The sequence below is a fragment of the Leucopleurus acutus genome (genome assembly GCF_964270905.1).
Source record: "Leucopleurus acutus genome assembly, chromosome: 2".
Classification (NCBI taxonomy): domain Eukaryota; kingdom Metazoa; phylum Chordata; class Mammalia; order Artiodactyla; family Delphinidae; genus Leucopleurus; species Leucopleurus acutus.
In genome coordinates this window covers 132,200,155-132,261,102 of record NC_139143.1, presented here as the reverse complement: position 1 = coordinate 132,261,102, position 60,948 = coordinate 132,200,155, and the positions used below count along the sequence as shown (strand labels likewise).

The 60,948-nt window shown below is 37.2% G+C and overlaps 1 protein-coding gene across 3 annotated transcripts; it reads right to left on the bottom strand.

Moving 5' to 3' along the window:
• Positions 1-3,324: 3,324 nt before the first annotated feature.
• Positions 3,325-24,579, bottom strand: ZRANB2 (zinc finger RANBP2-type containing 2). Of its 3 annotated transcripts, XM_082834610.1 has the most exons (11): positions 24,500-24,579; positions 22,002-22,054; positions 21,803-21,911; positions 20,677-20,759; positions 15,313-15,389; positions 14,879-15,013; positions 13,548-13,717; positions 11,911-11,997; positions 9,793-9,951; positions 8,665-8,738; positions 3,325-8,145 (listed from the first exon to the last, which is right to left on the bottom strand). In XM_082834610.1, the coding sequence occupies exons 1-10, from the start codon at positions 24,553-24,555 to the stop codon at positions 8,705-8,707; spliced, it is 963 nt and encodes a 320-aa protein (XP_082690736.1). In that variant the 5' UTR covers positions 24,556-24,579; the 3' UTR covers positions 3,325-8,145; positions 8,665-8,704. The 3 variants fall into 3 exon arrangements, with proteins under 3 accessions (XP_082690736.1, XP_082690735.1, XP_082690734.1); XM_082834609.1 differs by lacking the exon at positions 8,665-8,738; XM_082834608.1 differs by lacking the exon at positions 8,665-8,738 and having other exon boundaries at positions 21,803-22,054.
• Between the last annotated feature and the right edge of the window lie 36,369 nt (positions 24,580-60,948).

Genomic DNA, 60,948 nt, shown 5'->3' with positions numbered 1-60,948 from the left:
ACAAGGTAATCACTATTTTGACTTCCATCACAACAGTTAAATGTCTGTTCTTGGGCTTCATATAAATGGAATCATACAGTATGTATATACTTGTTTGTGCTCTAGATAGTTTATCTCCATAAATGTCCCACGTGTATTTGAGAAGAATGATTTCTGTTATTGGGTAGTGTGTTCTATAAATATCAACTAGGTCAAGTTGATTGATAGTTTGTCATCTTCTATATCCTGACTTTCCTGCTTGTTTTATCAATTACTGAGAAGTGTAGAAATCTGTAATTGTGGATTTCCCTATTTTTGCCATTCAGTTCTATCAATTTTTGCTTCATATATTTTTTTAAGACTACAACATTCATAAACGTTTAAGATTGCTATGCTTTTGTGATTGACTTTAATATGACGTGACATTCTTTACCTCTATTCTTTGCTCTCAGTTTTTAGTAGAATTATAGTATTTTCCACCCTTCCACTTTTAACCTATTTGTCTTTGTTTACAGTGGGTTTCTTGTAAGATCATGTAGGTCTTGCTTCATTTATCCAGTTTGACAATCAGTACTTTATAATTGAGGGTGTTTGATCATTTATATTTAATGCAATCATTGATGTGGTTGGGTTTAAACCTACAAGCCTATTTGTTTTCTACCTCCTTTTGCATTGAGTATTTGTGATTCCACTTTTTCCTTCCTTTGTAAGTGTATTATGTATAACTCTTCGTTATGTTCAGTGGTTGCTTTTATAGCATCTCTCTTAACCAGACTACCTTCAAGATGTCTGCAACTTTGTATATAACCTTACAATAGCTCACTTCCATTTCTCCCCTCTGGACCTGTGAGCAATTTTTGCTGTATATTTTACTCGTACATAGAAGTCTCACAGTGTATTTGCTTTAAACAATTACCTTTTAAAGAAACTTAAATAGTAAGTGGGAAAAAACCCCATAACTATATTTAGCCACATAGCACTTTCTGTGCTATTTGTGTAGACCCAATTTCCATCTGATACCAGTTTTCTTCTGCCAAAAGAATCTCAATACTTTGTATTAGAGATAAAGCTTTTCAGTAGCTGAAAAGTTTGTGTTTTTATATTCTTGAAGGAGTAAATATAGAATAGGCTGATAATTGCACGATCTGGTTTGCATTGCTCTGACAATGTTGGTTGTCATTCTTACCATTTCTGTATAAACATCTTTTTCTCTGGCTGCTTTTCATCTTTATCACAGGCTTTGAACAATTTGATTATGAATAGTTCTGCTCTAATTTTCTTCATGTCTATGCTTAGACCTTGATATGGAATGCTTTGTGAGAAGCATTTAAACTCAAGGATTTAACTTAATTGAAAGGATTTAAACTCATTTTTTAATTTGGGGAAAATATTAAAACATAACTACAAGTGAAACGTCCCAATCTTCTCTCAGCATTTTTTCCATTGTAGGGTTTTAGTACTACAGGTACTGCAGCACTGAATACGTAGCCTGAGAAGTACTTATGTGGTCTTCATTTCTGGTAGAAAATGAACTAAACATTTTTTGACCTTTCCTTTTTGGTGATTCCAATGTATTAAGAACAGTGTAATATAGGGCAACGCAATCTTGTGATTCCAACCACACCATTTACAGAGTTGCAAATATTTCATTTTCTCTGATCATGGTCACTAGAATCACATTAAAATTCTTAAGCTCTAATAGCCGCAGATTCCAAATTACAAGAATGCAGATGATTTATCTTCCCTGCTCAGAATTCTGATGTGAAGTATTTAATCATTGAAAAGGCAACATTTTCAGCAGGCTTGAAGTCAACAGGTAGATTGTATACAGAGATAATAATGTCACTAAGAGGATTAATATAATTAAAGACTAATTTGTCACACTCGTTTCATCCAAACCACTTCCATTTTTGATTTTCAGGTTTTCATTTCACTAATGAGCAAATAACTCATAATTTACTTTTCTAATAATAAATGTCCAAATCATTTTTGCCAGTAAATTGAACTTCACTGGTGTAGTTATCAATGAATAATATTTTACACTATTTTCTTCTACTAAAAGCTTTTAAGGCCTTAAAGCCATACTTATTAAACATGGTTATAAGTAGTACGTAATACGTTTACTGTTCTAAATACCCAAGTACATTTATGACAGTTATTTTAATACACACTAAACCATTTTGACCTCTATTATCTGGTCCTACACCAGAACACTAAGGCTAATTTTTAAATTCACTGCTTATTTTGCATATGATGCACCCCAATGCACTTAGTTCAAGAGTCATACATTCTAAAGGAACTCAATTTACCAATTCATAAGCAAAGTTGCTTAGGTTAGTATTTTTGCAGACATGTTAGGAAAAAACCAATAATTGACAAAAAAAATCTTACTTCCAGAAAAATTTTTAGTGCTTCTGTCCTTGGTGATATAAAAAGAAACTAAAACAGATTTCAAAATGTATACCAGTGAGGCTTTGTTTCCAACCTTACCTAAGCTGTTTACAATAAACGTAAGTTGGCATACTTTAAATAGAACATTGAGGACAATGAACAGTGTTTACATGCAATTTCTAGATTCTATACTACACTGAAGCATAGCTGGATAAGTAAATTCAAACCTTATCAGCTTGTGAAGAAATGGACCTATTAAACTTTAATAGAAAAAAAAAATTGAGACCTGTTTGGTAACTGGCTGTCATGATACAACTTCAGGAAAAAACTCCTGCAATCAAATGTTTTCCAGTAAAGAATAAGCATTCATTAGTAGCATTGGATGAAAACAAATTACTAAAACCTTGTAAGAAACATGACAGATATTGACACCCTTGCCAAACACCAAGTGCTTGCTGTGAGAGAACACTGAAAGGGCCAGAAATACTGGGTAAGGCCTTTCAAGAAATTCACCTAATTCCTATGGAAACTCAGGAACCAGGGACGGCATCCTAGTGTTCTGAATTGTCATGAAGGCCAAGTGAAAAAGGGATGGTAATGAGGAGTGTGCAGGGCATTTCAGGCATAGGAAGCCTGTACGTGGATGAAAATCTATCACAAGTAGTTCAGCATGGCTCATGTGGCTAGCTATATAGGCTATGTGCCCAAGCTTGCTGGAATTGACAGGGCTGGGGGAAGGGACGGTGACACAAAGGATTTCAGTTTAATCCTGAAACCCATAGGAAAGATGTTAAGCAAGGAAATTACATGAACAGAAACTGCTTGTTAATAAGACCACTCTGGTATGAGTAATGAAAGGATCACTGCTTGGTTAAATAGCATTTAGCAAATACTGTGAAAAACCTACTATATATGCCAGACAGGACTGGAGGCCAAATGACCATTTAGGAGGCAACTGTAGTTATCTTAGCCCATAAACCAAAGCAGTGATAGTAGTAATGGAGCAGTGCAGGCTTGAGGGTTAAGAACTATCGATTCTGGGGTAAATCAGATTTATTTGGTATGGAGTTGGGAGGCAAAAGAGAAATCTAAGAGGATCCCCAAAGTCACTGATAATGGTGTTTATCGATGTGAAATATACTAGTTTTGATGGAGAGATTGCATGGGGAGAATTTAGGTATGGTGGAATTGTTTGATATTTAAAAGGAGATACACAGTAGGCAGTGAGAGAAATGGATCTGGTGCTGTAGAAAGGAGTAAGTAGGAAATAAACATTTGAGTATTAGTATATATGAAATAACTGAAAACATTAAGTAGGGAGTGAAATTAATAGCCAATATTTGCTGTATACTTGTGTGCAAGGCATAACGATGTCCAAGGTCATACAGGTACCATGATGTAAAAATTCAAATCTGGTTCTTTGACTCCAGGGGAGTCAAAGAAATTAAAGCTCACCTTATTCATCAATAAACTTGTCCTTCAAGACTGCTCAAGTCAATTCCTTAAGAGTTTGCCTCTTCATTCAGACAAGACTGATTTTTTTTCCCACTTTAGCAGACTTCATTTCTACCATGAAGTATTTTTATAAGAGCACTCCCCCACTAGATTTGAGATTATGCGAAAGGGGTTGTCATATATATATTTTAGCTTCAAACCCCAGGTCTTCTTATTCTCTTGGATAATGCTGTATAGCATTCTTCATCTTAGATACACTTTAATCATTCATTTATGTATTTAGGAAGTTACCAGTTATTGTAAATATTTTTCTTATGCTAGTACCTTTTATTTTGCTAAATACAGGCATTTGGGAACTATGAGTTATCACACGTTCATCTTTTATCTGTGTGCAATGCTTCAACACCCTCTACCCTCCTGTAAATATCCATGTGGTTCAATGTGGCTGGGGAAAAAAAAAAAACTGTGTTTACTGGTCACTCTCAGTGACTATAAACTTGGCTCTAATGCTACCTGGATTCATCCTTCCTGATACTATAAGGTCAAAGCTATCATTACTACCACCACCACAGGTCTAGATTCTATTCCCTCACCTACTTGATGATAAACCTCCCTCTTCAACAATTCTTCCTTTCCTTCCTTCCATTATATTGGAGAATGGAGGCATGTCAAAGGACTCTCAACGGCCAAAGCTGGGAACAGTTTGAGCAATAAAACAACATAGCATTGAACTTTCACTTAAAGGATAAATATGTGGAAGTCCATACAGATGTAAATAAATAGGAGACAAATCTTTGTAACAGAGGAATTACAAATATGAGTAGACAGCCTTCCCCCACAGGAGGTAGAGTTGAATTCTCCCTATCCCTACTCTGAAGGTGGGCTATACTTAGTAACTTGCTTCCAAAGAATGGAATAAATTAAGGGAAAAAAATGAACTACAATGGTGATTTCAGGCAATTCCTACCTTAATCAAGTGATGAAGGTTAACATCCCCGGTGATGTCATATGAATATCATGTATCCCTGACATGATGTAGTGAGAAGGGCACTTTTCCTCTGTGGTATTTGCTTTAAAAACCAACAACTCCAGTCTAATCACAAGAAAAACCAGACAAACTCAAAATGAGGGACATTCTAAAGTATACCCAGCCAGTACTCCTCATGACTGTCAAAGTCATCAAAAGCAAGGAAAGAATGAAAAACTGTCAGACCAGAGGAGACTGGAGAAATGTGACAAAAAAGTGTAATATGGTATCCTGGATTAGAGTAATAGAAAAATGCTGATATTCAAACAAAATCTGGATTGTAAGTAACAGTAATACATGAATGTTGGTTTCTTAGTTTTGACAAAATCACAGGGTAATACGCTAACCATGGTGGAAACTCGGTGGGAGTATATGGGAACTCTCCATACAACCTTTGCAACTTTCCTGTATATTTAAAGATATTTCAAAATAGTATGCCTGTCTACCAATCTACCTACCTATAAATGACTGAAATTAACACCTTCTTACTAAATCAGATTAAAAAACATCTGACCATTTTGGCTTAACATTTATCTTCTCAAACATGTTATTTGGTTGTTACTAGAGGTAATACTGAAATCTGCCATCAGACTTGGGGTTGAATCCCCATTATGCTACTCCTATGGCTCCCTTGGGCAAGTTTTTAATTTCCTTAAACTGTAATCTTCCTTTTTGTAAAACAGGGGATGATATACTATAGTGTATAAAGGTGACAGGAAGAATTAGCCTGCAAATCACTATTATATACCTTAAATTGTCTTTAAATTAAAACTCTCCACTGTTTTCCAGAAATAAAACTATTTCCAGTTCAGGAAAGCTATAATGCTATTTCTATTAAAAAACAAAACAACTAACGATTATGTCAAAATTGTTAGGTGGGGCAGAGGGAGAAATTCCCTACCTTCTCACCAGCATCTACAACACTAGCTGTGGATGCCAAATATCAAGAAGACATGAGAAAAAAAAAAAAAAATCAAAGATTAGTTTTACCTTGGTAAGTATGCCTAGAGATGGTCTTATGCTTAGAGCTTGCTCTGAACTTGAACATTTGTTATCAGATACCAACCATTCAATGTTGTTTAGATGAAGGATTCTACATGGAAATTTAAGAACCCTTGGCAGTTAAAAGGGATACTTGTTGAGTGCTATAAAGTGACAGTTTTAATGGAAGCACACTATGGCATGTTTTTTGCCACATGGAATAAGGTTATGTTCTGGTATAAAATATTCAACTAATTTGGGTACTCTTCTGTTTAAAAAAGTCACAAAAATTGTTCAGTGCCCAAGGTTATAGTGATCATGGCTTTGGAATGTTTTAAACCAAGCATTCATATATAAAAATAAGGTGACCTTACATAAAGGGTAAGTGAATACAGGGAGTTTAAGATGCACAATCAAAAAACAAACCAGACTGTAAATAGCTTAAAAATGAACATTAAATCAGAGCTTAAAAATTCTAATTTATTTCTAACAAACACCACTTGATGCTCGACTCACAAGCTTTATTTACATTTGTCTACAGCATCATTTCCTTACGAAATGAACTAGTACAGCTTAGTTAAACCAAATAAAATCATAATCATTTGAATTGTCTGTAAACTACTATTAGCTAAATTTATAACCTTGCATTTACTTATTAGTACAGCCAAAGTTTTAAATACAGAAAGCACAAGAATAAACCAACGATAACATGTAGAATCTAGAAGATCATATGGGCAATTTAGAAGGTGGACTTTCAAGAAGTCTGAGGCACAATTACAAGAGAGTAAAGTTCTTGTGCAACCTACAGTAAATGTAGCAAAGAAAATTTTAAGACATAAAAAAAGCAGGGGAAGTTCATTGTAAAAATATTATCAAAATATTTCTACTTAAGCTATTTCGCTTTCATCTTTAGATGAGTTGAAGAGAAAAATCACTCGTTTCAAAATAAAAAAACAAATATCATTTTGCTCTGTCTACTAAGTACCTTAAAACATTTTAATTTTTAGTTGCAGTAGACATTAATATTATGGAAACACAAACAAACCCCCCACCCAAAACAAAAAATGTGGATACTGATCCCCATGACAAAAAGTTCCCAAGCACAATTGTCAACTTCCCTTAATATACTTACCTTGCATTGTCACTGAAGATACTGTTAAGAGAAACCATTTTTAAAACCAGAAGACAGAACAGAGCTCAAATGACCAGATTTTAATTTTGAGAAATAAACCTTGAAAGTATTTTAAGCCATAAGTAATTTCAAGTGAATAGGAACAATTATTTCTGCTTATGTCATGAGGAAATAAGCTTTCATCTTTAACTCAGAAGAAAATTTTATGCAATGTGTTTAAAATTAAACATCTCAAAGCAAATGTTCACTTAAATTCACAATGTCTGTTGGTCTTTCACCCAAAGAGAAATATACTTCAAAAACTTTCTTCAATTTGTTCCTCATTAACTATGATTTAACTGTCTACCCTATAATGTGATAACTAGATTTTTAAAGGATATCACACAAAGCTCCTAAAAATATTAAACATTTTAAAGTAAGATGTTTTTCTCATCAACCATATTAGTAGAGATGAACTGTTTGGCATTCTTGCTCCAAATTACGTGTCAGGAAAGGAGAAATAAACACCTTTCTCCTCTCCAATTCACAAAACTTTTCTGTATTAAACTTGGTGGTGCAAAAAGTAAAACTGGATAAAAGAGAAACAACGATTCTAAGGCACCCTTAAAATAGGGAATTTTAAAATAAAGAAATTTCCAGTTGACTGTTTTACAACTAGTTAATAAGAATCACTTCGACATAGGTTAACATAAACAGGTTGACTCTTTTTCCCGGATTAACATAAACAGATTGTTTCCAACTACTTTACCACAGTCTTGCTTCCATGCCAAAAGTCCAGACAAGCCTAGGTAATGCTCATATTTGGAGATGAGAAAAACAAGAGTTCAAATTAAAAAACAAAGTACTTTGTTATAGCTGAGATGGTTTTAAATGAAGCAAATGGTTGTAAATAACGAATGATAAACAAAGCATCTATTTTGGGACATTATGGCTTAAAATACCATTTACTTTTAATTTCACAAATAAACACAGCTGTATTGTTCTGAAAAGCAATGAAAGGCATGCACCTCTACTAGTAGATTTAGCACTTCTGACCAAGTAAGACACCAACTTCTTAAAAAATATGCTTCATGCACTGTACTTTTTTTTTTTTTTTAAGATGTAAATTTTAATTCATTATTTCTTTTTTGAACTTGAACGGGAACCAGAATGGGATGATCCAGAAGGTGACCTGTGGTGCCTGTAAGACATAATGGAGAAAGCAGGTAATCTGGTAAGCTGGAGCTGAATATCAGCATTTGTAAAACTTTGAGAATATGAAAAATTAAACCTCATTACACTGGTAAGAGGAATAATTAAAATCTGAGATATAAACTTATACACATAAAATTAACTAGTACTTAGACCTTGGATATGAGCCCAGTAGCAGTGCAATCATAATTTAAAAATCTCTCGATATAGCCACCTCTCAATTATTTAAGGTAATGAAAGAAAGCCTTGCAAAATTGTATAAAACTACAGATTAATACAACAAAGACATATAAACTTGGTGATGGCAGCGTGACTTAATCGTTCTCTGTGATACACTGTATATAATGTGGTAAGTCTATATGTAAAATAGATATAGCAAGGCTTCTGTGTATGCAAATATATATCCATAAATAATTATGTTTTGGAAATCTAGGTCACACAAGATGATTGTACAATTAGTTACAGGATTATATTCATGCAGCTAATATGAATAAGGCAATATATCAACCTGGGTAAAGTAGTGGTGTTCCGAGGGGTTGGCCCTGGGCTCAGGGTTGTTTAGTGTTTTCACCAATCACCTGGCTTATGGAATAGAGAACATGTTCATTAAGTTTAGATGACAACAAACTAGGGGGATTATATGTGGCTAAGATAAAAATTTGCAGACGTGGAAAAAAAGCAACAGAATGAGTTTCATTGAAGTATGGAGTAATTTTCTTACAAAGGAACAAATGCACAGAAATGAGACTACTTGTGTGTAACCTTAACATCTAAACTCCAAAATGGGAAGATGCAAAACCAGTCATTATGTACAAGGAGAGGTAATCCTAGCACTGAACACAGCAAAAATCAGATTTTATCTAATCCTTACTTTCACAAGCTGAAAGGATATAAAAATTTGTAAAGATTATTAAGGAAGCCATTAAAATGACTATGTAGACATTGAGAACCAAGAGAAAAATAATAAATCCGAATAATTAGCCTGCTGCAGAAAAGGCTGACAGATGACACACTTTCCCACTTTTAAAAATGTCAACACAGATAAAGTAATCTAGTAAAGGTCTTTCTCTACAAAAAAAAAAGATTTGGACTGAAAGATGAAAAATGTATTAGCTACAAGAACAATTTCCTTATAAAGGGCATGAAACAATAATTTGTTGTGGAAATGCATTGATACATATTTAAATTAGGACAGATTTCCAATGATCTGTAATAGTTAATTTTCTTATTAGATGCCCTAGAATCCTACGGTTTCTAATATTTAATGTAAAATCAAGAGCATAAATTAATACCGATAAAAATCAACCTCTAAATTACGTCAACACACAGCTTCTGAATTAAAATCTGAAGAGACAGAAATAACCGAGAGTTGGCTATAATAATTATATATGAAAATAAAAATTTAAACAAAATGATCAAATAGTGGAAGAGAGTGGTTTGATCTTTTCTAAACAACCTGATCAAAGAACAAAGGATAAACAAAGTAATTATCTGTTTTTTGAAGTCCAAAGTTGAAAAGAATAATTTGAAGTGGGAACGAAGGAGATAACGAAAATCTAATCCTTGACTGAGAAGTTCAGTTACTCTATTAAACACACTTAAGAACACCCATTCTTATTTCTACAGAAACCCAAACCTTTCAGGTGACCGTGATCTTGTTCGTCTTTTTTTGCGATCACCAGATGAAGAAGATCTAGAACGACTTCTCTTTCTGTTCCTCTCAGGAGAAGATGATGAACTTGAGTAAGATCTTTTTCGTGGGGAAGAAGAGCCCCTGTGGGACCTGGAGCTGGATCTTCATTGATTGAGAAACAAATCAAACATTTCATTAAAAGAAGAAGTCAGGCAGACGGTTTAGTTAATAGCTCCAAAAATAAACAAACAGAATTTATAACTATAAAAATTTTATAAGGAAGAATACTTACTGCTTACTCAACAGAAGACCTCTGGTTCAACCATGAAATAATTCTACTTAAACAATTTACTTTAATTTCATCACTTTAAAAAATTCTAAGATAAGTGCTCATTACTTACAATTAAAAACCAGCTTAATGTATTAAAGTAGAATTAAATACTTCTTTTAAAATTTAAGGCTTTCATTTTAAAGTATACATAAATAGCAAAGCTAACAGGTGGGCATTTGCATGACTTTATGTCTAGAAACTACATCCTTCCATTTGGGGAAAAAATATGTATCATACAACTTCCGGAGGAAAGTAAGCATAACAATTTGCTGTGGAATTATGCAACTTATTAGTTAAGCTGCTGTAGAAAAAGCAGGGATAGGGGAACAAAATGACAAAGAACAGTAGCTATTAAATTGCTAAGTATTCAAAGGAAAATAAAATGAATAACTTTAAAACTTGATTTATATTAACAATATTTATTTTTATGAAGGATTACTATCCATGAAGTATGAAGTGTTGACATTCACATGTTTCAGGCAGAGGTAAATGCACAAATGTTTAAATACAATTTTTTTCTTCATTTACATTTTTTGGTTGAAGTAATTTAGCTCAAACTTCCCAAAAAATTCACCTTTGGGCTTAAAATAAAATCAGAAAGCCCAAAAGGAGAATTCTTTGGAAAGTTATAAGCAATGAAAAAAATGTTTGAAAAGAATTATGAAGGCTGTTCTGTAAACCTTAATTAAAGTGCTTCCCAAAGGGAACTAGGACTTAAGGATCTTCACCTAAGAAGCACTCAAATAAAAGAAATGAAACATTGATAATACATAATAATAACAATAATCTCACTTGCTCTCTATTTTGTATTGGCTTAATACAAGTGTGCATATCATTCTTTTCTCCTTAATGTTCTCAAATTACAGTTGCCCTCTAATGCTACAGATTGGCTCTAAAATAAGCTATTAAGCAATTATTTTTACCAAAATAGCTACCACTACACTTCAGTGTAGTTCCACACAAGTGGAATTTTCGTTGTTCTCTTATTCATGTTAGCTGCCTTTAATAGATAAACAAATTAAATTAAAAAGAAAGGCAGTATATTTTGACCAAGACTAGAAAAAACTTCAAGAGACTAAAAACTAGTTTCTCACTTGCTTCTCTACAGATTTTTTTCCCTCTGCAGGTCTAACTAAATGCAACCTGAAGTTAACAAGAATGCTTACTTTAAGATCACATCCTACTTAGACTAACCAACCAAACTTCTTGATTTAATTTGTGGAATTTAAGAAGTGTCTATATTTCTTACATACTATACATACTGTGTACAATATTCTGTGTTATATTACAGATAAATGAAAATAAAACCCTCCAGAAACTTCATCTAATATAAATGACAAAATTGTTTCTATAAATATTTAAACAATTGCCATGCAAAACAAAATTTGTTTTGAGGCAGTTCTTTTTCTTCCTTTTAAAATATGGAGTAAACTTTTTATTTGCATATCTCAATTTATTTTAACTACTACTGCAAAATAACTTTAATGAACAGACATTTGGTGATAAAACTTGGCTCCATCTTCCTACTTCATCACAGTTTAGCACAAAAATAGCAAACCTTGCATAATGCAAAATAACCATGTTAATTCAATCATGGGAATGTCTTGGCACACTGCTGGCAATGGAAACGTCTCACGGTGAGAAAATTAAGCTGAGGCAAGTGCATTAGTTTTCTAATGCTAAAATAAAATTGACAAGTAGAAGCAAAATAAGAGGAAAAAAAGCAACGCCTTCTGCAGCCTTTAAATATTTTTTCTCTCTGCTTTACAGAGAGAAGCTACCTCATTCACCTTGATTTCGACCCACGAGATCTCGAACGTTCTCTGGAACTGGAACGAGATCTTGACTGCGAACTGGAAGAACTTCTTGAACGGGACCTGGAACAACATGGAAGGATTTTTTTTTTCCAGGACCATTTAATTAAGCTTTGTGATACGAACACTGAAAGAAAAATATGTATTAGAATTCATTTTCATATAGTAAGAATACTATTTGGGACATATATTTTCAAAATACAGTATTTTAAGGTTTATTTTAAACTTTTATTCTGTATTAATACTTATGTCAAAACTTAAGGTAATAATTTTTGAAAATAATCAACTATTACTTTCCAAGTTTGACAAAACTTCTCTAAAAATCATTCGAGATTGTACAAATAAAAACGTCCAGCATTATCACTTTATTAACACTGAATACTTTATATGTTCACAAATATTTAGAAGTATCCCGGGACTTACACATCCAGAAATACTGGATGTTGCAGTTTATATTTAACTTCTGTGAAATATTTCCATCAATTTCCCTTTTCCAATTTAAAAATCCCTCTATTTTCTTAGTCACTATCTAGCATAAAGCTTAAATGTTGATATGTGTACATTTTTAAATCCACAGGTTTTTCTGTCTACTCAAAGGTTAGAGAATTAAAGAGAAACTACATTGACAATCCTGTCACTGTTTTACGTAATTATATTACTGAAAAATGACATAGGGGAGATATGGTCCATTTGAATTTAAAAAGTCAAGAAATGAAATAAATTTCATTTAATTTATATACTTAATTTGTCCCTGAAAATAATAATCTGCAGAAAAACAATAATTTTTACCTTAAAATTATCTTTATAATCACTCTTTTAAATTTTCAGGCTTTACAGTACTCAATTAACAATTATCTAATTATTAATTACTCAATTAGCTAATATTTTATTCCCCAATACAGTTAAAATTCATTGCACATAGTTTCACTTAACTAAATAGTTCTTCAAGGGAAGATTGCTTACATAAGGTATTGCTTTTTCTCAACCAAAACTTCATTTTTATTGTCAACTGCACAATGAGGGACTTTTCAATTAAAACTTTACATTACTAACAAAATAATATTCAAGTACAACACAAATTAAATCTTCTGATTTATTCCTGGACAGCTCTAAAGTATAAGCATTAAGATAATAGAATACAGATGAATTTGCTTCTTTATTCAGAACACATATACCAAATAAAACACTGTGTAGTAATAGTAAGCAACAACTTAAATGCCTAGAAAATTTTTGTACTAGTGTTTAAAATCATCAGTGGAAATATAAATCTTCACTTTATTTACGTTAAAATTTCTAAATGTAAACCATCTCCTTAGATAACTCAGTACCACTATATATAATGATTTAATTGAATTTTTAAAGTCTATTTTAATAAAAGGCATGGTGTTAAAATGGAACTAAGGAAGTTTCATATTAAAATTTTGTATTTCTGAAAATACTGGACAATAACTTCATGGCACTAAGACAGAAAAAATTATCTTATAAAAGATGACTTGAATGAAAACTCTGAAATAAAAGGAAAGCTTATTTAGTCAAGAAAAACAAAATTTATAAGTAAAGAAGTTAGATACTGACATTTTGACTGGTGTTACCCTTGACCTGTACCCGTTTACCTGGACCTAGACCTTGAACTGGAGGGGGAGGATGAGCGTGATGAAGATCGTGAATGTGAAGACCGAGACTTTGAGCGACTTCGTCTATTAGATTTCTTTTTATTACTATCTTCTTCTTCACTGGCATCAAGATTATACTTTGAGAGATCAGCATCATCTTCATCCTCATCCTAACGAAAACTCAGAGTCAATTATATTTAGACATTTAGATATCCATGCTATCTAGGAATGATGAATAGTTCTATGTACTGGACATCTCCATATGGATTTATTATATAGCTAACACCTCAGCAAATTCATTCTCAGTCCTGAAATCTGACTACTACATTCCTCACCTCAGCTAAAGAGACTTAATGACTGTCTCAGACAGTTAAAGAAGTAAATGTAGAAGTCATACTTATTTTCTTTTTCATCACAATGTATTTCCAAATGAGCTGTCAAGAATTTTCAGTTTTACTCCCTTAAAAGTTCTTGAATCCAGCTCCCTCAGTCTTAGTTCAGAACTTCATTCTTTAGTATACTACCATAACCTTTTAGGTAGTCTCCCTAACCGCGAATCCATTCTGCCTCCCAAGTATCTCAATATGTTGACAGTCATCACTCTAAAACACAGATCAGATAAATATACCTTATTTGTTTGTTTTTAAAACTTGTTTTGCATTGATTTGTTCAGCTGCATTCAAGGGCATCCTATGCTCAGTCCCCAAAGTACCCTTAATCTGGATCTATTCATCCATAACATTTTACACTCAGGCCCCACAGAAAAAACATCACCAGACCTAATGTGGCTGCTGACCCCCCCACTACATTCTTCCCTCTGCTCTAACCACACTAGCCTATGTATGATTTTTTGGATGGTGCTGGCTTGTTTCCTGCTAGGGGAAACTTTATTTGCTGTCCTCCTTGCCTTAAAAGTGCTCCGACCCCAGCTCTTACAGCAGGCTCCTTCATATCATTCTGTCACTCAAATTTCAGCTCAAATTCCACTGCCTCAGAAATCCCCCAACCACTAAAAACAAAGTAGCTCTTCTAATGCTCTGCTATCACAACATGTATCTACACCACAGTATTGCTATTTAAATTATCTTTCATTTATGCCTTTCCCCCTCTGGAATTTAAGTTCCCTTAAGAGAAGGGTGGTTGTGTCTCAGTCACTTTGTATCTCCGGAGTCAGAATAATGCTTGGCAGAGCAGAAGCTCAAAATCTTTGTGAAAACAAATGATTACATTGGAGAACCCATCTTCACCATGGGCCAAAGGTTGTCAAAGACATTCACATGTTATCCCATAGCCTGAATAAGACAAAGGGGAAATATAAGGAAATAATTTACCTCATCTAATTTATATTTAGAAAGATCTTCATCCTCATCCTCTTCTTCTCCCTCAGATTCTTTATCTTCAACTTCCTTTAAAATAGATGCAGGACCAACTGCCTTCCCTCTGTATTTTTTCTTTTTACGTCCAAACTATAGAAAAAGTTTCATAACACTTCTGTTAGCTGAAACTGTTAATATAAATACTTTTTTTCAAAGAAATTACTTTTATATATTTAGGTTAATGTACATTTTTATGTTGGTTAACATACATTTTTATGTCAGTTATATGTTTTAAATCCATTAGGATTTCCTACAAAATGGTAAGCTGCTGTAAAAGACTCAAAGTGTACTTACAAAAATGAGATACATTTAACAGTTTCCTTTTGCAAGGTATTTTCTAACATGTTTCTCTAAGCTGCTTTCAACCTGCACACTAATGTATAGCTTACCTCATCATATTCACCATCAGATTCTTCTCTTTCTATATATTCAACATTTTCTCTTTCATTAAAACCACCACCATATCCTAAAAAAGGGGGGGCATATACTGTTATAAGAATTCATCAAAGTAACAAAAACATGTCAGAATCACTTACAAGCAATAGAAAAAAAGAAAATCTTATCAAAGACATTTGTCTATCCCTTTAATAAATTACTGGTCTAAAAAAAAAAAAACCACCAAATCACTATAGAGAAGTCTCCAAGTTATATACCATAGCTGGAAAAGTCCCGTGGCTACATTTACAGCTCTTCTCAATTTCAAAATGTCCTATGTGATTTTAGTAATGCATGTAATATGAGTGGAAAACAGCTCCTTAAACCTCTGCTATAACCAACTTTTAAAAGGACTTTCCTCTGTAGTTTATCCTAATTCTTCTGGGAGAAGTGGGTTCAATAAGAACCAACTATCAAATTTTACTGTTTACTAGTTGAAAATGGTCTGAAATCTTTTGATAACTGAAATTTTGCTGGGCTAAAATGTAGCTAGAGCTTGGAAAATTTTTAATTATATAGACAAATATAATGACACAATAAAGGACATCCAAATTGGTTTTAAATACAGTTAAAAGTCACTCAGGTTTTCTGAAGAAGCCAGTAACTTCCCAACTGAAAATACGCTACTAAAAAGCAATCAGGATCAGCAAACCATTATTGTTTGCTGTCACAACTAACATCTACAATTTAGACTGACAGATGGAGATGTGGTTAAAAGTAACATAATCTAACTACCTCATATTTCAGAACAGTACCAGCACACAGAGTGATTCCTGGATTTAATGAACCAGCAAAACGTTAAATAAACTTATAGATAAAAAAGTATTTTTTAAAAATTCAAGATTTGTGACTTTAAATCTGTCAATCACGGACATTAAAAAAAAAAACTCATCACTTACCTTCTCATCATTTCATAAAAGAGCCAGAAACAAATAGTAGAGAGCATGTAATTGCCCCAACAAAATAATGTAATAAAATTAACTTTCTTAAAAAAAAAAAAATCACATTAATACAAAATCCTTCCTTTCTTCACTGTACTTTGTACCAGTGAAAACTGCAATGTATCAGTGTTTATCCTTGGATATCACTTTATATCATCCCTTTTTTCCTCCTCCTCCACCCTGGTTCTGGACACAAAACAGACTCCAACTGTAATACACAAGAATTTCCTTTTGTTTTTATGAATATGATACAAAAGTGAAAAGTGTCTTAAATACCAATAACAACTTTTCCTTGGTAAACTCTTGGCTCTAGTTTTTCAGAGTATCAAATATAAAGAAACAGAAACAAGTACAACTGGGTATATATTCACCTCAAAACAGCTCAAATTCAATGTTAATTCTGGAATATAAACACTGTAGAAAGTTATAATTCAACAATACAACTTCCTGTCTCTACATATATGTTTAATATTATATCAGTATGTCCTGAGACTAAGGTACGAGTTGTTTGATAAACAAATTGTAAGAGATGACTAATAGTAAAGACCTAAACCTTAAAATACTTTGAAGTTGGTGAAAAATTAAGACAAAAATATTCACGGGATCTAGATGGAAAATGATTCACATAAGAAAAAGAAAGAAAAAATACGATACAACAGAATGATTGTTTTTAAGGCCAATGCAGAAAAATGCCTGATAAACTGGACTATTTATATGTGGAAATGTAAACATATTAAAACAATCCTATATTAAAATCCTATTTAAAAGGCTTTTAGTAGAGATCTTTGTTTAGTCAGTAATCTAAAGCTAAAAAATGGTATGGCAAATATGGGGAGCTAAAGAATCAATTATACCAAGATTTAGAAAGTGAACTGTAACTCATATAGGTAGATTTTGCATAGGTATGTAAGTAAAATTACTTTAAAGTGAGTTTGATAGCAAATACAAAGCTATTTTCATGTTCACTCACATAGGCCATAAAAAAGAACCTAAACAATCTGCTAACAATAAAGAGATTATTAAGGTATGCTGTTTGAACCCTTACAACAAATACACCTCACAAACTCTTTCCCTATACGTGGGAAATATAGCTCTATCATAAAAAAAACTTCAGGATCAGTGAGTTAGAGGAATAACTGGCTTATTTATGTGTGTTTCCTTCATTCTACTGGTTTGAAGCTCTTCAGGGAATATTGTAAAAATTGGTCTTCTTGCTTCCACTCTTGCCACTCCTACCCCCTAATTCTTTTTCCATAAACCAGTAATGTTTAAAGAAAATTAGACGTGTCACTCCCTGCTAAAAATCCTTCAGTTACTTCCCATTATATTTAGAATAAAATAAAACTCCTTACCATGATTTACATGGCCTTTGCCTATTTCTGAAGTGATTTCTGGAGCTCCTAGGAATTCATCCAATATGCTAAATTCTTTCAAGTCTCAGGGCCTGATTCACACAAACTGTTTGCTCTTGCTTACAGTGATCTCTCAACTTGCTACTTTCACTTCTTAGCTTAAACATTGCTCTCTCAAAGAAGACTTCATTGATCCTTGCCTTTACATATCTGTTTTGCTCACTCAAGTATCCCCAGCACATGCCCAATGGCCAAAAAATACTTCTTCAATATATTAGTATAGGAAATGCCACAATTCTGGTACCATTTAAAGAATGAGTTTTGCTGTTTTTTTTAAAAGGCTTTATAATACAATTTAGATGACACATGCTATCAAGAACCTCTGTATGTTTTTAGCAAGTGTTAAAATAAAAATCATATCTTAAAATTTGTCTCAAAAAATGAAAAATATGAGCAAGGACCAGTAAAGGATCAAACACAGATTTAAAACTGGCCTGAATTAGGGTTGTGACAATGGAAATGAAGAGAGAAAAGGGGATGAATATAACATGTACTTCAAAGGAAGAACTGATACACTAACTTGAAAATTCTATGATTCTGTATTTTGATTAATTAGTAAACAGAACAAATAGTAAAGAGAAACTAGAGAGCAACAGTATGTATTAGCTCACATCTTCAACAGTGACCAGCAAAAGACAACTACTTATATATGGGGAGATGGGAAAGAGTCAAGACACCGGAATGACAGAAAAAAGATAATGAGTAAAGGAAAGTGAGGTTATCAAACAAACTTTGACAACTTCAGTTGTCAGACTACAGCTCTTGCATTAGTGAAACTTTTAAAGGAGTCACAAAATAGGTCAAAGAGAATGTGAATAAATAAAAGGCTTTTAGGAATTACAATTTTTAAAACTGTTAAAAGATTTTGGACTTTATCCTAAAAGCAATCAAAACGGTTTTACACAAATGGAGTTTTTAGTTTGGAAAAAAAAAACCCTGGCTGCAACTGAGCAGGAAGGGAGTATGTACAGACACCAACAAGATGGCTCTTTTTCCAAGAAACAAGATATAGTGGTATCTCTGCCCAGGGTAATGATGGAAAAGACTTTTGGGGGTACAGGAGAGGTGAAGGAGTTATTAAGAAGGACACCTAAGTTTCTGGTTTATATAACAAGCATATGGTGGGTGGTACTAATCATGAGAAAGAGATCACCAAAAGAGGGCCATGTCCTGGGGGAAAATCATGAATTCAGTTTGGATATAATGAGTTCGACATTTACATGGTGATGCTGAATAGGCAGCTGAATATACAGGTCAAAGAAGTCTGAGCTAGAGACATAAATTTGGTTCTCATTGGTGTGCCAATGCTCACTTAAACTTAGGGCTTAGAAGAAAATGCCTAGAAAATATAGAGCAAAAAAGAGACCTCAGGAATTGGACCTTGAAGAACCCCAACATTCTGCGGCCACGAAAATAAAACCAAAAAGGAGACAGAATAAACAACCAGAGGGGTGTGGGGGGGGGATAGATTAAAAATACAGGGGAGGGCTTCCCTGGTGGCGCAGTGGTTGAGAGTCCGCCTGCTGATGCAGGGGACATGGGTTCGTGCCCCGGTCTGGAAAGATCCCATATGCCATGGAGCGGCTAGGCCCGTGAGCCGTGGCCGCTGAACCTGCCCGTCTGGAGCCTGTGCTCCGCAACGGGAGAGGCCACGACGGTGAGAGGCCCGCATACCGCAAAAAAAAAAAAAAAAAATACAGGGGAAAAAATGTAAACCTTAAAGAGGTAAGGGAAGGAAAAAAAGGGAGACCCTTATTTAAAAGGTCTTAGTCTATACAGAGCATGGAATTGTCTAAAGTCAGAGAGGAAAATAAAACAGGGAAATAGTTTACTAAGTCTAGGTCTGACAAGGTGACTATATATAGAATGGAGCCTTTGATTGTACAAGTTGCTGAATGATAAAATCAGATGTGAAGTACACTGATAATGTGGTTGCACTAACTGATGATAATGGGAAAACTATATTCTATTTAGCAAATATTTTCACCCCACTACTGATAACACACAGATGATAGGTTATTATTTAGGCCAATGATTACCAAACACTATCTGAATCACCTGAAGATTTTTGGGACTCACCCGGAAAGAGCTTTGATAGTTCTGTTTTGGAATCTGGATTTTTAGAGTTTCTCAAATGATTTTAATGTATAGCCAAATTTGATAATTATTGCCTAAACTTTAGACAATTACTTTAAATGGTGCCCCATGCTCTTTTTTGTCATACTAGGATATCAAATGAATTAAAAAAATGGTACTACTCTATCATTACTAATAACAAACATTTAGACCAGCAGAGGAAAGAGTGAGGAATAAAACATTTCTAAAACTATCTTAATGTTGACTACTTGTAAGGATAAGGCCTCCTGATGCTGTACTTTGTAAATTGTGAAATTATCAAACAAAAGATGACTTTGTGGATGAGGGGAAAAAAAACAAGGTAAAAAAAAAAAAGGGCAGGGACTTCCCTGCTAGCGCAGTGGTTAAGAATCTGCCTGCCAATGCAGGGGACACGGGTTTGATCCCTGATCCAGGAAGATCTCACATGCCAAGCAACTGAGCCCGTGCGCCACAACTACTGAGCCTGCGCTCTAGAGCCCGTGAGCCACAACTACTGAGCCCATGCTCTGCAACTACTGAAGCTTGCACACTCTAGGGCCTGCGTGCGGCAAGCACTGAGCCTATGCTCAGCAACTACTGAAGCCCGTGTGCCTAGAGTCTGTGCTCTGCAACAAGAGAAGCCACCGCAATGAGAAGCCCATGCGCCGCAACAAAGAGTAGCCCCCGCTCGCCGCAACTAGAGAAAGCCTGCGTGCAGCAAGGAAGACCCAAAGTGGCGGCCCCCCCTCACAAAAAAAGGGCAGAATAAACAATCTTCATTTACTGTGCTCTTATGAAGTGGTACAATTATTAATTTCAATGTTTAGTTCTTTTAAAATCATTTAGTTGGACTGTGTTTGAATATTACCTGTTCTTTCTTCCAGCTTAGCATACTTTGGAGTATTACACATGTTACACTCTGATCTTCTGGCCCAATTAACATTACTGCAACTTTAAAAGTGAAAAATATCAAATTAGTAGACTATAACGTAAGACAAATAGTAAATTTTTAAAATTTTAAAATAAAAAGTAGAGTGAACTATCATAAAGGAATGTGTACTAAGGATGCTACAAAGAATATGTACCAATGTACGTATTCTGGAGAGAGTATGGTTCCAACAGACTGAACTACTTAAGCAGAGAAGCGAAACCTATACAGCATGAAGACTGCCTTTATCATTTTATGAGAAATCAATGACAAATTATATCTATAGAGAGTCTGCCATCATAGGGGGGAAAAGATACCACTTTAAACAAAAGGTTCTACTAATTTCCCAGTCTCCAAATTCACCTCAAGAGTGAGGTTATACCTTCCAAATAATGTTAAAAAAAATTTGTTTTGCAGAATCAGTTCAAGCACTGGATCCCAAATTCAGCAACTAATCTTGCTGGAAAGTTATCTAATACTAACTTAGTATCTGTAAGACCAGAAATTTGTGTAAGACCCTCTTCTGATTCAGTCTCCTTTCATGTGTATTTGATTCATCTGCTTAACAGAAAAAATGGATATTGGAAAAATCAATACAGCATGTGAAAACCAGAAATATTAAGAAACCTACCTAATTAGGAATAATTATCTACGGTATGCAACTTATGATTCTAAAATTACTGTGCAAACAGGAAAAATAAATTTTGTGGTATATTTCACATTAATGATACAGGCTAAAAGTTTTTGAGATTTTTTTAACAGAAATAGGTTTTAGTGCTTTTAAATACCCTTCTCTCTTTTTTTTTTGAATGTTAGCTCACCTTAAGCATCTGTTTACTGGTATACATAATTCATCTTAGCAACAACTAATATTACCATTAAAAAACAGAATTTAAAAGTTCTTTAAACTATGTCAGATATATACTTAATAATAATCAACAGACCTTTAATTTAAAGGTTACTTTGGCTTGTCAATGTGACTAGTAAGAGTAGGTAATATTAACAAGTAGTGGCTAGATATATATTATTATGGGAAAAAGTGAGGACGATAATTTGAAACACATACGTTTTACACTGCCAGTCATTAGCACTAAACAAGCCTCGGCTCTTTTCTGCAAGTGTCTTTCCTATTTCAGTGCCTCCAGCTTTCATCATCTTAGCCTCAGTTGTTTTCTCTGAAGAATAGAAAAATGAAGTATGAATCTGGGAAAATAAAGAAATGATCTGTATACACAGTCTTAAAGGAAGCTTCCTTAAATGCTTACCTCGACCACATCTATTACAGCTAGTTCTTCTAGCAAAGTTTACATTTCCACATCTGAAAATAAAGTAAAAAAAATTTATACAGACATCTAGTAAACTTATATAATTTAAAAAATCTTATTACACAACTTTTTAATGTGTCCTCCCTATATACCTGGGTCCAGAACTTCTACCACCATCTCTTTTCATGTTAATGTCAATGTTAACAAAAAAAAACCCAAAAACCAACCCTCACAATTTAGGTGGAAAAAATACAAGATTTAAAGTCACAAGTCGAGGATAAGAAACTCCAATCTTTCACTTCCCAATTATGTGATCCTGGTAAGTCACTGAGGATCTCTGTGCCTCAGTGTCCTATTAGCACATATCGTTAATTATAATGAAATCCCCTCACAAAGCTTAAGTGAGATGTGAGTCCACTTGAACAATTACTGATGAAGCACCGGCGGTTCAAAAAAACTTTAAAGTAATTCTTCGTATAGAAAATAAGATTATACAATAAGAATTATAAGAAATACAAAATCCTAAGGGTGAACCAAGGGGGAGAAAATGAGTTAAGTCAAATACAGCTTCACAGATCTTAATAAAATACTCTTGTTAGAAATAGGAGGTGGGATGGTAAAAAACAAAGGGAGGTGGGTTGTACTGACTAAAAATATAAATAGGTTCAATAATTAAAAGAAAACTGAGTTTTGGGGGATATTTATCAACCTCTGAAACCTGGCTGAAAAACTACAACCAATAATCTCAACACATCAAGTAACCTATCACTTTATACTGATATTTAATGAACAAAAACAAAAAACTTACTGGGTTCACTAACATGGTCTTCACAGTGCATCTGCATGTCAGTAAAAGCATGCTAAGTGCTCTGAATAACATGTACAGATTAAATTTTAAAATGCTGATTATTTCTTAGGTGTTATACTAGCATGAAATAAAGTTGTGAAATACAGAATGGACACTAAACTGAAGCACTCCAATTAATTTTTAGGTTGTTTTTTCCCCCCTAAAGAATATCTTTATGACTCCAATAAGCACTGAAAATATATTCCGAAAATGTTTTCTGGATTTATACACATTGTAGAAGTTACCCTGTTCATATATCTGCAACTGAGTTGAAATGCACTCTTACAAAAACCTACCTCAAATATTTGAGTATACTGTCATTAATGACACTGTCAAAAGCACATTATTCTACAAGTAACCAACAACACAAAAGTCACTTGTTTGTTCTATTCAAAATGGTTAGACTTGAGACCCTTCAAGTCATCTTCATCTTTATGCAATCGAGAGCCATCAATTTTTTATGTAAAAAAACATGATGCTTCACTTAAACTGCTTAAAATATGAATAGAAGACAAATGCTGGGGAAATAAGGACTTATTCTCCTTTGACATTTGATTTTAAAACTACTATCCACAGCTATCAATCAGTATTTGCTACATTTTATTGCTCTACACATACAGTCTATGTTATATCACTGTAAAGGAGCTCTTCCACCCTAGGTTTTTTTTTTTTTTTTTTTTTTTTTTAAGCAAAGGTAAATAACCTATTTAAAGTTCCATGATCTATAAGCAATAGGACTGGAATTAAACCTAGGTTTATTTGCTTCAAAGCTTTTACTCTTTACTACCATGAACTCCACATGCTATCTGTGGCTAGCTTAGAGACAAGAAATCAAATTTTTTTTTGGAACGAGTTGTGCATTCCATTTTTCTGACAATTACCTTCCGTAGTAATTTTCATATCTCTCCAAATAGGCAGACCTACTTGAGGACCCGTCAATAAAATAGTACTAACAATTTAATAGAGCACACTGGTTTCAGCAGAGTTACTAAACACGTGCTTCTTTGAAGCAGGCATTCTCCAGGGCTGAGCAGGCAAAAACACAGGCCTCATGTGTTTCGGCTCTAACGAGGCGAAAGGTCCAATTTTTGTGGGGTGATTAAAGGTCATAAAAAAAAAATCAGAATGTCCCCAACCAAAAGAGAATAGTGTTCGGGAGGAAAAAGTATCAACAGTAAGGAAAGTTTAAATTGGAGAAAAAAAAAAAAAGGTGAATTATGAGAAGCAAAAACATGAGTTCAAGAAAGGAACGCTTTCCGCGAACAAGAGTCAAGTTCTGCAGGGAAAAGTCACGTGGAGGAGATCAGACACCGAGGTGGCCACGGTTAGGGAGATATCCTTACCGCTGAAACTTGGTCGGGGGCGGGGGGTGGAGTGTGGGGCAAAAGGGCGGCCATCTCGTTCCCGAAAACGACGGGCTGACTTGGAGAGACATGATCTAGGAGACGCTGGAGACATACTCAAAACAAAGGCTCCCGAAAGACCTCATAGTGAGGAGACTAAGAGCCTCCTTCCCGCCCGGGAGCCGGCAATTCACCGCCTCCACCCGGCTGGTGGTACCAGAGACCGTAAAAACGGAAGATGCCCAGTCGACTCGAGAAAACCTCTACCGATCAACCCCGCTCCAATTCGGGACCCTTCATAAACTCACTTTTTGTCAGGGCAAATCCAGTCACCGTCACTGACTCGGAAATTCTTGGTCGACATCTTGGACGCCGCCACCACAGCCACCCGCAGCTGCGTCTTCACAGGAGGAAGCGGGCCGGGGACTTTGGGCACTCCGGGGCTGTCCCCACGCTGCCTGACTCCTTCCCATCACTGCGACAGGCTTTGACAGTGAGAACACTCGGCCTGGATTGAGTTTGAACGTTATTTTCCATAAAAAGATGCCTGTGAGATTTTTTCCTAGCCGAAAGACTTACAATGCAAATAAATTATCTGAGCTAAACTAACAGGCGCCGCCGGGACAGCCTAGGAAGGAGGCCTCCGTGGCACTAGAAGCCTCGGAGAGACCCCTACAGGCGGGAGGACCCGAAAGGAAAGTACTTCTGTTCAGATGGGCGGAGTTAGGGAGGCGGGGGCGGAAGTGACGGTGATCTGCTGGCAAAGGCGGCTTGCTCTTCCTGCATTAAGAGGGTGAGGTGTATGAGCTCTTCGTGTTTCTGGAGAAGTTATTTTAATAAAGGCTCGAGAACTCTGTTCTGTCACCATGGACACTGGATGTCGTTTAAACACTTATTTTTTGGGGGTACGTAAATAGGTATACCAGATAAGCATTGTACACGTGGAAACCAACCAGCAATTTTGGAACTAGGATATTGCCAGTATTGTTAAAATTACCTGTCTTTTCCCATTCCATTCCCTTGCTTTCCTCCAGAGGTAACACTCTCGTGTATTTTGGGTTTATTCCCTTGCTTTTAAAAATTTAGTTTGTGTACATGTATGTTAACTTTGATAAACGGTTGAGCTTTACAAGGATAGTTTATTGTTATGTAATCGTCTGCAACTTTTTTTCGTTCAGCAATGTGCTTTTAAATCATCCTAGGTTGTTGCATACATTTGTATATAGCTGTACTTAATTTTACTGCTCTACACTGGTAATGTTACTTTGTGTGACAGTTTATCCCTTCTGGTTCACAGGTTTTGTCATTAATTCGGATACAAAAATGCAAGAATTTTTCTAGAGTACAGCATATATCTAGAGACAATGTCTTCATCTACTCTAATTGTAACTGCTTTGAAGTCTTTGGTAATTGTAACATCTTGGTTATCTAGCAGTTGGTAGCTAACATCTTGGTTATCTAGCAGTTGGTAGCTGTTGATTTTTCCTTAAAAGCTGACCGTATTTTTCCAGCTCTTCATATATTGAGAAATTGTGATCCCCTGCCCCTCTGCCGCACATCTTTGGGGATCTTAGTTTCCCAACTAGGGATTGAACTCAGGCCCTTGGCAGTGAAAGTGCAGAGTCCTAACCACTGGACTGCCAGGGAATTCCCGAGTAATTGTGATTTTTCTCCAAGACATTTTGATTTTATGTTGCATAGACTCTGGGTCTTGATAAAAGTCTTTGGGGAATGTTGATTTTTGTTTTGTTCTGTTTTAGGAGGCCGTCAATTCAGTTCGGTTCCTATCTCAAGTTGAGTCTCACTTGTGGGTGCTGGTTCCATATCAGTTCAGTTTTCAAAGGTTTTATTGTGCTCTTTGAGTCTGTTCTATACATAGAACACTCAGGAATATTTTGGAACTTGGGTAGTAATTTAAATTGTAGTTCAGTTAACATATCTTTTGCTGTGCAGCTTTTTGTCTGCCCTGCAGATGGTCAGTTCAGGTGTGAGCACTTATGTGGATTCATACATAGAATTAAGGAGTTCCCTTCTCCAGCTCACCCCTTTTTGATATTCCTCTCATCTTCTTTGTTTTGCAGGGTCTCCTTTTCCTGCTAGAAATATGAGGTTTCTCTTGGAGTTTTAGCTTTGTGCCATAGCTGCAGCATCTGACTAGGGTCCACACTGGAGCAAAGAGGTGAGAGAAAAGAGCAAAACAAAACAAAACATGAATTCCCTCCAAATTCTTTGGACCGCAGAAGCTCCTGTTCCCAGTTTCCTTGTCTAGAAAGACAGGGTTTTTCTTGGGGTTGTAGCTGTCCAAGCCTAGGCCCTAACTCTCAGGTCATGCCCAGAGGGAAAAAAGGAGGAAAAAAGCCAAGTATTCCCCCACAGAAGCTCCCTTTCCCCATTCATCTGGCTAGAAATATGGGATTTCTTTCTGTTTTTGCTTCCTTCGTGAAACCAGTTTCACTGGGTGCCAGACCTCAGGTCAAAGATGTGAGAGAAAGTAGAAAAAAAAACACACAGGGCATTTTTCTAAGTTTTGACTCTCCTCCCCAATCTGCCTGTTTTTGTTTACTTTTTAGAGTCCTCAGGTAGTTGCTTTTTGTATTTTGCCCTGAACTTTTAGTTGTAATCAGTAGGAAAGATAGGCGGTAGTGGTCTTATTCCATTTTGGCTGGCACTGTAAGTCAAGGAAATACAAATTACCACTATGCATCCATCAGAATGATTAAAATGAAAAATTTAGACAATACCAAGTGTTAGAGAGGGTGTTGAACAACTAGAATTCTTATACACTGCTAGTGGAAGTGTCAGTTGATTGTTTACTTTGGAAAATGTTTCTCAGAATCTTTTAAGTGTGAATATATGCATACCCTATGACCATAAGATTCGACTCCCAAGTATGTTCCCCACAGAAATGCACATATGTTCACTAAAGATGTATATAATAATGTTCATCGCTGCACTATTCATAATAGCCCCAAACTAGAAGTTCCTAATTACTTACGAATGGTAGCCTGGGTAAATAAACTGTTATATGTTCACACAGTGAAATTCTATATACAGCAATGACAATAAACAAATCGCAACTACATTGAAGAGTATGGCTGTTACTCTCTCTCTCTCACACACACACACACACACACACACATATTGAATTGGAAAAGCCAATTACACACTAGCACATGCTATATGATCCATTTACATGAAGTTCAAAAGCAGGCCAGACTAATCTAAGATGATGGTTACCCTAGGGAGTGGGGAGGAGATAATGACTGAAAGGGGTCGTGAAGAGCTTTTTGGAGTTCTGGTAATATTCTTTGTCATGGTCTGGGTTTTGGTTCCATAGGTATATTCATTTTATAAAAATTCATTTAACTGTGGCACTTATGATTTAGGCATTTTCTTAAAACTTCAATAAGTGTAAACAAATAAATAAATTTGCCCATTTCACCATATCCCATCTATCCTTCTCATTCAGTAGATCCTGGCTAAATATTGTACTAACTTTAGGGGCAAAGGGAGTGATCACAGACCACCCTGTGACATTCCGAGTATGATTGATACAGGGATACCTTCTGGCCCTAATGGCGATTGAGGTTTCTTGCAGTTGGGATGTTGAATCCGCCATAACTCATATTAAGAAGTGTTACAAAGCTATTAAGAGAAGATATGTTTTCAGTTCTACAGTTAACTGAGGGTTTGAGGTGGCAATGATCTAACTTCTGAGGTTTACATTTCTAAACTAAGAGAATTTTCTTAAAATACAGAAAAATCAAGCAGATTTTGTTCTTGTATGTTCGGACACATGCAGGAAAAAAATCTGCTATTCAAAAACAATGAAAAATAACTTTATAAAGTTCCAAATCTTAACTTCACTGCATGAGTTACAATTGAAATATATTAACATAATGCTTTTTTAACTGACCAGAATTTTAAAAAAAAATTATAATATATAAATCCTTGTGTTATAAAATATCTGGAATTATAACTTAACAAGCAACCATAAAATGTTTGTTCTTGAAATAAGTAGGTCTTACTCAGAAGAACAAGGAATTTAAATAAATAAATAAATCTGTGAACTTAATACTCATAACCAAGTAATTCTCTAATTTTAATCTGGGAATTTGTGGAAAGTGAAAGTCACTTCTTAGGTCACTAGGACAGCAGTTACCCTAGGCAAAGTTGGGGAGTGTGTGAAGTTGTGACTGAGCTTTAGAGCAATATGTGCAGTCTGCAAGATGGAGGGCTGGGTGGCTGTGGCCTCCAGAAGGCACTCAGAATTAGAAATTGGGTAATAAAGTATCATTTGGAATTGAGGTTGGAAGGATTAGCATGTGACTGTTTAGATCAGCCATCTGAAAATAGAATTAACCACTCTAAAATCTGGTTTGTGTTGGTGATATTAAGGTGAACGGGAATCTCCCAAATCCAATCCATATTCCTGAGGGAATTATTTTAATAATAGCTGTTTACTGTATATTTGGTAGTGCGCTAAGAGCTTTACATCCATTGTCACATTTAGACTCCCAGCAGTCTTTAGGAAAGTTTTTTTTGGCCTCACTGCACGGCTTGTGGGATCCTAGTTCCCTGACCAGCCGACCAGGGATGGAACATGCACCCCGAACCCACCCCACCCCCGCCTTGGAAGCATGGAATCCTAACCACTGGACTGCCAGGGGAGCCCCTAGGAAGGATATTATTAGCTTTGTTTACAGATAAGAAATCAAGGTTTAGAAACTGTAAGGACCTTGTGAAAGGCCATAAGGTGTAATATATGATGACTCTGGAGTCAGATTTCTTGGGTTCAAATCTCAGCTCTACTACTTGCTAACTATGTGAGCTTAGGCAGATCACTTAAACTATTTGTATTTTGCTTCTTCATCTAGGAAACAGAGACAATGGTAATAGTATCAGTATTTTAGAATTGCTAAAAGGATTAAGTGAGAAAGCTTACTTAGGTGCCTGATAAACAGAACTCAATAAATAATGGTTATTATTATTCAGCTAAAGGCTCACAGGTAATAGATGCCAGAGGTGGTGAATAACATGCAGTTAAAGTTCCAAAAAGTTAATCAACTATAGTTAGTAAAATTTTTCTGGGAGAATCATATGTTAACAGAAAGGTGACTTGAGATAAGTCTAGGATAACAGTAGACAAAATATAAGAATATATCTCGCAATGACCAGAATAGAAAGCTATTTGAGTTCAAGGACTACAACTAATTTTTCAAAGAGAAATATTCCTAGAGTAGAGAAGGAATTTCAAGTATCCTAACTTGAAAGAAAAATCCCTCAAGACTACTCATTCTCTTCTAATTATCATTGACCCTTGAACACAAGAATTTGGACTGCACGGGTCTACTTATACACAATTTTTTTTTCAATAAACACACTACTGCACAACCCAGGTTGATTGAATCTGCGAATGTGGACGGGAAGACCAACTATTGAACTTGAGCATCCACCAATTTTAGTATATGCCTAGGGTTCAGGAACCAATACCCCCGAGGGTACCAGGGGACAACTGTGTATGCTCACCAAACAACCCTGTGATTAGTAATTTCCTCTCCTGAGTGCATTTAACCTACCATGGTGAAATACCCAGAGTGAATTCTCCATACAAGTTTTTCTTTCTAGATAAAGCTCTCTTTATAGATTGATAAATTGACATTCTGAGGTGCATATTAGTTTTTTATGGGTCCTCTTAACATATTGATCTGCAAGAGGTTAATAATGTGCCCTGGTGGAAATGATAAACTTGAGTTTCCGAATCTACAAACTTAAGAATCTGGCTTTGAATATTGTATTAGAGCTCTGTATGCTTACAAGTAACAAAAATAAAAATAAAATAGCTTAAATCATGAAAGGGGGAAGGGAATTAATATTATAAAGAGAAGGTATTTGATGGAATAGGAAGGCAAGAATACAGCACAGATTCAGGAGACTAAAAGAAGTCATCTCGCATCCAAGCAGCATGCTTTCTCCTCTCTTGTTGCTGTCTCTGCTTACACATAATTTTCTTTTTACCAACCAGTTTCCCTTGCTACTTAGTTCCACGACAGACAGATGCAGTTACCACCGTTAGACCTGAGCAGTAGGGACTAGTTAACCCAGCCCTACACCTCTGGGGGATGGGGTGTGGGGGACACTTTGGAGAACCTTCCTCCAAATGTTCTAAGTCCTCTGTGGTGCCTGGGACCATCTGGCAGGGCCTGGGAGGCAGAGCCTAGTCTTGTGTGGGTCCTGGAAATGGAAGCCCTGAAATGTTCTGTTGTCTGCTGGGGACTGGCCAGGTTAGCAGACCCTCCTGGGCAGGACACCCTAAATCTGTACCAGGATTTTATTGACCTCAGTCCCTGTTTCTCCCTTTTAGGACCCTCTCGACAATACCCCCCTCTCACTGTGCATGGGATCCACCAGGTCCCCGAGAAGCTCTGGGACTTGCACCTGTGGGGTGGCAGTTGGTTTTCATATCAGCTTTCTAGTGCTATGTTAACAGATTACAAATTTAGCAGCTTAAAGCAACACAGTTCATTATCTGTCAGTTTCTGTTGGTCAGAAGTCTGAGTATGGCTTATTTTTGCTTAGGGTCTCACCAGATAGTAATCAAGGTATCAGATGGGGGTGCAGTTTCATCTGAGGCTAAGGGTCATCTCCCAAACTCATTCAGGTTGTTGATAAAATTTAGTTCCTAGTAGCTAGAGGACTGGGGTCCCTGTCTTCTTGCCAGATGTCAGCCAGAATTTTCTCTCAGCTCTCAGAGACTGCCCTCAGGCCCTGATCACACAGCCGTCTTGCAACATGGAGCTTACTTTACCAAAGCCCGCAGGAGAATTTCTTTACAGTCTGTTCCTGCTACTACCATTACTATTACAACCATCACCACAAATGTAGTCTTGTATAACATAATGTAATCTTGGGAGAAATGATTCCATCACCTTTGCTCTATAGTATACCTAATTAAAGGAGTGACATCCCATCACATTAACAGGTCCTGCCCACTCTCAAAGGGAGGGTATAATACAGGGCATGTGTACCAGGGAGCAAGAATCTTAGGAGCCATCTTAAAAATTCTGCGTACCATAGCTCTTGAATAGGCAAATACTCCAGCAGATGGTCACTACACTTGTCACTATCTCAAGGCATTGAGAAATCCTTAAACTAACTGTCCACCTTTTTCTCCTTCACATTCGTTTAAGAACAACATTGTTTATTATAGTGCTTGGGGTGTGTGTGAATATTCATAGACATGCAAATCTCACATACCCTAAACATACGTCTCTAAGAATTTTTGTCGCACAGATTTCTTTCTACAATTTAAAATTAATGTGCTGAAAGAAATGACAAGAAATTATTAAACACTGTTTACTTAGTACACTTTACAATTTGATATTCCTGGAAATTCAGTGGATTAAAAGATGTAAGTATACACACATATACATTTCACAGATATCCTACAATTTAAATACTCTTTTTGTTCTGTGCAATAGGAAATTATTACCAGCTGATGTTTCACAGTCCTTTATAAATTAATTATAGTATTTACTAGCCATGTGGGAGTGGAAAATCTAATTAGGTCAAGGAGGCTGGCCCTGCTGGAGGCTGAAAGGAAAAGCAAGTATAAGGTGTCAGTTGCAAGTTTAATGCAGTACTTTCTAGACCACGTGTGTTTAAAAAAAAAAGTGGGTAATTACTGAGATTACATGCAAGTTTGTGGGAAAAAATCATATCAGAATAAAAATTTGTTAAAAGTCTGCCATCAATCTATGACAAAGATAAGATATTTTAGCTGACACAGGACTTCACAGGTGTCCCATGTCACAGAAGGAATGGGATGCTTGATGCTAACAGTATAGTCATTCATTAATTTATTCATTCACTCAACAAGGCAAGGCTAGATGTAGCTACAAAGAGGACAATATCACAGCCTCTTTAAGGAACTCACAGACTGCAAATGAATACAGATGTGTAAAGAGATAGGAAGTAGTGTTGTAAGTGTAGTATGGGCATAATTAGAGAGTATTATGGGCATTACACTGATGTAAATAACTAAAAACAATTTAAGTATACATTCTTTTCAAAGGAATTTTCAGTTTAGCGAAGTCAGGACCTTAAACCATGGCTCAAAAACCTCAAATGTTTACAGGGACAAGGCAGTAGCATAAATGAGTAGAGCAGGCCAGTGTAAGACACTAGGTAGTGAAAGAGACTGTGACAGACTATTCAGAGACATTCCAGTTTAACCTAAAAATAAATACTGTTTTAGCCAAACAAAAAATGCCTGTTGGAGTATTAGGTCAGTAGGGTAGCTGTGCCCCCTGCCTAAGGTTAAAGAAATTCAGTTGCTGTGTTAGAATTTCTGTAGGCAAATGGATGTGAGGACATTAAGAGAATTGGATGGAAAATACTTGCTTGAGATATTCTTTGTAAGATTCCTTGTGAGGCTTTATTAGGCATTTCTTTGACTTTCCCACAGACCACAAGATTGGGTCTAGTGCTTCCTATTCTTTGCTGTCACTACTTGTTCTTTTGCCTTCATTCAGTGAGCTACAGGACATAACTGGAGAGTTTTTCACAGCTAGAATTGAGAGAAAAATAAAGTTTTGGAACAGGAAAGTTGTACATTGCTAGAAATCTTGAAAGTCTGTTACCTGGACAGATAGTAGACAGCACCAAAGCAGTCGCAGTTTATATCTGCTTAATGTGCTTTTCTGTTGCAATCTCATACTCCAGGTGCTTCTGTGGGGGAAGGTCAATCATGGTGCTCCCCTTAACCCCAAGCCCAGTGTGGGATTCTTGTCCCAGGCCATCCAATCAGAATGCCCGGTCTCCTGAAGGGGAGGAAGAAGTAAAGTAGCTGGCCTGTGACATTCCCTTACTTTATCTGAGAGATAGCACTAGGAAAAAGCAAAGAAGGGAGGTGATCTGGTCTAATCTCCTCAACTGGACTTCCAGGTAAATAGAGTAATGATTTTAGACAGGAGGAGGAGCCTTATCTGCAGAATGCCCTGAGTAGGCTCTCCCTTGGTAAGGATTGCTTACAGTAAGTAGATCTGGAATCTTGATTTATGGGACATGGCCTCCCAAGAGAATGTCATGTAAGCTACACAACTCTCTGAGGTATAAAATGGAGATGTTTTAGAAATTACATGCTTCACTCTGTGAAATAACAATCTGCAAAGCTTCACACAGTTCTTGTCTATTATTCTGGGCTAGTGGATAGGAAGGACCTGGCAAGAATGTCCCAGACCTTTCGCTGCTTTATCTTTGTCTCTTGATTGCCTGTACTCTTGGAATTTTTAGTAAAGCTTGATGCTAGGTAAAAATCTCTGATTTCTGTGAGTCTGATTTGATAATCCAATTCTGTGTGTTAGCTTGCCTGGTCATGGTGATTGGTTGAAGAGTGAATATGTGAATCAGGAAAGACCAGTCAGAATTATTATCTAGGATTTGATTAGGAATGTTGGGAGAGAGAAGTTCTCTCTCCGTTTGAGTTTCTAAGCTGGTAAATGGGAGTGTGAGAGCCAATGTAGAGAGAGAACCCACTCACAAAAAGAAGTCAAGGAGAGACAATGAGAGCTGATAGATGGAGGGAATTAAAGGGGGCTGGGGCTGGGGGTGGGGGGGTGGGTAAGGGATGGGGAGAGAAAGTGAATTCTACCTCTAGTTGTTCACACATAAATATTATTGGAACTTTAAATATGATTGCAACTGTTATAACAGTATTTTTTTTGAATTTTATTGTATTTATTTTTTTATACAGCAGGTTCTCATTAGTTATCTATTTTATACATATTAGTGTATACATGTCAATCCCAATCTCCCAGTTCATCCCACCACCACCACCACCACCCCACTACCCCACTACCTTCACCCCTTGGCGTCCATACGTTTGTTCTCTACATCTGTGTCTCTATTTCTGCCCTGCAAACCGGTCATCTATACCATTTTATAACAGTATTTTTAACCATCTTACCCTATCAGTATGGAGGAATGCTCTTCTACCTTCCTCTTCTTCTGCCAGCTCTATCCTGTGTGTAACCTCTTTTGGGGCTGTGTGGCAAGGTAACACATAGTGGTTTGTGGCTTTGGCTTTGGCTTAGAAAGCAAAACTCTATTTTAGCAACTATCCCTTCAGATTGTAATTACCTATTTGTTTTATATATCCCAAATTCCTCATAGATAGTGAATAAATCTTATTTATTTCTTTAACGTCAGTACCTGGAACATAGCGCTCAATACTTGTAGAACACATGAAGAAAGGAATTTTATTTTTGCCCTCATTGAAACTATGCACAAGCCTGACCAGTGTGAAATTGTGCAGGCTTGATTCCCTCCCACTCCATACCAAATGTGCATAATTTATATTACTGGGTATGCAAAAAAATGTTTGATTGTGATGAATGCTATTATAGTTAAGGCATGTTGCTAACATTTGCTGCAATAAACAAGGAATGAGTACTTTAAATTGTTCCACAGTTTAGAGTAATGGTTAAAATCATTTGCTTTTGGGACTGGAATTTCTGCTCTGCTGACAAAACTGGCCCTGCACCAATGGTTTTCCCTCCCTGACCTGGGTGGGGGTGGATACGGGAGAGGTAATTTAAAAAAAAAAAGCGGGACCAATTCTTCACTTTCACAGTAAAGGTCAAAATGCTACCTCTCAGTTTCCTCATCTGTATAGTAAAAATAATAATACATCATTTTGTTGTTGTCAGAATTAAATAAGTACTATATTTTAAACTCTTTGAGAGAAGAGTGTCTAGCACATTGTAAGTGCCATGTAAGTGTCTGCTGTGATTATTCATATTGTTATTCTCCAAACTTCAGTTTTATCAGAGTCAGATGGGGATAATATTACATATGTGTGTGAATTTCAAACAAGATGACGCATGTAAAATGCTTGATGGTAAATGCATAATAAGGAACAAGTATTAATAGCTATTAGTAGGGGAGTTAGATTAGTTGAATGTTACCACGTGTACCAAACATGTATTCCCAATTTTCAAAAACAAAATAATAATATAACTCATTTAATGTTAAAGTACAGTCACACACATAATGTTGGTGTTAATGGTACAGGCATTGGAAACAGTTTGCCTGGGTTCAGATCTTGCCTTTACTACATATTATTTGTGTGATCTTGGGCAAGTTATTTAACTTCTCTGAGTCACCCCTAATAAAGGAGAATAATGATAGCATCTACTCCACAATGTGGGTCTGAGGATTAATTGAGGCAATACCTTTAAATTAATAAGCACAATGCCAGGAAAATAGTAAGCAGTCAATAAGTGTTGGTTCTTATTATCTCTCTGAGCCTCAATCCCATTCAATCATGAAAATGAGGATAACAGTATTTACCTGACCAGGCTGCTATGTGGATAAAATGTGACAGTGCTAGTGAAAATGTCTAGTAAATAATAGGCATTTGATAAATGTCAGTTTTCTTTCCCATTTCTATGATTCATGAAGCAACTTGGAATTTTACAATGCCTTTGGGTTATCAGTATAGATATCAATTATATTTCTACGTGTGTGGATATAGGATAAAAAGGATTAGGTAGAATTCGATCAGTGATACATATTAAATGTTGCTTATTGATAAATATCATTCAGTTGGCTTATTAGCTGCTCTTATAAAAGTAGATTGTGTCAGAAATACCCTATTTTGTATATTCTTCTGATTCGTGTCATAGATAAATGGCAATTTATTCTATTTAGAGAAAGATAGAAAAATAGACTGGTATTCCAGGTTTCTTGCAGCGAACATGGTGCACAATCTGCTACAACTGAAGGGGAATGTTATTAATCAGAAGGTGCACAAGGAGGCAAAGGACTTCATTATGCTGTTTTGCTCCCACAACGTGCACCTGGAGCTTCTTAATGACTGTGCCCTTTGGAGACAGGTGGCACTCTGCAAAGTGTAAACCTCTCTAAACCTCTTCTTGTCTCAAACTGACACGTCTTCATGGCACTGTGTATAATCAGAGTCTTAAATGATGTGAAAGGCTTTGGTAGGACTATAATTAGTTGAAATAATTTTTTTCCTGGTCTTTAAGGAGTACACATGACTAGAACAAGGGAAAGAAAGAATGTTAAGAAATAGCTGGGGGATAAATTCACATATTCATTGGAAAAGACAAGCCTGTAAAAGATGGTATTGTGTACTGGGTGAACAAGCACAGTAGATGGCAGTTTAGGAACATAAAATATTATGATGTTATGTTTAGAAATCATCTTTTTTAAAGACTATCTAGAAAAACATGCATCTTAAGTGTTATATATTGTCATCTTTTTGGGGGGAAGTTCTGTTAGTGATCTTTGCTTACAGAAACAGATTGGTGTAAACTTGTTAAATAGCATAGACTATAAGGGGACATTGGGGTGCTCGAGGATTTTTTTCACCATATTTTATTAGCATCCATTCATTTTGAAGCACACATTTTTTGATATTCGAACAGCTTAAGCACTTGGGAATGACTCTCAAATAAAATAACACCACAACCAACCGTTGATTCCCCTGAAAAACTGGCTGAATATTTAATTGTTAAAATATTTAGCAAGTTAAAAGCAGTATGGAAAAGGAGTAGAGACAGAGAGGATATCAGGAAGAAAGGTAAAATTCCCAAGAATATTTGAGTATTGAAAGGAGAAAAAATAAGAGCCCAACTTTCTCTGAGATACAAGCTCAAGACTGTGTCACTTGTTACATAGAATTCACCAGAAGTCCAGGCATTAGGAAAATTCTGATCCCAGAACAGAAAGCTGACAGTTCTTCCTAAGATTGAATCAGACCATTACACACACTGTATTGGTTTAATTGAGCATACATTATTTCCTTCAGCAAAAAATCTTCTGCCATGGTACCCTATTTTCTTGGGCACCAGGGCTTGACAGATTTCTCACACAAGTAAGCAGTTGGGAGTAAAATAATTTCGACATGAAATTTGCTTCTATTTTGAAAGCCATTAAACAAGACTTGTTTGCTTATAATTTTCTAATAAAATAAAGGACCTTCTGTGGAAAGCAGTTTTAAAAACACATCATAACATTTTCAGTGTGTAGGTCTTGCAACGTTTGTTGCAATTTTCTAGTGACAGACACAGAACAATAAGATTTCCCCTAACAGATGCTTAGTGCTGGGTACTCACATGTCACTCAAACTGACAAGATTTTAGGAAAAAACACTTTCTTCCCTATGTTATCATTTTGAAAGATCAGCTATTGTGGATAATTCAATTTTGCTAAATTGAAAAGTATAACCTTCACAAAACATAATTTATTAAAGGTAATATGATAGAATTAATTAGAAACACACCCTAAACAACTCACTAGACCTCATTCTACAAATTTGTGTGTCCCAGACAAAACTTTAATCCTACTTGCCTGGAGAAAAGCTTTAGCTCAGTTTATGATAATATCACAGAATTTTGGAGTTGGGAAAAATACTTATAGATCATGTATTTCAAATTAGTGCCTAAGTTTCAGGATTTTCTCTTTTTATGTACTGGAACTATTTGGATTTAATTCATATTTAAATAATGTAGAGCCAGAACCATTCAGGCTACATAGTTTCATTGTTCATTCATTCGTTCATCCATTCTCTCAACAACTTATCAAGCGTCTCACATGTACTGGTATATTCCAGGAACTATGTTAGAGACTGGTAATGCCATAATAAATATTTCACTATTCCTGTCTCTGAGGAGGAGATCAGAGTATAGCTGGACAGATAGACAAATAAATTAATAGCTATATTGTAGTGTGATAAAGGCTATGACAGGTTTGTATACAGTCCTATGGGAAGACAGATGAGGGAGCAATCTATGTCCTTGGGGGTTCTGAGAAGACAACACAGAGGGAATCATATTTGAGCCTGAGCAAGAATTCTCAGAGGAGAAGTGAGGACTGAGGACGTAGGAAAGGAAATAGACATGGAGGCAGAAGAGTATGTTTGGAGAATGACAGTGTAAAATCTAGGGAATGGTGAGAAATGATGTACAGTTAGACTGTAAAGGTAAATCAGGGAAAGATGGCAAATATAAGATTCTAAACAGTTTGGCATTACTTTTTTTTTTTTTTAGTTTGGCGTTACTTTTGTGGGAAATGAACAATTGAAAAAATTTGAAAGTGAAGACAATGATGTGATATGATTTGTATTTTTGAAAAGCTATCTCTGACACTGGTGTGAAAGGCAGTTTAGGCTAGATTAGTAATGGACATTTGAAGTACATTTCAGTATTATGCTAGGGCAGTGAAAGTGACAATGGACAAAGGCATATTTTAAGATACCTTTTTTTTAAAAAAAAAGTTTATTTATTTATTTTGGCAGCGCCAGGTCTTAGTTGTGGCACACGGGATCTTCGTTGCGGCATGTGGACTCTTAGTTGCGGCATTTATGTGGGACCTAGTTCCCGACCAGGGATCGAACCCAGGTTCCCTGCATTGGGAGCTTGGAGTCTTACCTACTGGACCACCAGGGAAGTCCCAAGATACCTTTTAGAAACAATTAATAGAGCTTTGTGGTCAGTTGCTTGGGAGAGTTGGGTGCTAAGGGAAGGGGAAAAAGTTAAGGATGGCTTCAAGAGGTCTAGTTTGCCTGTTTAGTTATGAGGGTTTGGATAGGCATTTATTTAATCCTCCTCACAAGCTTTTGAGGATTATAACAGATGACAAAAACTGAAGCTTTGAAAAGTTAAGTAATTTGCCAGTTATCATGTGGGTAGTAATCTATGAAGGACAGATTCAAGCACATTCTATTTGACTAATCCCAGAACCCAAGCTAGAAAACTTTTAGGCAATAATCTCCATAAAAATCTTTTGAGGGGAACAGAAGGAAGGGAATCTTTTTCTAAGCCATCAGGGCTTTTCCTCTCAGGCTCTGAACCTGGGGGAAATACCTGGGTTTCCTTTATACCCTGGGGTGAGGAGAGCAGTCTTTAATAAGGCCAGTAGGGAAATGTGTATGGAGCTGAGATGACAGTCACTTCAAAATCACCTGTCTACAGTGAAGAGATGAAGAGCTGTCGTTGCTGATTAGGATTATGTATGGGGGAGTCGTTTTAAACTTTCTATGGAACAATAGATTTCACAGGGTATTTTCTCATTTTAGGTAACCCTTAAACCCCTGATAATGATCCCACAAAGAAAGCTCCCTGGTGGCTAGGAGGCTGGGACTTGGCCTGGTTGGAAGTGGAGGGGGTAGAAGGCTGCAGTTAGGAAGCTTAAAAGGGCTGTGGGGGAAGGGTGAATGTGATGAGGCCTGGGGCCGACTTCATTCTGAGCTTGCCTGTTTGTGTGTTCAGCTGGGCTCCGGGCATGGGTCTCTGGGGGAGATGGGCTTGCTGTATTGGGACGCATGGAGCTCTGCCTTGGACTAAATGACGCTTGCAGTGTGACTCTTTCCTACTCCTGTGCTGTATTGAAATGATGGGGACTGAGCTGTGTTGCAAATAAATCATTTTTTGTTGTTTAAAAAAAAAAACACATTGTGCTGTTTCTTTCTGTACTGACCAAGTGGGCAGTGATGTCATTTACTGGGCTGGGAAATACAGGAGGAAAATCATGGTTTGAATAGAAAAGAATCAGTTTGCGCTTTAACATCTTGACTTTGATATATCCGAAAGGCCAGAGAGTGGAGATATTCAGAAGAGAATTGGAAATAACAGTCCTGAAGCTCATGAAAGATATGGGGTGAGAAAGTTCAGATTAAGTGATGGTTGAAGCCATAAAAGTGACTCAGATAGCCCAGAGAATAGGTGTATGGAAGAGGATTGAGCAGAAAGTTTTCAGTGGCTATGGAACAAAAGGATTCAGGGGGAGGAGACTGAGAAGGTGCACTCAAATGGCTTATTGGAAAACCAGAATAATATACTTACTTATAGTACGCTTATGGAGTACAGATTTACTTTTTCTCTCTTGAGCGTATGTTGGGCAGAAGATTGGACCCTCATCATCTTAATTGTCCACTGTTGCTTTAAGAGCATTGTTTTAATTATGAAAACCTGTCACTCACAGCCTCTCCTTTTCTGAAGTTCACAATCTCTCCCCATTCAGGATCACCATTTTCCATTCTACACAAATTCCATCACCATACTAGGCCACAAGTCCACATCCTCAATGATGCACCCACTCTTACCTCAATTCCTAGATTGTACCTGAGCCAACTTCACCTCCAACATGTTTCCATATTTTTCTAGAAACTACTCCACTTGTGAAATATTTAACCATGAAATTCCAATGACTGAGCATAGCGTCTTTATTTCTCCCTCTCTCCCTCCCACTAACTCAATTTAGATTCAACTTAGTTCACATCATTTATTGAGTATCTATCATATGTTGTGTGCTAGGATTTAGGAGTTACATACATATATATATAAATATAGATATATATATACATAAAATTATACTGAGATATTTCACAGAATAGGAAGGGAGTGGATATGCAAACATTTTTTGCAATCCTAGTGTGGTAAGTAAAATAATAGAGGTATATTTAGGTACAGTAGTGTGATACAGTGGAAAGTTTGAGCGGTTGCACTTGAGTTGAAAATAGGAGATATATCATTAATCTATAATTATATAACTAAAACCCCACATTTAGTGGCTTAAAATAGCACTGATTCATTTCTTACCATTCTGTGGGTTGACTGGGCTCCACCTACATTCAACTGGTGGCTGGAATGGGCAGGAAGGGCCAGGAAGGTCTTATTTACATGTCTGGGGGTATGGGTGCTATATGTCAGCTCTCCTCCCTTGGCCTTCTTCTCTGCATGATATCTTATACTCCATGCAGGATAGCCTGAAATTTATAGCATGGTAGTTGTGTTAAGCTGGTGCCAGTTCTTTAGCATTCTATTGGCTTGCCCATAATCAAGGGTTTTTTTGTTGGAGTAATGGCATGAGTGTACTGGGATGGGATGAAAATTGGTAGCTCTTTTTTGCAGACAGATTACCACAGGAGACTTTAGAAAGGAAAAGATTCTTGAGATGAGTCTTGAAGGCTGAGAAGTTCAGCAGGTGAATGGGGATTTAGGAGAAGAGAAGGAGCACTTCAGAAAGAACAGCAGCAGCATAGTCATTGGGTATGCCAGGACATGTGGATTCCTGGGAGTATTTGGGGGAAGGAATGAGAAATGAACTGGCTAGGCAAACATGATTATAGAAAACCTTGTTATCAGAAGTAAATTAAACTCTTCTTCGAGGCCGCAGAATGCCCTTCTGCAGGTTTTATGCAGGGAAACAGCTTCTCTTCACTCTCATTGATTCTTCTACTTTGTTTGCTTCATATGTTCTTGATCGATAAGCCTCCGTTGACTTCATTTCCTTATTCAATCCAGCTGTCAACCCATGGTACTTCAGCTGAATCTCTCTCACCAGTACTCTCAGTTCTCAACACTATATGAGTGTTGACCTTGTTATTCCATTATCCTAATCCTCAATTCTAGAATAATCTAACCATCTGTTTGTTCTGGTCCTGGGACTAGGCATTGAATAATACTGAAACAAATCATATAACCATGCTGATTGCCTGCCTTATACATTTATGATTTCCAACTACTGACTCTCAGTATTGTCTAGCAAATCTTAACATATCCTTACCCATTCCCTATGCTGGTAATTTGTTACTACTCTTAACAACTTTTGCACTTAATGCTGCACTATTTTCTCTTAGCAGATTACCTTGAATACTTCACAGAGGAAATAGCTGTGATAGTTGTGAAAAATTTCCTTCACGACATCTCCTTGAAGTTCATTTATTCTTTCTCCTTCTGGATCATCCTGTTTCTTTCCTTCCAAATCCCTGCCATCATCCTAGGACTTATTTTACTTCTTCTATACCTCCAAATGTATTTCTGACACATGGTATACATGTAGTAAATATGAATTAATGATCAATTTCTATTTGCCAATATTATGAATTCTTGTTAGCCCTCATCTTGCTTATGGTGTGGCAACACATTCCATTTTAAGGTCCTGTCCCTGGCTCTGTGGAAACTTTCAAACCACACATACAAGTGGACATAATGGCTGAGATTCTGTACTCCACAGATTTCTTCCAAAATCAGTCTTATTCTATTTCCATTTTGGTTTGTTGGAGCCTTGCTGTACCAGTCAGTAAATATATTGGATACTATCACTGATTATATATATATATGAACTTTTTGGAAATTATATTACTAAATAAAAATGATTATTATTTTTATTATGTTTTTCTTAAAGTGTGGTGCCCATTTAACACATGATAATCACAGATGTTTACAACAATAAAACTTTCTCATATGCTAGACAGACTATTACACAGGCAGGAACTATGGTCTACTGGCATATAATAGATAATAAATTCTTGTGGAGTGAATAGATGAATGTTCCTTATATATAACCCAGTCACAATTTTCTAAATGAACATAGAATGTATTTCTGATATTTCAAATTAAATTACCATCCATTGTTAGGGCTTGGACTTTTCACACATTCTAAGTGACTGTTACTATTGTTCTGGGGTTTTTTTTTAACTTAAAAAAATTTTTTAAACACCTTTATTGGAGTATAATTGCTCTACAAAGTTGTGTTTCTGCTGTATAACAAAATGAATCAGCTATGTGTATACATATATCCCCATATCTCCTCCCTCTTGCGTCACCCTCCCACCCTCCCTATCCCACCCCTCTAGGTGGTTACAAAGCACCAAGCTGATCTTCCTGTGCTATGCAGCTTCTTCCCACTAGCTATCTATTTTACATTTGGTAGTGTATATATGTCAATGCTACTCTTTCACTTTGTCCCAGCTTACCCTTCTCCATCCCTGTGTCCTCAAGTCCATTCTCTATGTCTGCTCTTTATTCCTGTCCTACCCCTAGGTTCTTCAGAACCATTGTTTTTTTTTAGGTTCCATATATATGTGTTAACATATATTTGTTTTTCTCTTTCTGACTTATTTCACTCTGTATGACAGACTCTAGGTCTATCCACCTCACTACAAATAACTCAATTTCATTTCTTTTTATGGCTGAGTAATATTCCATTGTATATATGTGCCACATCTTCTTTATCCATTCATCTGTCGATGGACACTTAGGTTGCTTCCATGTCCTGGCTATTGTAAATAGTGCTGCAATGAACATTGTGGTACATGAATCCCTGAATTACAGTTTTCTCAGGGTAGTGGGATTGCTGGGTTGTATGGTAGTTCTGTTTTCAGTTTGTTAAGGAACCTCCATACTGTTCTCCATAGTGGCTGTATCAAGTTACATTCCCACCAACAGTGTAGGAGGGTTCCCTTTTCTCCACACCCTCCCCAGCATTTATTGTTTGTAGATTTTTGGATGATGGCCATTCTGACTGGTGTGAGGTAATACCTCATTATCGTTTTGAATTGCATTTCTCTAATGATTAGTGATGTTGAGCATCCTTTCATGTGTTTGTTGGCCATCTGTATATCTTCTTTGGAGAAATGTCTGTTTAGGTCTTCTGCCCATTTTTGGACTGGGTTGTTTGTTTTTTTGATATTGAGTTGGGTGAGCTTGTATATTTTGGAAATGAATCCTTTGTCAGTTGCTTTGTTTGAAAATATTTTCTCCCATTCTGAGGGTTGTCTTTTCATCTTGTTTATGGTTTCCTTTGCTGTGCAAAAGCTTGTGTTTCATTAGGTACCATTTCTTTATTTTTGTTTTTATTTCCATTACTCTAGGAGGTGGGTCAAAAAGGATCTTGCTGTGATTTATGTCATAGAGTGTTTTGCCTATGTTTTCCTCTAAGAGTTTCATAGTGTCTGGCCTTACACTTAGGTCTTTAATCCATTTTGAATTTATTTTTGTATATGGTGTTAGGGAGCGTTCTAATTTCATTCTTTCACATGTAGCTGTCCAGTTTTCCCAACACCACTTATTGAAGAGGCTGTCTTCTCTCCATTGTATATTCTTGCCTCATTTATCAAAGATGAGGTGACCGTTTGTGCATGGGTTTATCTCTGGGCTTTCTATCCTGTTCCATTGATCTATATTTCTGTTTCTGTGCCATTAGCATACTGTCTTGATTACTGTAGCTTTGTAGTATAGTCTGAAGTCAGGGAGCCTGATTCCTCTAGCTCCATTTCTCTTTCTCATGACTGCTTTGGCTATTCGGGGTCTTCTGTGTTTCCATACAAATTGTGAATTTTTTTGTTCTAGTTCTGTGAAAAACGCCACTGGTAGTTTGATAGGGATTGCATTGAATCTGTAGATTGCTTTGGGTAGTATAGGCATTTTCACAGTGTTAATTCTTCCAATCCAAGAACATGGTATATCTCTCCATCTGTTTGTTTTGTCTTTAATTTCTTTCATCTGTGTCTTACGGTTTTCTGCATACAGGTCTTTTGTCCCCTTAGGTAGCTTTATTCCAAGGTATTTTATTCTTTTGGTTGTAAGTGGGAGTGTTTCCTTAATTTCACTTTCAGATTTTTCATTATTAGCGTATAGGAAGGCAAGAGATTTCTGTGCATTAATTTTGTATCCTGCTACTTTACCAAATTCATTGATTAGCTCTACTAGTTTTCTGGTAGCATCTTTAGGATTCTCTATATATAGTGTCATGTCATCTGCAAACAGTGACAGTTTTACTTCTTCTTTTCCAATTTGGATTCCTTTTTTTTTTTTTTTTTTTGCGGTACGCGGGCCTCTCACTGTTGTGGCCTCTCCCATTGCGGAGCACAGGCTCTGGACACGCAGGCTCAGCAGCCATGGCTCACGGGCCCAGCCACTCCGCGGCATGTGGGATCTTCCCGGACCGGGGCATGAACCCGTGTCCCCTGCATCGGCAGGCGGACTCTCAACCACTGCGCCACCAGGGAAGCCCTGGATTCCTTTTATTTCTTTTTCTCCTCTGATTGCTGTGGCTAAAACTTCCAAAACCATATTGAATAATAGTAGTGAGAGTGGGCAACCTTGTCTTGTTCCTGATCTTAGTGGAGATGGTTTCAGTTTTTCACCATTGAGAAAGATGTTGTCTGTGGGTTTGTCATATATGGCCTTTATTATGTTGAGGTAGGTTCCCTCTATGCCTACTCTCTGGAGAGTTTTTATCCTAAATGAGTGTTGAATTTGGTCAAAAGCTTTTTCTGCGTCTATTGAGATGATCATATGGTTTTTATCACTCAGTTTGTTAATATGGTGTATCACATTGATTGATTTGTATATATTGAAGAATCCTTGCATTCCTGGGATAAACCCCACTTGATCATTTTCATTTTGGATGTTCTGTCCACTGGTGAAAGTGGGGTGTTAAAGTCCCCTACTATTACTGTGTTACTGTCAATTTCCCCTTTTATGGCTGTTAACATTTGCCTTATGTATTGAGGTGCTCCTATGGTGGGTGAATAAATATTTACAATTGTTACATCTTTTTGTTGGATTGATTCCTTGATCATTATGTAGTGTCCTTCTTTGTCTCTTGTAATAGTCTTTGTTTTAAAGTCTATTTTGTCTGATATGAAAATTGCTACGCCAGCTTTCTTTTGACTTCCATTTGCGTGGAATATCTTTTTCCATCCCCTTACTTTCAGTCTGTATGTGTCCCTAGGTCTGAAGTGGGTCTCTTGTAGACAGCATATATACGGGTCTTCTTTTTGTATCCATTTAGCCAGTCTCTGTCTTTTGGTGGGAGCATTTAATCCATTTACATTTAAGGTAATTATCGATATGTATGTTCCTATTACCATTTTCTCAATTGTTTGGGGCTTGTTATTGTAGGTCTTTTCCTTCTCTTGTGTTTCCTGCCTAGAGAAGTTCCTTTAGCATTTGTTGTAAAGCTGGTCTGGTGGTGCTGAATTCTCTCAACTTTTGCTTGTCTGTAAAGGTTTTAATTTCTCCATCGAATCTGAATGAGATCCTTGCTAGGTAGATTAATCTTGGTTTTACGTTATTCCCTTTCATCACTTGAAATATGTCCTGCCATTCCCTTCTGGCTTACAGAGTTTCTGCCTGAAGATCAGCTGTTAACTTTATCGGGATTCCCTTGTATGTTATTTGTTGCTTTTCCCTTGCTGCTTTTAATATTTTTTCTTTGTATTTAATTTTTAATAGTTTGCTTAATGTGTCTTGGTGTGTTTCTCCTTGGATTTATCCTCTATGGGATACTCTGCACTTCCTGGACTTGATTGACTATTTCCTTTCCCATATTAGGGAAGTTTTCAACTATAATCTCTTCAAATATTTTCTTAGTCCCTTTCTTGTTCTCTTCTTCTTCTGGGACCCCTATAATTTGAATGTTGGTGAGTTTAATGTTGTCCCAGAGTGCTCTGAGACTGTCCTCAATTCTTTTCATTCTTTTTTCTTTATTCTGCTCTGCAGTAGTTATTTCCACCATTTTATCTTCCAGGTCACTTTTCTGTTCTTCTATTCTTATCTGAATACCTGTTCAGGTATTCTATTATAGATTCCTTCTAGAGAATTTTTAATTTAATTCATTTTGTTGTTCCTCATTGTTTATTTGCTCTTTAGTTTTTCTAGGTTCTTGTTAAGCATTTCTTGTATTTTCTCCATTCTATTTCCAAGATTTTGGATCATCTTCACTATCATTACTCTGAATTATTTTTCAGGTAGACTGCCTATTTCCTCTTCATTTGTTTGGTCTGCTGGGTTTTTACCTTGCTCCTTCATCTGCTGCATATTTCTCTGTGTTTTCATTTTGTTTAACTTACTGTGTTTGGCGTCTCCTTTTTTGCAGGCTGCACGTTCGTAGTTCCCATTGTTTTTGGTGTCTGCTGCCAGTGGATAAGGTTGGTTCAGTGGCTTGTGTAGGCTTCCTGGTGGAGGGGACTGGTGCCTGTGTTCTGGTGTGTGGGGCTGGATCTTGTCTTTCTGGTGGGCAGGGCCATGTCTGGTAGTGTGTTTTGGGGTGTCTGTGAACTTAATATGATTTTAGGCAACCTCTCTGCTAATGGGTGGTGGTGTGTTCCTGTCTTGCTAGTTGTTTGGCATTTGCATCCAGCGCTGGAGTTTGCTGGCCGTTGGGTGGAGCTGGGTCTTAGTGTTGAGATGGAGATCTCTGGGAGAGCTCTCACCGATTGATATTATGTGGGGCTGGGAAGTCTCTGGTGGTCCAGTGTCCTGAATTCGGCTCTCCCACCTCAGAGGCTCAGGCCTGACACTAGGCCGGAGCACCAAGACCCTGTCAGCCACACAGCTCAGAAGAAAAATATAAAAAATAAATAAATTAATTAAAAGTAATTATTAAAATAAAATAATAATAATAAAAAAGGAGAGCAACCAAACCAATAAACAAATCCACCAATGATAATAGGCCCTAAAAACTGCACTGAGATAAACATAAAAATCAGAAACAAATCAGTCACAGACAGCAAACCCCATGTCTACAGTTCCTCCCAAAGTCCACCTCCTCAATTTTGGGATGATTCATTGTCTATTCAGGTATTCCAAAGATGCAGGTACATCATGTTGATTGTAGGGATTTAATCCGCTGCTCCCGAGGCTGGGGAGAGATTTCCCTTTCTCTTCTTTGTTTGCAGAGCTCCTGGGGTTCAGCTTTGGGTTTGGCCCCACCTCTGCATGTAGGTCGCCCTCAGGCATGTGTTCCCGCCCAGACAGGATGGGGTTAAAGCAGCAGCTGATTAGGGGGCTCTGGCTCCTTCAGGCCGGGGGTAGGGAGGGGTATGTAGGTAGTTAACAATTGGAATGTGAGGCGAGCCTGCAGCGGCACAGGCCGGCGTGATGTTGCCCAGCCTGAGGCGCGCCATGTATTCTCCCGGGGAAGTTGTCCCGGCATCACAGGACCCTGGCAGTGGCAGGCTGCACATTCTCCCAGGAGGGGAGGTGCACACAGGCTTCTTGGTGGCTGCAGCACAGCGTTAGCATTTCATGCCTGTCTCTGGGATCCAAGCTGATAGCCACGGCTCGCGCCCGTCTCTGAAGCTCATTTAGGCGGTACTCTGAATCCCCTCTCCTCGCGCACCCCGAAACAATGGTCTCTTGCCTTCTAGGCAGGTCCAGACTTTTTCCTGGACTCCCTCCCAGCTAGCTGTGGTGCACTAGCCCCTTCAGGCTGTGGTCATGCAGCCGACCCCAGTCCTCTTCCTGGGATCCAACCGAAGCCCGAGCCTCAGCTCCCGGCCCCCGCCTGCCCCGCCGGGTGTGCAGACAAGCCTCTCGGGCTGGTGAGTGCTGGTCGGCACTGATCCTCTGTGTGGGAATCTCTCCACTTTGCCCTCTGCACTGCACTCTCCTCCGTGGCTCCGAAGCTCCCCCCAACCCACCCCCCAGTCTCCGCCAGTGAAGGGGCTTCTAGTGTATGTAAACTTTTCCTCCTTCACAGCTCCCTCCCAGATGTGCAGGCCTCGTCCCTATTCTTTTGTCTCTGTTTGTTCTTTTTTCTTTTGCCCTACCCAGGTACGGGGAGAGTTTCTTGCCTTTTGGGAAGTCTGAGGTCTTCTGCCAGCGTTCAGTAGGTGTTCTGTAGGAGTTTGTTCCACGCGTCAATGTATTTTTGATGTATCTGTGGGGAGGAAGATGATCTCCATGTCTTACTCCTCTGCCATCTTGAAGGTCCCGCTCCTCTTCTTATTGAAAGGAAAAAAAGCTCTACCAATTGGTACAGCAGTTCACAGGTAAATTTTGTTTCATTTCTCTGGTAAATTTCATCTGTCAGAGTGGTGTTTTAGATATGGTTTTTCTATAGAAGCGCACATAAAGTCATGAAGAGTTTGAACTTAAACTCATGCTGTAAAAATAGGCACTTATTGACCTTCAGATTTTCTAAGTTTTATCTTACAGACTGTGAGCTCCTTTAATAGCATCAAGCGAAGGAAGCTGCAACAGCATCCCCTGTACTGCATACCTTTGGGATCTTCCTGTATAATGTTGACATTCAGTCTCAACCAACCTGACAATAAAATGATCCATTTATCCAACCAAGCGGACAGAGGAGGAAACACTGCATCTTTTCACTCTGCCTCCCACTGCCAGCGCCAGTCCAATGCTTCCTCTGGGCCAACCACAGGCACACATAAAGCACTTCGTCAACAATTTTCCATGTTTTCTGTTAAATTGGGTTTACTCTTCTTATGTGAATTTCCCCCTAGATACTTTTTCCAAATAGCACAGAAAGTATTTGAGGTGAACTAAAACTTTTTAATAATAAACTTTGTGGTTATAAAGCCCTAGGACTAAGAAACACTTATCAAGAAATAAAAATGACCAGCTTTACCATTATATATACAGGACTACTAAGGAATTTAGGAAAAATTACTGATGTTTACTAAAAACATATATATATATATATATATATATATATATATATATATGTATATATACCTAAATTTTAAAATCCAGCTTTTCAAAATGCCAATATTGTCCAGTTAAGGACTTTTGTAAATCCCTTGGAGTCCTCCATAAAATAAGTATTTTAATCACTAAGAGTATTGAGTAAAATTTTTGCTTCCTTAATTCTGTTCCCTGGCAGTTCTGTTTATTTTTTTTTAAAAAAGCATAAAAAGCAATTGTCTTTTTACCTAAATAGTCTATGACCATTATGCTTGCTTACTTAGATTTCTTTTCTTTCATACCGAAAATAAATCATTCCTTATTAGGTCACGTTTTGTTGCCACTGTAGAATTCTAGAAGGACCAGACAGAATTGAAAGACTGGAAAATTCTGACTATATTATAGATAATAGTGTAATTATCGGAGAAGAACCCGAAGTACCAGTGTCCCTAAAGTATTTTTTTATCAACTTGTCAAGGTACCTAAAAACTCCATCATCCTTCTCTTTTAAAGCCCTCATTTTCTTGAATTCTCTTATTAAAATAAAAATGTTATTGATAGGCTAACATGTATGTCAGTGACAAAAGTAGGATTCTAACTAAAAAAACGACACCTGGGCAGAAAGATTTTTGATAGGAAATGGTGGCAGAAAGACTGTCAGGAAAGAATGCAATGTTCAATGAAAAACTCAACTTAGCTATAGATGGTATGAGGACTGGGTCTTATATCAGTCAGCAGTCTTTCAATTGCAATATTCAGAAAATACAATAGAAAGTGTCTAAAACAAAAATGGAATTTATTGGCTCTCATGACCTGTGTGCCACTTATCAAATTATTGCCTCTTGGCTTCAAATTCACCTTTCAGTTTCTTTTAGTGTTTTTCTCCTTTAAAGTGAGACCTGTGTTAAGTTTTCTCAGTAGAGGGCGCTGGAGGGACCTTGCAGGAGGAAGGTGCTCTCCTACCTTGTCTGGCTGATGCCTGGTGGGCTAGCAGTGTGGGTATCAGGCGAATCTCTGTCCCAGTCATATGCCCAGAACATGGTCATTTGGTAACCTTTCAGCCTTGGCCTGGCAATAACCTAATTGCTGTGCACTTGACGTGGATATTAGCACTCTAAAGCCTTCCTGTCTGAATCAGTGCCCCATTTCCCTTTGTAAATTCTTGTGCAAACTGCCAGTGCCCCAGAGGATTTCCATCAAGCCAGCCACTGCTCCCTCTGTAAGCCTTGCTTGCTTTGACTGTGCCCAGAAGGTTTCTGTCCTTTACCATTGCAGATTACCTGCTGCTTACCTACCTGCACTCCACAGAGTTGCTTCCTAATTGCCCAGCAACTGCAGAACAGCTCCAGTCTGGGAAACCCAGTTCATTTCTGAGTTATCCAGTGTAACAAACTATGCTTTCTTCTAGAAGGTCTGAACCCCAGCCTTGGGGATGAGGCCCCCTCCCAAGTTTTATCCTTCCTTAGATATTCTTCCTCAGCCCTAGGGTACCATATAAAATTTGCCTATGTGTTATACTTAGTATAGTTTAATAATTTTTAATATTAAACTTTCCATGTTTATCTTTCTATATGGTTTTTGTCTCCTAACTGGACCCGGACTAATACACTTTGACTCAGGGTTCAAAAATTATTACCAGGATTAGTCTTTAGACTGTGCTTCCTTTAGATTGTCTCTATCTCATCCAGGCTCCCTTTCTGTGGCTCACATATTTCAATACCATCAAATATATTTGAAGAGTCAATGCTTTTTTTTCCCAGAAGCCCCAGCTAATATTTCCTAACATGTCAGTAGCTAGGCTTGGGTTACATGTACATCCCTGATCCTATTTACTTAGTCCACTAGGGATTCTCAGTTTCCTCCTTTGTACTTACATGGATTCAGTCACTTCCACATTCTAGGGTTTGTCACTTACAACACCCTACTTTTGGTATCAGTTTCTACATCAGTTATGAATTTTGTTGTTCCAAGTGACAGTAACCCAACTCAAACTGGCTTAAATAAAAACAGGGAATTTACTGACTCATGCAACTGAAAAGTCCACAGGTGAGCCTGGCTTCATGTGCAACTTGATTCAGTGCTCATATTATATCACCAAGAGCCCCTTCTGGGTTGCTTCTATTCTCAGGCTGACTTTCCTTATGAGTATAATGGAGAGGGCAGTTCCCGTTGTCAGATCTTTACATTACTAAATCCAGTTAAAGAGTCAAAGCTTCTGTTCTCTCTCAAAGCTTTCTCTTCTTTTTGGGAGCATATGTCCCAATGGGGTGTTGTGATGGTTAAGTGGGGTAATATTTGTTATGTTAATGATTGTTATTATTAGCCCATTAACTCTATTAACTCTTGTCTGTCTCTGTACCAAGCACTGTGGTCAAGTGGATAGAATATCTGGACCATTTTAGGGTCCTCTTTTAGAGTTGGAGGTGAAAATGTTCAATCCCATACAATCTATACATTTGACAGTGAAGATGTATAAATTTTCTAAAGGAACAATATAGTACTTTTTTCCAGAAATGAGAGGGAAAAGCTGGGAAGGCAGTTGTGATGGTTCATTTTATGTATCAACTGGTCTGGACCATGGGGTGCTCAAATGTTTGGTCAAACATTATTCTGAGTATGTTTGTGAAGGTGTTTTTGGATGAAATTAACATTTGAATAGGTAGACTGAGTAAAGCAGATTGCCCTGCCTTATGTGGGTGAGTCTCATCCAATCAATTGAAGGCCTGAATAGAAAAAAGAGAAGACCCTCCCATGAGTAAGAGGGAACTCCTCCTGCCTGACTGATGAACTGGAACATCAGTCTCTTCCTATCTTTGGATGAAACATTGGCTCTTATGGGGTCTTAAGCCTACCAGCTTCGGGGCTTGAACTGCACCACTGGCTCTCCTGGGTCTCCAGCTTGCCAACTATAGATCTTGGGACTTGTCAGCCATCATAATAACATGAGCCAATTTCTTATACTACATCTTGAGTCTGTCTATCTTTATCTATCTATCTACCTATCTATCTACATCCTGTTAGTTCTGTGTCAGTATTGATCTCTGAGAAGGAAGGGAAAAGAGGAAGGAGACAGTATAGGCAGGGGTGAGAGTGGAGGAAGACATGAAAAATGGAAGAAAGTTGGGGAAGAAACAACTTCTCGTTTCACAACACAATTTTGTCTTGGGCTGTGCAATATTGTGATTTGTAAGAAATATATAATTGGTCACTCAGGTGTATTTCTGGTACATATTTGGTCTTCGTCTATGCTTCCTGGCTCACAGTTCTCAAAACCCTTGGAATTTCTTGAGTGATAAGAGCAATGGGAATATTTTTTATTATAATATTTGGTCTCTTGTCCTCAGTTTCTGAAAACACTTCGGAGCCATAAAGGTGAAATGAGTGTCTTGTTATCCATAACAAGCCTCTTTCAATCACAGCTGAGTTTATGTTAATGAGGTGACATTTGGATATCCCCTAAAAATGTGGGTTGGGGTAGTTACTGTGGGTACCAACCTTAAATGGAGGGTTGAAACTTTCAGTCCCACCCCCTGATTTCTGGGGGTTGAATCAATCACCAATGGCCAGTGATTCAATCAATCATGCCTGTGTAGTGAATCCTCCTTAAAACCAAAAGGGGGAGATTTGGAGAACTTCCTGGTTGGTGAACCAAAATGCTACTATATACTACTAAGTCAGGCCTCAAACCCCACTAGGACAGAGACTCCTTTGTTAAGGGCTTCACCCTATGTACTTCTTCACGAGGCTGCTGATTTGTATCCTTTAATATCTTTTGTAATAAACTGCAGTCTAGCAAGCAGACTAGTTCCCTGAGTTCTGTAATCTGTTCTAGCAAATTAATGGGACCCAAGGAGAGGGTCATGGGAACCTGTGATTTATAGCCAGTTAATCAGAAGCCTAGGTAATGACCTGGGTTTGTGATTGGCATCTGAAGTGGAGGACAGTCTTGTGGGATTGATCCCTTAACTTGTGGAATCTAATACTATCTTTGAGTAGACAGTGTCAGAATTAAGTTGAATTGTAGAACACCTAGCTGGTGTCTGAGAATTGCTTGATGATGTGGACAAAACCTCCACACATTAGATTCCACATATATGTTAGATAATGCAGTATTTGTCTTTCTCTGTCTGACCTATCTCACTTAGCATAATGCCCTGCAGTTCCGTCCATGTTGCAAAGGGAAGAATTTCCTTCTTTTCATGGCTGAATAATATTCCATTGTTTTGCATTTTCTTTAACCGTTCATCTGTTGATGGATACTTAGGTAGTTACCATGTCTTGGCTACTGTAAATAATGTTGCAATGAACATGGGGTGCAGATATCTTTTTTTAATTAATTAATTAATTAATTTATGGCTGTGTTGGGTCTTCATTGATGCTCACGGGCTTTCCCTAGTTGTGGCCAGCGGGGGCTATTCTTCATTGTGGTGCGTGGGCTTCTCATTGCTTTGGCTTCTCTTGTTGTGGAGCATGGGCTCTAGGCGCATGGCTCCAGTAGTTGCAGCATAAGGCCTCAGTAGTTGTGGCTCTCACGGGCTTAGAGCTCAGGCTCAGTTGTGGTGCATGGGCTTAGTTGCTCCACGGCATGTGGGATCTTCCCGGACCAGGGCTCAAACCCATGTCCCCTGCATTGGCAGGTGGATTCTTAACCACTGTACCACCAAGGAAGTCCCTAGATATATTTTTAAGATAGTGATTTCTTTCCCTTCAGACGTATACCCAGAAGTGGAATTGCTGGATTATAAGATAGTTTTATTTTTAATTTTTGAGGAACCTCCATATTGTTTTCCATAGGGGCTGCACTAATTTACATTTTCACCAACAGTGCACAAGGGTTCCCTTTTCTCCACATCCTTTCCAACACTTGTCATCCATTGTCTTTTTGATAGTAGCCATTCTAACAGGTATAAGGTGATATCTCATTGTGGTTTTGATTTGCATTTCCCTGATGATTAATGATGTTGAGCACCTTTTCATATACCTGTTGTCCAGTTGTATGTCTTCTTTGGAAAAAAGTCTACTCAGTTCCTCTGCCTATTTATAAATCAGATTGGGCTTTTGCTATTGAGTTCTATGAATTCTTTATATATTTTGGATATTAACCTCTTATCAGATATATGATTTGCAGATATTTTCTCCCATTCCATAGGTTGCCTTTCAATTTCATTTATCATTTCCTTTGCTGTGTAGAAGTCTTTAGTTTTATGTAGTCCCACTTGTTTATTTTTCCTTTTGTTGCCTTTGTTTTTGGTATTAAATCCAAAAAAATCATTGCCAAGACCAGTGTTAAAAATCATATCCCCTATGTTCTTCTAGATGTTTTATGGTTTCAGGTTTTACTAAAAGTAAGCTAAAGTTTTTAAGTAAGTAAGTTTTATGGTCTCAAGTCTTTAATACATTTTGAGTTGATTTTTGTGTGTGGCATGAGATAGTGGTATAGTCTCATTCTTTTGCCTGTGGCTGTGTGGTTTTCCCAGCACCAATTATTGAAGAGACCATCCTTTCTTCATTGTATATTCTTGGCTTCTTTGTTATAAATTGACCAAATATGTGTGGATTTATTTCTGAGTTTCTATTCTGTTTCATTTGATCTATGTGTTCTATGTGTCTGTTTTCATGCCGATGCAGGTAGGATTTTGATATGAAGAGATGTGGGAGATGATTCTCAGTGAGAAATGGCATGAGCAAAGTAACAAGGTTAAAAAATAACAGAACCTGGGGAGTTCCCTGGCGGTCCAGTGGTTAGGACTTGGTGCTTTCACTGCCGTGGACCCAAGTTCAATCCCTGGTCAGGGAAAAAAAATAGAACCTTTTCTGGGATGAGTGAATAAATCAGTAGAGTTTGTCATGGACTACATATTTGTTACCTCCCTCGTCTCAAATTTATATGTTGAAACCCTTAGCGCCAGTGAGATGGTATTAAGAGATGGGGCCTTTGGGAGGTAATTATGTCATGTGGGTGAAGTCTTTTTAAGGGATTAGCATCCTTTTAAGAAGAGACTTGAAAGAACTTGCTTCCTTTCTCTGCTTTCCACCACTTGAAGACAACAGTAAGAAGATGGCCATCTGCAAACCGGCAAGTGGGCCCTCACCAGACAATGAATCTGAAGGCACTTCCCAGCCTCCATACTGTGAGAACTAAATGTTACTTAAGCCATCCAGTCTATGATAATTTGTATAGTGGCCTGAAATGACTAAGACATATTTGAAGCATAACATTTAGTGAGGCGAGAGATTGGAGAAACAGGTGGGGAGAAGATTGTGGTCAACCTTAAGAGCTGAGCTAAGAACTTATATTTTTAAAAAAATGTACAAAGGAATGCACACAACATAAGTATACAGCTCAGTGGATTATTACAAAGTTAACACATCAGAAAAACCACTATCCAGATCTCAAAAATAGAACATTACCAACACATTAGCCCACTCATGCCTCTTCTCAAACATTGCACCTTTCTTTCTCCCTGAAGGAAACACCACTGACTTCTACCACCGTAGGTTAATGCTGCCTGTTTTTGAATTCTATAGAAATGTCATTAGACAGTATTTATTATTTTGTGTCTAAGTTCTTTCACTCAGTATTGTTGATGAGATTATACATGCGGTTGAATGTATCTGTAGTTTATTTTCATTGTCTTATAAGTATTCCAGTGTAAGAATATTCACACCACAACTTATGTATCAAAATGACTGTTGTTTGTGTAGAATTTGGGGGTTACAGGATATGTACATATTCAGTTTTAGTAGATTCTGGGAATCAGCTTTCCAAAATAGTCCTATCTATACACGTCCACCAGCAATATCTGAGAGTTCCTGTTGCTTTACAAGCTCTCCAACACTTGGAATTTTCAGACTTTTAATTTTTAGCCTAGGAAATTTGGACTTAATTTTGTATGCCATGTTGAGCCACTGAAGGATTTTGGTTTGGAAAATGGTGTGAATAGGGGAGATACATTAGGTAGTGTTGCATAGATTAGAGTGTGAGAAAAATTTGAGGAGGGAGGCCAGTTGGGATGCTATTGTAATGATTTCATGAAAATAATGTGGAAACAAACTAGAATGTTAAAAGGGCCTAAAAAGGAAGAGATGAGAGATATTACTCCCACAGTCTGTGCCTATAAATAATAAGATTGGGCAATTAATAACTTGTGGGGATAAAGGAAGCAAAGGTGATCGAAGATGAGCAAATTCTTGAGCTTAAGTGACCGATAGATAGATTGGTAAGAGTCTTAACCAACTTAAGAAGACTTGGGAGAAAACTCTCATTCAGAGAAATTGTTTTTCCTTAAATTTTATCATTTAACTATTTTACCAGACCCTTAGTTCAAATTTCTTATACTCTTTTTCTCCAACTGTCCTTTCCCAATGCTGTGGAAGATCATTCTCAGTAGCAGGTGGATCTGTCAGGGAAGAAAGAACCAAGACTAAGGTGGAATAGTTAAATTGTGTCTCTCTCAGTGAACTCAGTAACCAGAGAAAGCAACAGAAGATTTTCTGTTATTCAAACCTGACAGCTTGGTGTAAGGAGTGATAGTAGCTAGGAGAATGACAGGTCTGGGACTTCTGGGAAGCCTAAGTCTACATAGCTTTTAAAGTAGGAGCTATTCTGTGTGCTCATTTCCATCACTATTATTTCTTTTTCTCTAGATGTCTTTCCTATCACTGACATAAGGAATGGCTTATTCCATTTTTGAAATAAGTTATTCGTTTAACCAGGTATTTACAGGGATATGGCAAAGAACATTTAGATGCTCTAGGACAAGCACTCCCATTACATTCACTTGTCCTGGTTTTGAGATAGTAATTCCAATTGCTTATTTTAATTTTTGAGACAGTTTGCTTGGATAACAGTTCAGGCATTGCTGGTTTTGCCTATCTATATCAATTCTTACTGAATGGATTTATGTCTGTTTTAGCATAACGTCTTTAGTAGAGGCTTTCATTTAATACTTTTTGGTAATATTTTACCTACAAATGTGTCCAAAAGCATAAGACAGCTCATTAAGCTTGTTTACATTGTTTCCTCCAATGAAATCACTTTGACAAATGTTTTTTGTTTTTGTTTTGTTTTTTTTGTTTTTTTCTGCCACACTGTACAGTTTGTGAGATCTTAGTTCCCTGACCAGGAACTGAACCCGGGCCCTCAGCAATGAAAGCACGAAGTCTTAACCCCTGGACCACCAGGGAATTCCCGACGAAGGTTTTGGGTTAAATTTGTACTTTCCTGGCCTTGATAGCTTCCTGTGTGGCACTAACAAGAAACAGAAGTAATAGTACCTTATATTTCTAAACCACTTTAAAATTTACAAGGTACATTTACATCTATTTTATATCCATTTGCTTACTCCATCACACTGTGAGTGAGGTGTTACTACTTTCATTTTTCAGAGGAAGAAACGTAGGCTCAAGGACATGAATAGTGATATAGTCAGGACTTCAAATCAGATCTTCTAATGCTAGATTCAAATTGGTGGACTGAATAAAGCAGAGTGCCCTCCCCTACTGTGGGTGGGCATCATCCAACCTATTGAGGGTCTCAGTAGAACAAAATGATGGAGAAATGGCAAATTCTCTCTCTCTGCCTGACTTAAATCTGAAACATCAGTCTTCTCCTGCCCTTTGAAACTTAGGTCATCATCACTCCTGGTTCTCAGGCCTTTAGACTCAGATTGGAATTTATACCAGCCGCTTTCCTGGGTCTCCTGTGTGTAGACTGCAGATGGTATGACTTAACCTCTATAATCACACGAGCCTGTTCCTTATAATACATCTCATTCTTTTATTGTGCCAACTAAAAATTGACACTTGCCATCTGCCTCGACAAGGATTAAGTCACTAGCTGCTGCAGCCACTGACCTTCAACACACCCTGAAAGCAGTTCAGGGTAGAGATCAGGGATGAGGCACTCTGTGGTCTAGGGAAAGCTGACAGAACAGGTGTTCAGGTAGTTAGATATTTCAGGAGAAGATTTTATGAGCACAAATTCTTGTATCTCCTCACATCTAGAAAAGCACTAAAATCATTAATGGAGACATCTGCTCCTCGTGACTAGAAGTAACCTTCACAAGACTAGCAGCAACTTTCTGCCAAAATGTGTGCTTGATTGCATGTATCCCCCTTCACCAAAATCACATATATACTGACCTTGCCCCCTGCTTCTTTGGACCAGTTCCTCAGAGCTATCTAAAGCACTGTCTCCCGGGCTATAGTCCTCACTTTGCCTCAAATAAAACTTAACTCACAACTCTCACATTGTGCATTTTTTTTTCAGTCGACAGTTGGTTCAGTTTCTCTGGAGAACCCTGAATAATACAATGTCCTTTTTGCAGTGCTTCTGTCCTTATCACCTTTTACATCTAGCTATAGAATTTCCTGTTATCCCTCTACTGTTAATCAGGAACTATATTCTTGCCAGGTGAGAATTTATCTGTATATTGAGTACATACACTTTATCATTAGACACCATCAACAATTTTCATAATTATCAGGTTAATTTAGTACCTGGAACAAAAGTATATTCAGGAGTTAACTTATGGCATAAGATTTACCTTTTATGTTTTTTTTTTCATTTGCTTTAGCCAATATCACCACGCTGTATGAATAGAATTCAGTGACTAGCCAGTGCAATTTTATTATAGGCCTATTTTACATTTGACTTTTTTGTGGCACTGGTAAAAGCTGGGAAGCACAGGCCTGATCATATTGTCAAAAAGTTGGTTTTCATAGTCTAAGAATTGAGTCACTGCATATGTAATATTTTTATTAAGAGAAATAAAACTATTTTTCTGGATATGTTACATAGATCATCAGTATGTTTGGATTTTTGAAGAGATTGGTCATTGGTAAATGTATTAAAGAAAATAATCCCAAACAAAACAAAGAAAGAAAAGGCAACTCCTCTCATAGTTTAACATTTAATATCACTCAGCACACAGATAAAACACTGAAATGCAGGTGAGAACAGATGTAATGTTTGTTGATTTATTAGCAGCATGCAACTCAATCATGCAGTGGAGTCTACTGACTGAGATCAATGTGATGGAAAACACAACTCTCTTGAGGGCTGTTCTTCTAGGCTCTTCTCGTGAAAAGATATTTTTAGTCAACACTATGAAATTCAGAGAACTGGGAAAGGTAATGAGCAGAGCAGTGTACCATGTCCATTCTATCACTGAAAGAATAATGACATGAGTCAGAAAAGCTGAACTCATATACATTTAAATTCCTGAAAAATGATGGGGGGTTACAGTTATTTAATTATTTGGAGGCTAACCAGTGAGCATCTCCATATCCAACCAGATTTATGAACATAGTTAAACTTACCTGCTTCTATGGGAATTGGTGAATGACCCAGACAACATAAAAGAAGTTGGAGAAAGGGATTTATTAGTTAGGTTTCAGGATGACAAGGAGTAGGTAGTTCTTACTCAGGACTATGAGAATGCTGTGAGCCAAAGGGAATGGCAAATATGAACTTTAAATCTGTAGAAGTCAGAGGAAAGAAAAGACATTAGATTTTCAGGGTCAACATTTTTTAGCCAAAAAATCAGGAAAAAAGCAAAAGCCATTTGGGAATGAGCAGGTGGTTCCTTGACAATTTCCTCATTTAGCATTGCTAGGGGATAAGATGACTGAGATTTTTCTTTATGGAACAGTGGGCACATGATGAGTGAGAAGGGTCAAGCTGGCTAAAAGGGTCAAGAGCTGAGCAGATGGTTATAGCTTATTCCTCCCTACAATAGACTTTACCGTGTATTCTGTCATTAAACATGTAACAGCAAAAAAGTTAAATGCAGTCAATTGTTTAGTTTTTCCAAAGGATTCTGAACAATGTCTAATTTTTAAAAACTGAACTGGAAAATTTTGGAATTCAGTTAGTAATACAGAGCCACAGACTCAGAATGGGGGAAGAACATCAAGGTTATTTAACTGCTCTTGATACAGAGATCCTTTCTGTAGTGTTCAGGCTGAGTGACAGTCTAGTGTTTGGTTCTCTGTTGACAGGGTATGTGCTACTTTATAACAAGTCACCCCATTCCATTGTGTACAGACTTATAACTTTTGGGGGGCTTCCTAGACAAATTTTCTGATTTCTAGCAGCATTTTGATTTATGTTTGTGAAAAAGTCTCTTCTCCATCAGATGCAGTCTAGCAGAACTATTAATCATGCCCCTGACCCCACCCTAAACAGGATACCAACAGGACCCATGGTAGACCCGTAGTCATTCTCTTCCTTGAATTTGATTCTTGAGCAGAGTGGCAAATGTTTGGCACTGTTTTATTTCCAGCAGTGGTACCCTGACCAAACTATTTTTTCCCCTGAGGCTCTGCCTGAATTTCCTGCTTTCTCATTTTCTGAATGAATCTGCCCTGTTTTTTCTTGTTTCCAAAATCGATTCTCCAGCTTCCTGTTCTCAGCTTCCTGCCTATTCTTGTATGACAGTCAACTGGGGAGCTCATTAAAAACGATTCCCGGACCTTACCCCCTCAAGTATGTAATTTAGTAATATGGG

What these genes read in the sequence shown, in the direction of transcription:
- ZRANB2 (XM_082834608.1), bottom strand. Translation starts at nt 24,555, where the DNA reads ATGTCGACCAAGAATTTCCGAGTCAGTGACGGTGACTGGATTTGCCCT. An exon ending in TGGATTTGCCCTGACAAAAA is followed by an intron (nt 22,055 to 24,499) that starts GTGAGTTTATGA and finishes CTTTATTTTCAG; the next exon opens with ATGTGGAAATGTAAACTTTG. An exon ending in TAAGCTGGAAGAAAGAACAG is followed by an intron (nt 15,390 to 20,676) that starts GTAATATTCAAA and finishes CCCCTTTTTTAG; the next exon opens with GATATGGTGGTGGTTTTAAT.